At 38.4% G+C, this 55,955-nt stretch overlaps 2 protein-coding genes across 6 annotated transcripts; both read right to left on the bottom strand.

Annotated features, from left to right (window-relative positions):
• Positions 1 to 17,553: 17,553 nt before the first annotated feature.
• On the bottom strand, positions 17,554 to 47,730 carry fkbp15b (FKBP prolyl isomerase family member 15b). Of its 4 annotated transcripts, none has more exons than XM_040155131.1 (29): positions 47,502 to 47,729; positions 44,683 to 44,786; positions 44,517 to 44,595; positions 44,211 to 44,280; positions 44,049 to 44,123; positions 40,950 to 41,048; positions 40,614 to 40,763; positions 40,436 to 40,504; positions 37,177 to 37,320; positions 36,808 to 36,962; positions 36,665 to 36,713; positions 36,442 to 36,558; positions 34,280 to 34,364; positions 34,036 to 34,136; positions 33,846 to 33,933; positions 33,426 to 33,535; positions 33,239 to 33,337; positions 32,974 to 33,068; positions 32,201 to 32,303; positions 29,561 to 29,593; positions 28,652 to 28,823; positions 27,531 to 27,667; positions 25,947 to 26,102; positions 25,559 to 25,711; positions 24,304 to 24,417; positions 22,006 to 22,113; positions 20,938 to 21,605; positions 18,610 to 18,718; positions 17,554 to 18,383 (listed from the first exon to the last, which is right to left on the bottom strand). In XM_040155131.1, the coding sequence occupies exons 1-29, from the start codon at positions 47,549 to 47,551 to the stop codon at positions 18,306 to 18,308; spliced, it is 3,570 nt and encodes a 1,189-aa protein (XP_040011065.1). In that variant the 5' UTR covers positions 47,552 to 47,729; the 3' UTR covers positions 17,554 to 18,305. The 4 variants fall into 4 exon arrangements, with proteins under 4 accessions (XP_040011065.1, XP_040011066.1, XP_040011068.1 ...); XM_040155132.1 differs by having other exon boundaries at positions 33,846 to 33,915; XM_040155134.1 differs by lacking the exon at positions 18,610 to 18,718 and having other exon boundaries at positions 47,502 to 47,730.
• Positions 47,731 to 50,759: 3,029 nt separating this feature from the next.
• fgf17 (fibroblast growth factor 17) lies at positions 50,760 to 55,614 on the bottom strand. 2 transcript variants are annotated; one of them, XM_040155620.1, is made up of 5 exons: positions 55,348 to 55,614; positions 55,202 to 55,238; positions 54,731 to 54,908; positions 52,798 to 52,904; positions 50,760 to 51,303 (listed from the first exon to the last, which is right to left on the bottom strand). In XM_040155620.1, exons 1-5 carry the CDS (start codon positions 55,389 to 55,391, stop codon positions 51,013 to 51,015), a joined length of 657 nt encoding a protein of 218 aa, XP_040011554.1. In that variant the 5' UTR covers positions 55,392 to 55,614; the 3' UTR covers positions 50,760 to 51,012. The 2 variants fall into 2 exon arrangements, with proteins under 2 accessions (XP_040011554.1, XP_040011555.1); XM_040155621.1 differs by having other exon boundaries at positions 54,731 to 54,875.
• Positions 55,615 to 55,955: the final 341 nt, after the last annotated feature.

Below are 55,955 nucleotides of genomic sequence, written 5' to 3'. Positions count from 1 at the left end.
TGGTGTGTTGGTAGCAGGAAAAATGGGCAAGCGTAAGGATCAGAGCAACTTTGACGAGGGTCAAATTGTGATGGCTAGATGACTGGGTCAGAGCATCTCCAAAACGGCAGGTTTTGTGGGGTGTTCTCAGTATGCAGTGGTCAGTACCTACCAAAAGAGGTCCAAGGAAGGACAACTGGTGAACTGGTGACAGGGTCATGGTGGCCCAGGCACACTGATGTGCATGGGGAGCTCCTTTAGCACAAATTGAGGAGAAAATGAATGCCGGCTATGATTAAAAAAAAAAGCTTTCAGAACACACAGTGCATCACAGCTTGCTGCGTATGGGGCTGCATAGCCAAAGACCAGTCAGAGTGCCCATGCTGACCCCTATCCACTGCTGAAAGCGCCTACAATGTGCATGTGAGTGTCAGAACTGGACCATGGAGCAGTGGAAAAAGGTGGTCTGGTATGATTAATCATGTTATTCTTTTACATCATGTGGATGGTTGGGTGCATGTGTGTCATTTATCTGGGGAAGAGATGACACCAAGATTCACTTTTGGAAGAAGGCAAGCCTTTGGAGACAGTGTAATTCTCTGGTCAATGTTCTGCTGGGAAACCTTGGGTCCTGGCATTCATGTGGATCTTACTTTGACACCTACCTAAACATTGTTGCAGTGCATCCCTTCACGCCAACGGTTTTTCCTGATGGCAGTGGCCTCTTTCAGCAGGATAATGCACCCTGCCACACTGCAAAAATTTGTTCAGGAATGGTTTGTGGAACAAGACAATGAGTTCAAGATGTTGACTTGGCTCCAAATTCCCCAGATCTCAATCTGATCGAGGACCTGTGGGAGGTGTTGGAAAAGCAAGTCAGATCCATGAAGGCCCCACCTTGAAACTTACAGAACTTAAAGGATCTGATGCTAACATCTTGGTACCTGATACTGCAGAACACCTTCAGAAGTCTTGTTGAGACCTGGGTATATATTCCTTGTTGGAAGGACTGGGTATATTGCTACATGTGTGTTCTTGTATGCATCCATACCAAAAAAATAGAGACCAACTTTTTAAAACATTGCTCCATAGTTCTACTCATGGTCAAAAAGTCCACAAGGTGACCGCAGTCCCCCACAGCCCACCCTGCAAACTTCATCAAAGTTGATATGTTGCTGAAACCAAACAAATGAAAGTCCGTCCCACTACACACAGCTCATCTCCTGAGAGCATGTGTTGTTGCTCCAGACTGACGCAGTGATGTTACTGTATGCAGAGAGAGGACAACATCAAACCACACACAGTGCAGAGACTTACGCAAGCAGCCACCCAGACACCAAGCCAGCCAGGGTGTAAAACCACTGGGAAGCTGGAGTGGGGGGGTCACTGAGGTGAGATGGGGCATTGGAGGGGGGGGGGGGGGGGGGACCTCGTTGGGCAGCAGGGGGGAGGAGGGCAGCAGTCTGGATTCTTAACATTCCTGGCCCACAAAGGCAGGATGTGTGTACTGGCCACGCTGCGTCAGACACTGATGGAGGAGTGGGAGGAGCGGGGAAGAGTGTGTGTGTGTGTTTGTGTGTGTGTGTGTGTGTGTGTGTGTGGGGTCGTGTCATTTGCCAACCATTGTTTGTCATCCAGGCAAACATTTCAATTTCAATACATGGAGGTCAAGAGTCATTCCCGCGATTCATCACACCGTTGCCCACATTTATTTTCTCTTCTCAGTGTCTTAGTCCTACCTAAAGTGTTTACAAAAAGTCATTTTTCTTACAAACTGCTAACTAGGTAACTTGTTTCTATGAGAACGCTTGTTTCAAATTCAAAACAACTAGAATCTAGAATTTTCTTCAATCTGCTGTCATTTTTTAACCAGAGATACTCCTTTCAGTGTGAGGTTTCATTGACATGTGGTATCAAAAAGGGCAAATCCTGCTAAACAACTCAGAATCACACTTTCATAGCAATCCAAAGGATAAACAGGATATGTGTGCAGCATGCAGGAAGAGTTGCTATAACGCCTGAGTCACCAACAGAGAACTAAGAAGACACAACAGGAACCCAGACAGGATCCACAGCAGTGAATGGATTAGGCAGAGTTTATATTGAACACAAATAAGAGCTCATGAATAGCAAAAGACAAGTCATTACATAAGCAAAGGAGCTAATAGAGGGAAAAACGATTAAAAAACGATATGGTAGGGCCTATATGGTATGTCCTTACCTTTTTTACATTAACAAATAACCATAGACATTTTAGACTGACTATGGCTCTACACATTTGGCCACCTCAAATTAATTCAAAAATATTTCTTGTTGTTGTTGGCTCGGAATGGATCATTTCATCGAAACTGTGCACAGGAAAAGAAAAACATATGACTTGTTGCCACTGGTATTTTCTGAAGCTAATTATTTTGATGATGCTCATTTTCAAATTTTCCCCTTGACCAAGACTTCAGTCCATGACTGACTGATTTCTAATGTTACTGATAAGCCCCTAACCTTACCAGTAAAGTGACAGTTTCCATTTGAAAAAAAGAAATATGAAAATGTAACTTATCAATTTATTGCTGCAATTTTTCTTCTGCCGCTAGTTCAAATTAAAAGTGTTCAACCCCGAAGTGGCTTTTGTTTATAAAGCAGCCATAAGAAATGCAATGCATGTTCGTTAAAAATGTGTCTACGAGACGAGTTAACAGTCATTTTGGCTAGTAGATCAGTTTTATTTTTTGCAAGGGAGTAATGGAACAGTCAGGAGCAGTCATAGTTAGCTGCCATATGAAGAACTGCAGGTGAAAGCAAGGTAATCAGCTCCCTTTGTCCTGCTGTTGTGTGGAAAAGTAATTTGTCAAGGTGCAGCCTGAAATCAGATCACAGTGGATCATGGCAAAATTGAAAAAGGCCACTTGTTGACTTATTTCTTTATTAAAATAACATGAGTTTGTTTGGCTGTACTGTGAACGGACACACCACTTCCTTTTCTGTTGTATTTTTGACTCAACAAGTGTTTGCCACGGCCCATAATTCTGGGACCTGTATTACTAAACTGTACTTGCTCTTACCATAGTAAACACGGATGTCCCCAAATTAACCAGGACTGAAATTTATTGGAATATAACTTTGTAAGATGAATATATGTAGCCTGATTTTTAGAGGCTCACAGCAGGTCCAATCCAGTGTGTTAGCCGCCAGTTAAAGACTTAAGACGGCCATTTGAACTTTTTCTTGCTTAAACTTTTAAACAATGAGTTTGAGTTTTAAGGTTTTTAAAAGAATGACCAAAAATCTAAATTTAAAAAAAATCAAATTTTCAGCTCATTGTATAACAGCTACACTGTTTGTATCTGGTGTCACTTAGTAACAAGCTTCCTAAAAATACATTAAACAACAAAAGAAACTAATTTAGCCTGTTTATTTGATGTGACTACAGGGTTAGCACTAGGGCTAACAACCTTCGAATAATGCATAAACCCTTCAAAGTCGTAATAAGCGGTGTTTTTCCTGGTCTTGCCATTCTGCCAACATCGCATGAATGCAGCATGACCCTGTGAAGGTCTAGGGCTCATGGGAAATGAGGTTTAATAAATGCCACTAAAGAACAGAAATGTTGAATAAAACGCATTATTAGATTGTTTTCAAAAAACTATCATCCTTAGTTAGACCTATGAGGTGAGCTACAGGGTACAGGTGTTGGGTTCCAGACTTCAGGCAGTCATTGACTGCAAAGGATTTTCATCCAAGTATTAAAGAAATCCTTATATTTATAATTATGTTGGTTCATACAATTACTTTGAGCCTCTAAAACCAAGGGATTATCTATAAAAATGGCTGTAATTCCTAAACGAACAAACAATATTTTTGTTAAACCCTTTGAATTAAAGGTGAAAGTCTACACTTCAATCCCATCTTGATGGCTTTGTTTCAAATCCATTGTGGTAATGTACAGATGCAAAATTATGAAAATGTGTCATTGTCCAAATACTTATGTACCTGCATGTTCTGTATGAAATTAGCTTTGTGAGTGTTGTTTGTGCGTGTGTGTATACAATATGTGTGTGAAGGCTGAAACCGAGCTTGAGTCATGACACCGCTTCCACAGGTTACATCTCTGATGCATTCCTCATAAGTAGTGTCCTTAAAAAGCTCCTGGTACACTACAGTCATCAGTCATCCCATGGGCATGGGCATTTGGATGCCCATGACTGGCAGCAGGCGTCTGCACATCAGCCCTCTGGTGCCTGCAGATATAATTGATATGATGACCAACATGATTTTCTTCATGTTGGTTATTTTTAACATCTATCACTTTCCTACGCATTGGTACTCATTTCTGTACTTTTTCCACCAGACAGTTTCATATTAAATTTAAAAAATTTGTTTTGATATCAGAGTATGATTTAAACCATCGTTATTACAAACATTTCTTTGACTAATACAAAATCTAAAACCTGCATAACTACAGTACCAATACAAACAACAATTTAGTTGAATTTTAACATGTTTATTTTTTGGGTATGAAGGTTTACCATGTTTAAAAACACTGAGGAAATACATGGACGTGACATCAAGACAATTCTCAAATTTGGGCATTTGATTAGCTTAATAGAGTTGGAAAGTGGGAGGGGCTGCTGGTTCCAGAAGTATTTTTCCCTATTCTGTATTACCATTAAATTTCAATATCGCTGACTTTATATTTTGGGAGAGACTTTGGGCATTTTCTCATTAACTTTAATTCAGTATGAGTGTCCTTGCTGCCATCAACTAGTGGCCAGTGGAGGAGCAGCAGCTTAAAGAACTTCCACACTGAGGTCATTCTATTGAGAAATTTATAGCAGGACTGTAGCTGTTCATTCAGCCTCCATGCACTGACAGAGCTTGATATGAGGGTATATTTGCAGTAATATTTTTCCATAGCTTGAACACTTCAAACAAAAAGAAAAAATTAGCTAATGCAGCTGATCAGTCTCAAATAAGACTGGGAGGATAGTTCTATTTTAGACAAATAGTGTGAATAAAAAGACTCATTTAGAGGAATTTGTACCAAATTACTATTCTCACTTCCTTTAACAATGGTTTGGTTGGACAGGTTTTCATTTGCAAGATGAAGCAGTTCCACAAACTATTTAAGTCCTGGGACAAGTAAAAGTTAATGAAAAAGTGGGCTAGTCCTGCATGTGGTGGTTGCAGGTGCAAAAGGGATTTGAGCTGGCAACTGCCCAGGCAGCAGGGTAGAGGGGAGCTGTGGCCTGCACATTCCTCCACTGCATTTAATAGGAGTGATGACAGCAGGGAGCAAAGCAGCAATAACTGGCCACAGTGCTAGCAATAACCTGGCCATTGTGTGTCTGGCATGAGCAGGTGTGCTGTAGGTGCTGACGGACAACCCTTCACAAAGAGGTTAAAGGGTATGTAACAAGTGGATCAACTAATAACTTATACTGCTGCTACAATTGAACAGCTTCTCTATGTGCAGAGCTTGTAATATATGTTATATATATATATGTTATATGTCAATTATAAGTCAGTAACTTTGCATTTGCTTTAAGGTACATTAGAGAAACAAAAGTCAGGACTTTTTGTATTAGAAATGGATCAAATGATGTAAACGTTATCACTAGTGGTGACAATCCCACAGAGAATTATTACCAGCTCTGCAATTCTCCTAATTTCTATTGAGCCGAATAGCCGCTCTCAGCTCATTATTTTGGTTTTCTGTGCAAAAACTTCCACTGTCAGCAAACTTGTATCATTTATATATATATATATATATATATATATATATATATATATATATATATATATATATATATATATTTTTTTTTTTTTTTTTTTTGGGGGGCTTTTTTTTGTTTTTTTTGTTTTCAGAAAAAGAAAATGTTGAGAAACCCACTATGTGCTACAGTACCAGCACAGCACCAAGTGACACACAGTTAGAGACTAGCTGGTGAACATAGTGGAGCATTTAGCCGCAAAAGAGCCACATATTTTTGGCTGGACCACAACAGTGGGGCCAGCCCTATAAATGCAAATGTCTGTGCCTGACTGACTGACTGAGTGCTGAAGTTAGACCATTGGTTGTTGCTTTTTCAAAAGCTGAAAAATCTATTGCGTCATCGGGGGGTGTTTAAAGGAAGTGTTGCCAATTTAGCGCCTTCGTCGCTAGATTTACCAACTTTTCAGACCATTTTAGTGAATTTTCTTCACATAAGCACCTAGCAACAAATCTAGCGACTTTTTTGGACAAACTTTAGCTACTTTCCATAGAAGAAAGACACCAATATTGTCCAGCGAGTGCAAGGTCAGCCTATTCTTCCACAGGCACACTTCTATATGCATCTCATTCAGTTGACCGCACTGGAGCTGCATAGACGTGAATGAGCTTATAACTTTCTCTCTGAGTGATCATTTTAGAAGCAAATATAGCTGAAATCAGAGCACAGCCGTTGTCTTTAACTTATGTATTTGGTGATTCTATCAGATGACGTTGTGGTTCTAAAATCATTATTTTAGCAGTGCAGAGCAGCAGCTTGGAAATAGCTTGGAAGTGACTGCTGGTTAACGTGTAGTCATAATGGGTTGTGTTTCAGTCACTATTTCATACTTGTTCCATTGTCTGACAACAGAAACAGAAAAAAAATTATATGAGAACAGCTTCATTGGGAATCAGCTGTATTAAATTACTGTATATACGAGCACAGAGAGTAGGAGAGAAGCAAACAGATAAAGGGTAGTCCAGCCATGTACTAGGTTTTATCCTAGTCATTTCAACAGCACCAAAAACTACATCCTCCAAAATGATCATACAGTTGAATTAAGACCTCTCTGAATCAGTTTCAATAAAGACTGAACATTAGAATCCTCATGAAGGAGGATTTATTGACTGTTGTATTAGACTGCATTAATTTTAGCTAGATGTACCTAATAAACTGCCAACTGAGTGCATAATCAGATTATATATTTTATATTGTGAATACGTTTGAAAAGACTAACTTTTCTTCATATCCAGTTGGCACAAAGCAACATTAACATTCATCTGGAGTCATATTTGTGTCCACTTGATAACTGTAAGTATCAAAGAAATTAATAGCATGATATTAAAATGGACAAATACATACAAATAATCTGGCCTGTTCTTTTATCAAGATACAAGCTTTATTAAGAAAGAGAGAAGGAGGCTCGGTATCTCAACTGTCTCTCATGAGTGAAGGGAGGATGTAGTATTTATAGGATGAGGATAACAACAAGTACAAAAGTAGCAAAAGATAGTACATTACGAGAGTTGAAACTTTGTCTCACATTAAGTCCAATATTCATTTTCCTTTTAGCTCTGTTTTGGTTTCCACCAACTCCTGAGAAAAATGTCTGGCTCTTTAGCTGCTAGATGGTGGAAACCATGATGAGACTGAACCCATCAGTAAAGGTGTGGGCTGAAAAATCTAAACAATGAGCAGAAAGACACTAAAACACTCTGTAGAGTTGAGGGGAACGGCAGTGTTCGTGATAATTCCCCATGGGTTTGTCACTATGAGCAACTATTTACACATTGTTTAAATTGTGGGAAATAAAGTGAATTCTGTAAGCATTCATATATTCACAGTCATAATTTTTGTACAGTTATAAATTTGAAAATTATAACTTTGTACAATAAATATCATTGTTTCATCACTATATTATATGGACAATTGTGGACTGCATAATCCATCAAGCTCATGTACACAGTAATGACACAGACAGCAATTGGAATGTAGACGATTTAGACTCTGACAGCTGGGCAGAAATGGAAATAGCCCTTGTAGTTGAGTATAATAGTTTGTTGATTGTTTGTGGATTTTAGAGTTTGAAATTTTGGCATTAACATTTTACTCTGTGTTGCAGAGAGTGGAGAACAATGTGTACCCAAATTCCTAAAAAGGAGGTAAACTTAGTTTTGCAAATAAAAAGTTGGGCAATGGGTGGAGTGACCCACCATAACATCCCAGACTTTAAATAAAGATATAAAAGCCAAAAAAAAAAGAGAAAGTAAAACACAGCGCTAGAAGATAATGTACCAACACTGTAAGTATGTATTAAAACACACTGAGTACAATTGAAATAACAATTAGCATTTATAGGATTTAGCTAAAAAATGACAGAGGACAGAGCCATCAACACAGATGCTGCCTTTACCTCCAGTGAATCTGAGGTGTCTTATACTGCACATTGCACATTTAGTGCACTAGAATACACAAACTGGTATTTCAAAGGGCCTTTAGTGTGGGAACTGGCGGTATAGCCAATTGACAGAGGGCGTCCTGTTAGTGGGCAGGGGAAAGGAGGCACCACTAGACAGAGCTGCCTGTGATTCAGAGGAGAAAATGTTATCACAGTAAAGCCGTGAACAGAAAATGTTCCAGGGCTCCCTTGCAGGAACTGGGACACAAACACATAAAGCTCACTGTGTCTAAGGCTGCCGGAAAACCAATATACAGTAAATGGAAATTAAGTCACTTTCGATCAAGAAATGACAGCACAGAAGGTATTGTATCTGTGAGTAAGAAACGGGCCTGGTAACACTCAACCTTTTCCCTTCATTTGCTGATTCCTTCGACACACTAGCGAGATCATTTTTTTTGCTCAGTAGCTAGCAGCATGCCCTAATACCTGATGACAAACATTCAGTGTTATTGGCATCTAAAATTAGGCAGCAGTGTTTGTGCTGATATTCAGCTGGATTGAGGTAATTTATTCAAAGGTCTCTTTGAAACCTCTTCAAGGTTACGCGTGTGAAAATTCTTCTTGCTACCTTAAGCTGCCTGGCAGAAGCTACATGTGGTAGCAGTAGGTTCCTGGAACACACTGTGTTTGTTGACAAGTCCAACAGCCAAGCCTAACTAATTTGCATATTGAAATCTGATCACAATGTGGGCAAAATCGAGGTAACACCATCACTCATTAATACCAGGAGTAAATCCAAAGGCCTGTGGATCAGATTTTATAATCCAGATAATGTATCCAGATACAGATCACATGTATATACCAGGTGGAAGTGGAGCCTTAAAGTACTGAATCAAAGGCAGCTTAGCTTGCTGTTTTAGTCTTAAAAAGTCTTTCATCCACCTGGCTTCATCAGGTCTTCATCAGAGTAATGGGATGTGGGTCTTTCAAATCTTGACGTCACATGAGCTGTTATGATTACATAAGTCATTAAAGCAACCTTATTGCCAGACAGGAAATTGATATTTTAAGATAAATTACTCAAACCCAACCCAGATTAGGTTCATTGACAACTGCAATATCTGCACATGGCAACTATGGTATGGTTATGGTTAGGGAACGACCGTGGTTAGGGCAAATAAACTATGATTAAAGATATGGTTAGTGTTAGGCTACTAAAACACTTGGTTTCGGTTAGGGAAAGATTGGGTCTTAGATTAATGAAAGCAAACATCAACTTTCTGTTGGTACTGCCATGTGAACAACAGTCTCCCACATGCAATTAGGATGTGCTCAACACTCATCCACCATACCCCGACTTCAAGACCATAGCTTTCTGCATATATATTCATCACTACATAAAGGAGACACAACTGAACCTGCAGGACACATTTTATGTTTGGTGCTACAGCAGGATCATCCAAAAATACAACTGCAGTTTCACAGGACAGCAAAGCTCAACATATTACCAACATTTCTTAGGTTTAACTGCCTTTCAAGGCAAAATGAGCTACCAAACCCTCAGTGATGGGGAAAATACAGGATACATCACAGCATTCAATCAACAAGATATGGCATTCCACAGAGCCCGACCGATATATCAGTCAGCAGGTTTTATCGTCCAACGTTGGCCTATCAATGATATATCGATATCCATATATATGTTATCCGATGTGCGCCGATATAAAAACTTCTTTAAACAGAACATAATGCAGAATAAGATGCTCGGGGTAATTTAGAAATACTGCTATCACATAGTTTGTCCAGTCCGCTTAGACTCCACTGTTTACAATACTCTCAGCACTGTCTGCAGCACATGTAGCAGAGTACGAATCACAGCTGAGCAGATGGTAGTGCAGAGTCAAGTGTTGCTAACTAGTTTGTGAAATACATTGCCAGAAATTTAATAAACAATGACCCCATCATTTTCTCTTTTCAATATAACTCTAATATATATGTATGAGAAGAATATTGTCTGATATATCAATATCATAATTTTTTACTTTCTCAAAATCGGTATCACGCTTCAGCACCAAAAATTCAATATCCGTCGTGCTCTGGTATTCAGTTTCAGTAAGGTCTTCAGGAAGGTTGGGAAAGCACAGAGTTTTTCACATAACAATGTTAACAACATAACAAAGTGTACTAAAAAAAGTTAAAACTAGTTAAACCTGGAGTACTGGACTGCACATCACACATAACGACATCATCATCTGGCAAAGGTCTGAAGAGCCAAGCAAAGCTGAAACAACCAAGGAAGATGGTGATTCGACAGTGACATCATGCAATGTACCACAGCAACAGACACATCAACAACAACCCACACTTATTCATTATGCTGCCAGACAGCCAGACTCCATATGAAAACCTTCTCCTTCCAGTCATTACACTGTTCATAAGAGCAGCATAAAATCCCATCCTGGGCATTTACAAGTCAAAATGTTAAAAAATGTCATCCTTATCCAGTTGTTCATTCTACCCATTTTTAGGGGCTTTATTTTTTTTATTGACCCACTTGAAGTGCATTTAAACATTTTATTGTTATATTAATGGTTCATTTTACTATATCTTAGCTTCATCTTTATAGTTGAAATAAACATGTTGATTAATATGAAGGCAATAATATATAATGTTCAGTCCTTTCAGTCCAAATTCTATTCTGAGAGAATATGACGTGTAGTAATTGCTAAAAGGTTTGCCAATTTTCATTTTCCTCTGAGTTCACTGACCTGCTCTAATGTAATATCAAGCAATTCCTCCAATGTTCAATATATCTAAAATAAATAACTGCATACACCGATCAGCCATAAAGTATATATATATATACATTTATATATTAAATATATATATATAAATTAATAAGAAAGTATAAAATCAATAATCATGTGAATAGATAGACGTTTTTTTAAATAACATTTTTAAATCTCAGCTCTTTATTACGAAACGTTATTTTATTTTGCTTCTCTTCAGAATAAGAGTTTATTGCAAGTCATTTTTATCCAGTTCCAACAGCCTTTATTTCAAAATGTCTGTTTTTATTTTTCAAAATAATTTTAACCAAAGAGTTTTCTATTTCACCCAGTTTTGAAATAAAAACCGCTGGAATGGAATTAAATGATTTGCAATAATCTCTGTTATTGTAAAAAGAACCAGGAAAAGAAGCACATTTCATAATAATGAGCTGAGTTCTGAAATGTATTGTAATGTTTTACAATGTAATGGCTATTTTATAAATTGTATTTGCATTTATCTGGATGCTCATTTCATAATGCCTTGTTTATTCATTTAACATGGAAAACTTTGGGCCTTCATACAGAAAAAATAACTTCACTCCAAAATGTCTCATATCATGGTTGCAAAAAATATGTTACTGGGTCAACCATTATACTATGATATTTTACATAAATAATATTTCTCTCTGCTACAGTAAATTGTCTTTTGTCAAGAATGTTTCAGCTTTTGCGTTCACGAATCTCAATGACTCTATGGCGACACCTACTGCTCTGCAGAAACAAAAACCAAACCATGTTATATATAACAGGAACCAAAGTCTAATCAATAGATGATGATGGTCAGTTTGAGTTTGTTTATCAGATACCACTCATTCAAAGCTATTACACATTATTTCATGACATACCTAAGATCACTGTAATATTGAATTAGGCATGTTTATGGACTTGCTCACAGTCTCCTCTTCATTATCTGCTTTCTACACTAATATGAGACTGGAAGGTTGAGCGGTGGATTCAAAGTTGACAGGAAGTTGTTTGCTGGAGCTCAGGCTCTGTATCTTCCTAACATCTCAGATATTTCTACAGATAAAGAGATAAACCACAGAAATGTGTAGTAGTTTAAAAGAAAAAATAATTGATATCTTTTCAGAGGATGCTCTTGGCACACAAAATTATGTTCACTGCAAAACTCATTCCATCACTTGAAGTGATTTAATCCTGCATTTAGGCTTAAAATTGTCTGTATAAGTGGGAAAAGTAATTTCCTACAAAAAATAACACTTTAAAGCTACGACAATATTGTATAGATGGAGATTTGCAACTGACCTGGTTAGTTACACAGTACTTGATGACAGGGGGCTTTGCCTGGAGTTTGGGGGAGGAAGGGTTACTTTACCATGCAGATTTATATAATTTTTTGTTATCTGTGTTTATGGCCTAAGAAATAAATGAAATTGTTACTTCTGATTGCTTGCTTCTGTTGACTAGGGCTAGGAAGACTTTTTTTGAACACACTAACTCAACAGCAAGAGGAGCCATAAATATTATAAATACTGATAATAATGTATGACTTTGCACTGAGGTAGGCTGAAAACCAAAACCTGAAGTCATCATTCCTAAGAAGGCCATCCTTGGACCTAGATGTCAGGAACTGACTGTAGCTCTGCCATATCCCATTTACATAGTACATATTCTTTCATATTCTTTTTTCCTTAATACCTTTGCTCAAGATAAATCTAATGAAAACTCTTTTTTTCTGAAAACTTACACAGCATAATTAAACTTTCTAGATAAAGGAAAACATCTGAAAATTCAACAAAGCATGTCACACAATTCTTAAACGCAACACACCAGAACACAAACATCAGATAAAAAATTTTTGGAAGGACCTGCAAGTGTGACTATAGAGTCACCACCAGGTCATCCTCGCAACACCAAGTCTATCACAACAACTCACACACAGCACAACTCAAACAACAAATAATTAACACGCTTACTTGCTTACTTGTGTGTTACATCTTCACACATCAGTAATTTCTTGCCCCTCAGAACCAACCCTGACTGTCTTGTTTTCTGTGTGTTTCCAGATGCCTAGAATTGGGAATGCTGACCTTTTCCCTGCAGTGTAAAAGATAAGTTGCTTCATTAATTTAAATCTGTACTTCACACATAATTACCTTCAAATAAAGTAGAATAAAAAAGCAACATACTGCCATCTTGCTCCCCTTGGTAAAGCCACCTGGCTGATAAGAGTGTTGGTAGGCTTCTGAGAAGTTAGCTTCACCTTTAAGAGAAAGGACCTCAATGGGTGATCCAGTATCATCCCACCCTGATGCATTAACTACAGTGATGGATGGAAACCGATCATTTGATAACAAATAAATAAGACTAGATGACTACTATTACAATTAGAATATAAGATTACATATACTGACAGTATAAAAATGTCTACCTTCAGATGTTGTTGCTGAGGCCCTGCCAGGGGTTAGGGCCTTCACCTCTCGAGGTTGGCGTGTACAGATTCGCTGCTCAGCCACCCATGCCTCAGCTGACAGTGGGAGGCCACAGCTACACTTGTCATTCAGTCAAAAAGGAATCAAGAAGGGAGTAATATAAAACCTGTAAGCAATGTTATCAGTGAATTAGTGATTAGTTGTTGTAATTACAAGATGAGCACACATGAACAACAGCACTATATAGGACTTCTATATCTGCCAAGTTTGACATCGTTGAGGCTGAGTATTCATAAATAAACTGAATCTGATTAACCAACCAACTTGTACTGTACATCATTGTCTTTAGCAAAACTAATTTGTCTTCCTACACAGTGAGCAGTGATTTAACATGTGAAAACAGGTGCCCTCATAGGATGTGCTTCCAGTGGAATGTCAGTGCTTTAAATTGAGATTCTGTATTTAATATGTACAGAACTAGTAAACCAAATGTGGTCAATAAAGGTAGGTCATTCTGTCAGGTAGGAAATACCCACCAAAATGGACTACCAGTAATTTACGTGCTTCATTTTTTATATGTAGGGATAGACATTTTTCCCATGTCATGGCATGAAAATTACAAAATGAAAGCTGCATTTAATCTAGGTGTTGCAGTTCCAAGGTTTGGAACTTGGGCAAGTGAGTGGGTGAGTGGGTGAGAGGGTGACCAAAGCATCACTAGAATGGAAATGTTTGCAGATTGATGCGGGATGGAGGAAAGAGAACACGGACTAATCAATGAGGGGACGAGATTTTATTCAGTCACGGTTCTAACCGGTCTGGAGTTGTTATAATAATGATGGGCAGAACAAAAAATATATAGATATATAGATATAACATTTGTTATAGAAGATATAACAAATGTGATTTTTTAAGATCTTAAAGTGTTGTACCCTCCTGATTTTGTCTTAGTAGGAGCTGAGTGGAACGTAACACCAGATGAGTGGGAAGATAGATGGCTTCCCTGATTAGGAAAGTTGCACTGTAATGACATTGTTCACAGTTTTATGACAGATAATAATTAAACTGATGTATGGAGAAGCTTGAATTTGGGGGCAAAAGGTTACTCATGGTTTAAGCCTAACAGAGGGAGCAAGTCTAGAATTGACTATTATTGGTTGGTGAGTAATAACATTCTGAGATAAGCTTTGCAAACTAAAATCTCAAAAGAAGAATACTGCAATAAGATCAGAGAAATAATAAGGGCTATTGTAAATAATGAATCAACTGAAAGTAATATTAGTAAATTGGAATTCATTAAATTGAAAATTAGAGAATTTACCATAAACTTCTGTAAGGAACTTAACAGTAAAAAAAAAGGATAAGTATTAAAGTAATTTGCTCCAGGAAATTAGGCAGTGCTGTAGTAAATCTGAACTAAACAATCAAGAAAAAAAATAGGTTGATGGATTTACAAGTCAAGACAGATGATCCTTATCTTGACAGAGCTTATGGTGCCTTATAAGATCACATGTGAATCGGATACAGGCAGGTGAAAAGCATTCCTTGTATTTTAGTAATTTAGAAAAAAGTAGACAGCAGAGAAACTCTATTATAAGTGTAATGATAAATGGGGTAATGAAAAGAATTTAGGAGTATAGAAAAAGACATTTTCAGATTGTACTAAGATTACGCTTCAGTAGATGCTGATATCTTCTTCAATAAAAAAAAAAGAATGTTATCTCATGTATTGAGGACTCCTTTAAGGATTGATGTGAGTCAGACCTTAAAATTCAAGAACTGGATTTAGTTATTTTGAAGATGGCTTCAAAGAAAATCTCCAGGGTCTGATGGGCTAACGGCCAATTTCTATCAGTTCTTTTGGAAGAATGTAAGGAATTTATTATTCAATACTTTAAAAGAGTGTAGGGAGAAGAAAGAACTGATGTTAAGCATGAAACAAGGTTTAATCACCCTGATCCCTAAATCTGGTAAAGATTAAATAATATTAGATCTTTTGATACCAATGCCATTGCTTAAAGGTGCTATCTGTAAGTTTTCTCTACTGCCCCATTTGATTTCTTGCCGGGAGCGGGTGTGGTGATGGTCGCTTTCTAAGAGCTTCAGCCATTATTGTGTTTAGAGACAAGCGGTTATAATACGCCCTCTGAACAAAGCGACTTCAGTGTAGAAAAGAAATGCTAGAAATAGAAGCAAAACAAGTTAACATTGGCGTTGCTTTCCACCATTGGAGACAGCTCTTGGCGAGTAAAAGAGTGAAGTTTGATGCTGCAACATTTCTTCTAGAATAGTAAGTAAACAGCTGTCGGTGCTAACGTTGGCTATGCTTCAATAGCAAAGACTTACAAATAGCTCCTTTAATACTGATTATAAAGTAATTTCTGGGGCAATTGCTAGGCTGCAGAAAGGTGTTTGACCATAATCAGTGAGACTCAATCAGTTTTGAAAGCCAGGTCAATTCATAATCACATAAGACTAGACTTATTTGATTATAGCTATAAGATTCAAGGAAGTGGGTTTGTTTTATTTTTAGATTTTTGAAAGCATGTGATTCTGTGTGAAAAACCCTTCATAATGGAAACTCTGCATTACTTTGGATTTGGAGAGAGATTTAAAATGCAATGGGAATGCTACAAATATCTATTTTGATCAAAAACAATCGCATTGAAGGGTTAAATGTGATGGTAAGACAAATAATAATAAGTCAGTTGGCAGATGACACAACTTTATTTTTAAAATTGAAAATCAATTCCCTTAGTATTTCAGTCTATAAACCAACATTCAGAAGATTCAGGCCTACAACTGAATTTAGATAAATGTTAACTATCAACTTTACATTAATACCCCCCCCCCGCAGCCATTATATAATATAGGATGGAGGTTAGTTAGGGGATTGTTATTTCTAAGGATAAAAGTACAGCTGACAATATGAATATTTGGAATAACATAGAAAAGTAAAATTCAATTCTAAACAGGTGGTTGCAGAGAGATATCACAATCTTTGGGACAGTTTTATTATCCAATGTGGATAGTTTTTACGAACTCATTTACACGGACTTCTTCTATCCCATATCAACGAGAATGATTAAGTCAATGAGTAATGTCAATTTTGAATTCATTTGAAAAAACAATAGTCAAGTACATAAAGAAGAATGACATGGTTAAAAACTAAATGGCTAAAATCATTTATTAAGAGTATACACTTTTTTTGGTTTATGTGATTTTTCAAAAAATGGGTGGAATAGACTTTTTACTATGTTGGGATTTGGATTGTAGTTTATTACCAGTTGAACTTTCTGCTTTCCATCAGCAATTCATTCTCTCTTGGTGATCACATAACACACCCATGTGGAACAACAGATACATATTGCTCAGGAGAAAATCTGTGTACATAGAGATACAAAGGGATTTAGGCTTTTTGTACTTGTCATGGTCTAAATAAAAAATTTGAAGGAAAAAAAATATTTAAAAAATCGTGACGCTATTGATTAAAAAGAGTCGAGAGAAAAGACTAGTGCGCGAGTTCAATGGCCCGCACAACGCGTAAGCAAACCCGGAAGCTAGAAAACTAAGTTGTGTGGAAATCATTCGCCACTCACTAGTATACTCACTACTCACTATCAAAGGAGGGACATACTGCATAATGGACTAAATAGTCTGAGTAGAGAACAATTTTGGACAAACGCAACGTCTCAGTTATGTACGTGTTGATAATTAATTAAATAATGGACAAAGCGGTATTCAAAAGGACGGCTACACGTTCACAGCTCAGTTTTCACCAACTGTCTAACTACGAGCAACCACCGGTCACAATGTTGTCACTAGTAGATCCGAAACATCGGTGCATCAGTTGAGAGCCAACCTATTATGAAATAATTTCTATTCGGCGACAGCGTTGCCTAACCCTATAACAAAGTTCCACACACAATTTCTACTCTCAAGAAAAAAAGAAACGTTTTTGAGTGCAGTTTGGTTTATCTGCATTTTGAACTTAGTTTTGCTCTAAATCCAGTAACTACTCAGTTACACTCAGAGCTTACCTTTCACGTGACTAATGTTTAGGCTGAGTTTTATGCAATCTGATAGAGTTCATGGTTGGTGCTCCTGTTGCTTAGCAACAGTTAAACTTTTCCTTAGGTCTCGAGTACCCCCTGCTGGTCTCTGGCAGACATCCCCCCAACATTAAAAAATACACTGTATATTTTATAAACTATTTAATTAATAACAATTGACCAACGTACACACTTTGTTTTGTAGTCAAAAGACTGAGATCAAATTCAATATACAATATTTAAGGACAATTTAATGCACAAGCACCAAGCTCATTTATTCCAAAAATCCCTGAAATACTGTATGGAGACTAAATGCTAAATTTAACAGAAATGATGAACCACTGCAAAACTGATTCAATACGCACAACAAAACAGCAAGACAAGAGATAAAGGCCATATTTTCCATTTCATTTATTTTTTGAATGAATTTCAGGTTAGCAAAATTGTGTAAAAGTTCATTCTTAAAGCAGAAAGCTAATAATTAAAAACCACGGTACAGTCTAAAACCACTGAAATTGGGTTACTGCTGATTCAACATACTAATCTGCTACTGTGACATGTAAAATTTGGTATTAAATTGCATCACCAACAGATAGCACATAATTAATGAAAAGTAAGTTTCAAAGTTTCGATTCCTCTGTAAATTACAGGCTTGTTATTTCAACCAGACTCAGAGCCTCAGATTGTAGCTTTGTTCTCCAGAATTCTGTGGAAGCACGTGTGAGTCAGCAAAACAACATGGAGGTGAAGAGCCAGGCTGCTCTGTCCACCCAAATTCATCAGCAGAGGCTTCTCGTTGTCCTCACTGCTCCACCAGGCAGAAACAGCAGGTAAAGCACCTTGCGTCTGTTTTTGGAGTTGAAAATTAGGACGCAGAATTATATCACTCTGGTTCCATCTCAGTTCAGCCAGTCTAGATCATCGTCTTCCTCATCATCACCAAACAGAGGGGCAGGTGGTGGATGCCCCTTCAAGCTCTGGACACAAGCAAGAGAGATGAAAACATGAATGCCATCCAAGATTGTGTTTAGTGATGGATTTAGCTAATACAGTATGGAATGTAATCTTTTTATGAACCAATAAAACAGCACTGACTGACTTAACATTGAGACAAAACACAAGGGGAGAGCTAGGGTCAGGGGGTGAGGCAGCTGCTGAATCAAATCTGAGAGCTTAGACTGAACTCTACAGATCCTTCCTCACCATCTCATCCTCCTCCTCCTCCTCACTGGGTACTGTGGGGGGGTTTGTAGGAGTTGTGATCTGGAAAAATGGCTCCTTTCCATTTTCCTCACCAATTCCCCCAGTCAGACTGACAGAATAGCAGAGAAAGAGTGTAGGGTGGGTGGTGATGTACACAAACACAGTGAAGAAGAAAGAGAAAAGGAAAATGAGGATGAAGCAAGTAAGAAACAATAGTTCACACAGACAGTTAGTTTGCAGGAATACATGTATACATCAGTAGAGATGGGGGGGCACACGTATGTTACAATTGTAGTCAGATTAAATGAAATATAGTTAATAAAAAATAAAGTTATATTGGCCTTAAAGACTGCATCTGACTATGTGACCAAGTCCGCAGGTCAAAATGACCTCTTACTGATGCCAAGAGATATATCATATCATCAAATGAAACAAATAGGTACAAACAGCATATACAGTGTATTCAGAAAGTCTTCAGACCCTTCACTTTTTTCACATTCTGTTATGTTGCATCCTTATGCTAAAATCGTTTAAATTCATTTTTTCCCCTCATCAGTCTACACTCAATACCCCATTATGACAAAGCAACAAGAGCATTTTAGATTTTATTTTGCAAAGTTATTATAAAGGAGAAACTGAAATATCACATTGACATAAGTATTCAGACCCTTTACTATGATGCCTCCCATTTCTCTTTATGATCTTTGAGATGTTTCTACACCTTGACTGGAGTCAACCTGTGGTAAATTCAATTGACTGAACATGATTTTGAAAGTCACACACCTGTTTGTGTAAGGTCTCACAGCTGACAATGCATAACAGGGGAAAAACTAATCCATAAGGTCCAAGGAACTAGCTGCAGAGCTCAGAGACAGGATTGTGTCGAGGCACGTATCTGGGGAAGGCTACCAAAAAAGTTCCGCATTAAAAGGTTCCCAAGAGCATAGTGGCCTCAATAATTCTTGAATGAAACCACCAGCTGTTGGTTTGGACTTATATCAACAATAACAGCTTTCAAAGTGGTCTCTGCTTGACAGTGCTTCACAATAACAGTTATACAAATAAATAAAGGTGACTGAATTGGTGCTGAGATGCCTTTCTATTCTTAAGCAAGTTTCAAGTCTCTGCGAGTTATGTTTCACACTGTACTTTGCACTGGTATGTGTAATTTTATTTTGAAGCATATTGGAATAAATCTCATTTTCTGGAAAATCAGTTGAAAAACTTTATGGATAAAAACAAATGTATTCAAATGAACAACATTTCAGTCCTAGTCGGGTCTTCGTCAGGTAAATTTTTTTTCTATTTCCATTTTCCATTTAAATAAATTTGTGGTTTGGAGTCAGTGTGCAGACATTACTCATTTAATCAATGCTGATTTTCAAGAGCCTCTCACCTATATATGATGTGCATTTTAAACTACAATTCTTGTAAACTCTTTATGGATAAAATAAGCATACAGGAATGTTTGTTTCTGGCTAATCCAGCAAATTTAATATCTGACAAATCAGGAAACTTCATCACATTGATGCCAAAATTTATATATTTATATAAAAATCCAACATTGCCATTAGGTAATCCTGCTGAGTGATTTGCAACTTTTCCTACATTTGCCTAACACAACCAGAGATATTAAAGTAGCCAGGGGTTCATGTCATGTTCTGAAATTTTTCTGGCAATTCTGGCTTGGGGGCATCATGCTAAATGGTGAGTTGGAGTGATTTTAATTGCCTGAACCATAATATCATTAAGCTTAATGGGTTTGTTATTGAACAGCAGACAGAAACGAAATTATTTTCTCATATGAATATCTGGGGGTTTTATTGATATAAAATGAAACTGGATAACAGAAAATGTTAATGTCATGTTCAAAAAGTCACAATCCAGGTTATTTTTCCTCAGGAATCTTTACTTTGAGTTCAGTAGGACTTCTTTAAAACGTTTTAGATCAGATTTTTATGGTCAATGCCCTTTTTATACTGTTGTATGTTGGGGAGACAGCAATACTGCCAATGATAGAAACAAGATTGAATAGAAATTAAAGTTGGCTAGGTGGGCCCCTGGGCCACAGCAATGTCCTCCTAGAATATGTGTTTGTGTATTACTCTTACTATTGTTGTGCAAGTGTGTCTTTTATAACGTATATTCTCTGCTGTAAGCAGCATCGCCTGAAATTTGGAACAATTAAAGTGATGCTGCATTACCTCCATCTCACCAGTTATTTTATCGGAATCACTGGAGGGCAGACTTTGTTCAGACTGAATATTTATCACCATGGTTTGCCTACAATAATCTCTTATATTATTAACCCTTCATGCCACAACTCACCGTGTGTCTTCTCCTGAGCTGTTCTGAAGTACATTCGGTGGTGGAGGTGGGTTTGCTGGGGGTCCAAAAGCTTTCTGAGAGGCGGCATTCAATCCTCCTACATGCTCTCCATTGTCCAAGGTCTCTTCGTCCACCTCACTGCTCACTGCAGCATTTCTTTCTGACACAGTTTCCTGTCCATCCTCAGGTGGTGAACTCTCATCAGGTCCATCATCTGGATCTGCAGACTTGTTGGTGTCTTTTGTCTCTTTAGTGGTTTCGGGAACAGAGTGTTCTCCCTGCTCCTGCTGTACTTCAGACTCTGCTGCTTTCTCGTGTGTTTTCCGTTCAGTGGATGAAACTGGATGGAGATCAGTGGCCTGTAATGCCTCTGCCTGGCTTTGTGTCTTTGACTCAGTTACTGTCTCAATCTCCTTCACTGCTGCTACTTCCTGATTCATCTGGTTCTCACTGATTTGGTGAGAATCCAGTTCAGCCATATGTTCTTCCTCCTCCTTTTCTTCCTCTTTGATTTGTCTCTCTCCATTCACATGTACATTCTGATGGGGTTTCTCCTCTCTTTCTTTCACATCATCACTTTCTTCTTCCTCCTGATCCTTTGCTTTCTCTTCCTTCTTAGGAAGGAAGGAAGATCTGTCTGTGCCACTGAGCAGTTGCAGAGTTACATTCTTGGGAAAAAAATATCCATATGATTGAAGAATTCACCAAAACATACACTAGTGCCTAGTGTTCTGTTGTACAAAGTCAAATGTCTGCCAGCAAGTGTCACCCAACTCCATTACAGCGAATACAATATGGATCCTAAAAGCAGCTGGGACATTTTGTATGACTGCTGTTTTGGCAAGAGCATTTATAGCTGACCAACATTGTGTTTAGAACTACTTACTGTAATATATACTATTAGTTATATATGAATTAGATACTGGAAACTTTTTTCCATCCATAGATCTCCATTATTTTGATCATTTGTAAAATATGTCATTAATCAAATGTATTTTCTTTCCTAACATTCCAGACTGCCACATAAAGGCTGCTTAGGCATTTCTGTGTATAAAGCACTTAGCCTACCTTAATGGTAGTAACAATCACCCCCAGCACAGCCTGGCCAGTGTAAGATTCATTGAGGTCAAACTCCCCTCGCAGAGAATGAAACACTCCGTTCATCACACGCTTCACCTGCAAGTACACAAAGCTGGCCTCACTTTTATTGCTCAGAAATGATGATTCATGTCACATGCATGCATTGGGCCCAAAATTTTGCCAACAAAAAAAATTTCTACATAAATCAGCAATAAAACTTCAGCACAGGTTATACCTCAACTGTGAGCTATAATAGGCAGCATTAGTCATGTAATAAAATTAATAATCTATTGTTATGCATCCGTCCCCATAAAAAAACAAACAAATTAATTAATACCCTGCCTATAGGAAGTAGTGCTCATAACATAAATAATCTTATGACTCTCTAACTGAAAAAAACATCAGTATTTTATTTTTGAATTGTTTGAATAAAAAATAAGAGCACCCACACAATCCTAATGCAGTGCTATACAACAGAATTTAAATCAATCCTACATTTATGAAGATTCTTCATATTTATTACATCATAATATTCATGTTGTGTTGAGCCTGTGGCAGAAAGGTTTTGATTCAACTCTGCTTATTTTTGAGGCTGTGAGTTGTGGTAGTGTTGTACTAGTTTACATTATAGTGAAAAGCACTAAAAAGGCAGTTGTATGATCTGTCTGAAGACATTTGGCTATATGACTTTAATGACAGATTTTACTGCAGTGTACTGAATTGAATTTGAATGTGCAAGCATTCGTTACTTTTTCTATCCCCCGTGGCTTGGGATTTCCTGTTTCTAGTGGGGAAAAGCAAGCTTGGGACAAAAGAGTGGAAGGGACTAAGGGCTCAGATGGGGTTCACTGACATATGGATGTGATAATGAGCTACTGCTCTATTTTCGTGCCGGTACACAGCTCGAAATACTGTGGCACAATGGTGAACTGGTATTTTCCTGTGGCGTACTGAAGTCATTTCCGTGACTACACTGGTTTGGTATCTTGGTGACTCACCAGTGTGAGGAGAGGCGCAGAAGAGAATTTGGTTACAAGAATCATGTGGCACTTTTCAACTTTGGTAAAAAGAATGAGTGTGTTTTGCACAGTCTTCAACTGCTCAGTGCACTTTTGTTCCATCCAAATCACATATATACAAACCTCCCTAATTTTCACATTATGACGCTATAATTAATTTAATTTAAAATTATAAAATAATTTGCTCGTCTTTCCACTTTTATTTTATGTTTTTCAACCAGCTGACAGCGATCATGTAGACATACAAGTTATGTTCTGATTACAGCATTAATGCCAGACAGACAGAATACATATGGATGAGTGATTCGTACCAGCTCTGTAATCTCCAACAATTAGTAGGTAGTGTGTACTGACAGCCTTTCCTTTAATCTGGTGACTCTGTTAACAGTCATCTGAAGGGAGCAGATATGTGTACCATGTAGAGACTGTTCAAGTAACATTTTATAACGGTATTACCACAAACAAAAGACTGTTATTTTAAAAATCCTAATTTATTCATGGATCATACCAGAATCATGTTCAATCGCAATATGAAGATTAAGCAGGCAGCTATTTCTTTACCAGACTGTCAGCAATATTTTTTTCCATGTGAAACAGACAAATCTAAAGTGAATTAAACATTAAAAATAATTTGAGAAATAAAATAATAAAAAAATACAACATAAAAAAAACTAAGCTGCAGTTTTAATTCTACTTTCACTGTACATATAGCAGTAAAGTGGTCTTTAACAGGAGATGGCTATTGATCATTGTATGACAAATAAATCGGCACACTGTTACACATGAAAAACAAGATGATTGTAAAATCATCAACATGTCCAAAGAGAATTCAAAAGTGAATTCAACTTAAGAGAGACACCATCTGCTTCTGGAAGTGTATTTGAGCTGCTCTATTTATGTTTTGAAATTATATACGTCCCAGACAAATATAGGTTTCCTCTGAGGAAAAACTCTCCACACGGCCATCTGTGATGTATGATAATGCATTCTTTAAGATCCCACCAGTTTCCAATTGCACCACAGATGCATCAGGAAACGGCTGCTCACAAAGATACCAGTGACCAGTCACTGGCGATCTGTGCCATGCTGCCAGGTTCAAGAAAAAAAGCCCACCATGCTTATTCTGTGACTTTAATAATGACAAAGTTACAGTCCACAGGTGGATGATGGAAAAGTGCAGGGGATAATTCTGCTGCACATTGTGCCTCATTTCATTGTTTCTTTTGTGCATCAGTATGTGTCTGTGTGTTCATGTATGACTCCTCACCTCTGCTGCAGTGTCTCCTGGACTCTCCTGCTGTACCAGTTTCTTCTCCAGTTCAGCCGCTCTTCTCTCAAGCTTCTCCCTTCCAGCTGCTCCTTGCTGCTCCAAGGCCGTGTACTTAAAAGAGAAAACAACAGTGACTGTGTATGATAGAGCGTTTGTGTGTGTGTTTCTGCGTATATGTATGGAGGGGTGATAGGGATGTTTTCCTGAGGAATGAATAGGAGTTGTGTATGTAACACGATGTCTTAAAAAATTCCTGTAAAGTGATGTCCCTGATAAATTCATTCCTTGGCAATGATGATCATTTAATCTAATTAGAAGAATAGGCTGACTGATGTCTATTCATTCATCTTACTTTTTCCTGATATATATATCTATATATATATCTATATATATATCTATCTATATATATATCTATCTATATCTATCTATATCTATCTATATATATATATATATATATATATATATATATATATATATATATAAATATAGAGATATATAGAAATATATCTATCTATCTATATCTATAGAAATATATCTATCTATATATATCTATATATAAATCAATCTATCTATATCTATATCTATATCAATCTATCTATATCTATATCTATATCTATATCAATCTATCTATATCTATATCTCTCTCTCTCTCTCTCTCTCTATATATATATCTATATATACACACACACACATACACACACACACACACACACACACAGACACATGCACGCACGCAAACACAATTAAATGTTACGTATCAAAACTAATGTACTAAGCATTAAACTTGGTTGCCATATTGCACTGCCTGCTTCGTGTAATCTTGTTATCTTTTATCCTTGTCAAATATTAAATATATAAAACAAAAACATAAGACTACTCTTATTAAAGAATACACCATTATTAAATAATACTCTTATTAAAGAATACACCATTAAAAAAGGGACACTCCAACTTCATAAGATTGCTGGACTCAGAAGAGATATAGTTCAAAAAGACCGATCAAAATCAATGCAATAGAAGCCAGGACATCATGACTTTTAGTCCCTAGTATGGTTATGTTCTAAAAACAATATATCCTACATTTCCCATAATGTAACCCCAATGATGTCCCCAGGATTACATTATTACGGTGACCAGAATGTGTGAAATTAGACTTCCTCTTCAAGTCAACACCCAGTGAGACAAACTTTAAAATTAAATTGCTTGGACTTGTGTGTGTGCTTTTGTGTTTTATCTTGACTAGGTTGTCTACCTTTTCCTGTAGCTGTGTTAGCTTGTCCTGCAGAGCGTCTCTCTGCTCTGTTAGTTCAACTAGCTCTCTCCTGTGCTGCTCTTTAGCAGAGGCCAACATCTGTTCGCACTTCCCCTTCCAGTCCTCCTCAAGCTCTGCCTGCAGTTGAGACAACTGCAACATATACAGAGTACGTGCCATTAGTGGTCTTACAGTATATAATGCAATGTTAACAATGTACCCATTTGAGATGAACACTTCCATAAAACTTATTAATTGATGCAGAAGATATTTAAGGGAGCTGACAGAGTTTAAAAAGAAGACTGATTACAAGTTATTAAACCATCACATTATCATTCATGTTCCTTGTGTATATTATCTGCTGAACAGCCCTTTCTTTGAATGCAACCTGTTCAGATGCAGCGTTGTCAGTGCTGGTCCTGGCCTTGCGAAGCTGAGCTCGGAGGTTGTCCAACTCCTGCTGGCTGGTCTCGCGGAGCTCTTCCACTTCCTCGTCCCGACACTGGCGATCAGCCTGCCACTTTTTCTTCCTTTCCAAAAGTGTCTTAAAGGGAAGGGAAATATTTTTTCTTCAGAATTTACAGGACAACTATTTTACATGTTTTTAGAATTTTTTGCAAATTTATTAAAAATCACAAACAGAAATCTCTCGTTTACAAAAGTATTCAGATCCTTAATTCAGCACTTTGTAGAAGCCCCTTAGGCAGCAGTTATAGCTTTAAGTCTTCTCGGACCAGCCTGTACAAGCTTCGCAAACCTGGATTTGGGCAGTTTATCCAATTCTTCCTGGCAGATCCTCTCATGCTCAACCAGATTGGATGGGAAGCATCTGTACACTACCATCTTCAGGTCTCTCCACAGATGTTCTACGAGGTTTGGGTCTTTGGCTGGGCCACTCAACGACAGTCAGGGACAGCATTGTCTTGGCTGTATGCTTCAGGTTACTGTCACACTGAAACATGAACCGCTGCCCTAGTCTCAGGCCTCATGCACTCTGGGGAAGGTTTTCTTTAGAACCTCTCTGTATGTGGCTACATCATCCTTTCCTCAAATCTGAATTGTCTCCCTACCCCTGCCCCCACCTCCTGTAAACGTTTCAAACTAAAAGCTCTGTAGCTTTTCAGTCGAAAGAAACCCTTCAGTTCATAACAGGGCTTTTATTGTCAAATATTGTATCCTGTGCGTTACTACAAACTGCAGTTGGCTGAGACGTTAACACATATACACCCACAGTGACTGAAATAGGACAATAATACTTCAGATGAGTAATCCAGAATGACAAAGTGTAGAAAATAGCATGATTTTACTGTTGAATTTATTAAATTAAAGCGGTAGAAAGGTGCATTATGCTTAACTGGCGTGCACATTATAAGACAAGCACCAGTTTATCCACCCTTGTTTTTTCCAAGGTCTGTATTTTGGGGCCAACCTTGATTTGTTCGTGTCAACCACACCCCAAGCCATTATTGTGTACCCAGCTTTTAACTGACTACCGGGTTCTATTTGAAGAAAAATGCAATAGGTGTGTCCCTTTCTAAACTATGTCCAATCAGTTAAGTTTTCCAAATGTGGAAAAGTTCTACACACATCTCAAAGATAATTAAAGGATAATTAAAGCAAAGAGAATGCAACTATCCACAATTTGGTGTCGCAGCAAAGGGTCTCAATAGTTTTTTTTAATAATTTTCAGTTTTTGATTTTTTCTCAATTTGCAAAATTTCTATAAACATGTTTCACTGTGTCATTATGGATTAAGAAAAAATTAAATTTCATCCATTTAAAATTACATCTGCAAGACAGTAAAGTGTGCAAAAAGTGGATGGGTCTGAATACCACTGAAACCACTGGACATATTATCCTTGTTTCCATGGTGACTTCTGTGTGCTGTGATGGTACGTGCATACCCTCAGTAGAGAACCAAAGTCCTGTCCCCCATCACTGACAGAGGGACAAAAACATGCAGTATACTTACTCGTTCTAGGCCCTCTTTATCGGTCTTCAGGTCCTGCAATTCCTCCTCCATGTTGTTGACTCTCTGTTCCATCTCTTTGCGTCTTTGCTTCTCTGAGCGATACTGGGCCTGAGCGCTCTCTGCTGTCTCCTTCAGTTCTGAAACAAAAACACAGCTTTGTTGGATCAGTGTTCTTTGATGCTGACTTGGGCGAAAAACAACTTGAGTTCAGTAGCATGTAAAATCCTTTATTTTCAGCCACTCTTTTGCATTTTATGCTCCATGATCCTGTTTTTTTGTACATGGAGTTACCTTGATTTGATTGTTGATGATTTTACAAAAAAGAGAATTTTTCAGTTTTTCTAATTTATCTTGAGCCACGTACACCATCCTTCTGCCCCAAATAATCAGTAGAGCACCATCTGTGTAATAATCTGCCTCTGAAAATAGTCCTCGACAAATGCACTATTTCCTCTCTTAAAGATTTACATTTTCAGTAATTTTAATTTTTTTTAAGTTTGTTTGTTTTAAAAGAAAAATACTCAGTTATCTTTCCAATCCGTGTTTAACATTGTTAACAAGATGAGAATTAACAAGATTGTTTTAGCTGGCTAACATATTGTAAATCAGGATTCATTAAACCAAATATGAAGAACAGGGCAAAGGGCTGCCCAAATGAGTGTAACTACATACACTCCAGATCCCAGTTTAGTATATTAGTTTGCTTACTAGAGCCTTTTTAGAGGCTTTATGGCCATTTTGGAGGTTTTATTTGTCTTACTGTTGATTTGTATGGCATTTTAATGAGAAATGTTAAAAATACACCATTTATGTCAGTGAGGGTAGACTTAATATTAGAAAGCATCACAGTCTAAAGCCTGCAATATGATTGTAAACACCTCTCTACAACAGTTTCAATAAAAACTGAATATCAGAACCTTCATGAAGGGAGGAGGATTTATCCCAGGGCTGGAGTATTAGCATGCATTCATTTTAGCTAGGTATATCTAAAAATCTGGCAATAGAGTGCAGACACGAGCTACTGGAAACAAGAACTAAAATACTGTCTGAAATTTTCAATTTTAAGATCAAATTCAATTTTTGCAATTTTCTAAATAAATAAAAACTATATCAACACAAACCTTCCAGCTGTGTTTCCAGGGAAGCGATATGTTGGCAGTGGATCTCATTGTCCTGCATCACTGAGCTCAGTTTACTCTGCAGCTCCACAGCCTTCTGCTGGTGAGCTGAAGCTTCCAGCTGCAGCTGAGACAGCCGGGCTGTGGATGAAGCCAGATCCTCCGTCAGACGAACCTGAGGATGACAGAGGAATGGGTGAGAGGAGGAGCTGTACCGGAGGCTGTCTACATTAAAGTAAAGCCCAGGCCACAAACAGACGGTGTAACAGAAGAGTGACAGCCTGGATGAGTGGCTACTGGTGCTAGTGCTGTGAGCAGCGTGACCCTGTGGAAAAAAATGGAGAGTGATGACAGATGATGGTGATGGAAAAATGACAGACAGGAAAAAGAAGAGAAATTTTAGTTAAAATGTCGATGAAGTCTGACATAAAAAGGATTATTCCAGTGACAGCAGTTTGATCTGGGTCAAATAGTAGCTCCACATTTTTGTCATTTTGTGCAGCATGTTTTGAAGTGGTTGGTAATCAGGACAAATCAAATTATCAGATCAGCTGTTTAGTCCCAGAATTTCATCCAAAGTGAATTTGAAATCATTTGCAGAGTCTCTAAATTTACTGGCACTCGCAGGAAGTATCCAGTGACTTGTGAACTGACCATTTGCTGTCTCAGTGACTTATATGTAGTGCCCTCTCTAAATGGACATCACTGCAAAATTATTTTAGGCAGAAAGAGCAGGTTTCTGTTCCTGAGTTTTAAATGTAAGTGACAAATTTCACTGAGGAGCTGTGAAGCTGCTGATTTGAAAATTAACTTTTGGAGCACTTACAGTTTAACTTTGTAATTTTTTTTTCTTATTTTGCAGATACTATTTGACCCCAGTCTGGTAGCAGTACACAGAGAAAACAGGCTCACCTGGCCAGAACCCAGGTCCTGAGGCATTGCATGCTGAGAAGAGAGAGCAGTAAATGCTAGATTTTCCTCAGAGCCACACAGCAGCACAGATAACCAGGCAGAGAGCAATTGGAAAAGAGTGGAGCACTTAGTATTAGCATCAGATTTGTAACAGGAAACAGACAGTACATGATTAAGAAAATGCCAACCCAATCTCCACTGATAATGGTAAATATAAAATGTATCACAGTGTATTTTTGAAGTGACAATTTTAATTATGTAGACTAGAAGGTAAGAGTGGAGGTACTCTAAATCAATAAAAGAACCCTTACTCCTACAGTTTATTTTTAAAAAATTCATAATCACCGAATTGGGAGATTCATGGGTTTCACCAGGACAAAATGTGAAAAAGAAGTTTAAAACATTTTATGGAAACATATGAAATAAAAATTGTAGGACCTTTCTTGTCTGCTTCACTATTCTAAACTACACCTCAGCCTTTTTTATTCTTTTCATTCTGTCTGTCCCCTCTTTGCTTTGTCCCTCTTGCTCTCTTCCCCTTATCCCTAACCACTAACCATCAAGCCCAATAAACTGTAAATTAGGATCACGTTGGCCCAATCGGCCTTCTGAGACTTGAGGGAGAGGGACTTAGAGTCCCAGGGGGCAAGGATGAACACAAATGGCAAATGGACAAAATCAGAAAACAGCCTAACTACATCCAATACACCCATAAAGGCACTAAAACCTATCAGGCACCCTACTACAACTTATACCCCCTCAATACAGCATATCTACTACTTTGCTTTCCTGTTCTTGTCTCTCTATACCCCTCTCCTTTCATGTCTACACAGCTTCCTGACAGGCACACACGCACAAATGCACAAACACACGCCCCTGCTATTCATTCTCATTGTATTATACCCTGACAGAGTAAAGCACTTTATTATTAGGAACCCTTGCATACCTGCTTATTTGTGCAATTATCTAATCAGCCAATCATGTGGCAGCAGTGCAATGCATAAAATCCTGCAGATACAGGTCAGGAGCTTCAGTTGATGTTCACACTATCTCACTATGACATGATTGTTGTTGCCAGATGGGCTGGTTTGAGTATTTCTGAAACTGCTGATCTCCTGGGATTTTCACACATAACAGTCTCTAGAGTTTACTCAGAATGGTGTGAAAATCACACACACACCAAAAAAAAAAAAAAACATTCAATGAGCAGCAGTTCTGTGGACGGAAACACCTTGTTGATGAGAGAGGTCAGAAGACAATGGCCAGACCGGTTGAAGCTGACAGAAAGGCTACAGTAACTCAGATAAACCACTCTTTACAACCATGGTGAGCAGAGAAGCATCTCTGAATGAACAAAGCGTCCAACCCTGAGACAGATAGGCTACAACAGCAGAAGACCACATCGAGTACCACTCCTGTCAGCCAAGAACAGAAACCCAAGGCTGCAATGGGCCTGGTCTCACCAAAACTGCACAGCTGAAGACTTGAAAAACGCATCCTGGGCTGATGAATCTGGATTTGTGCTGAGGCGTGCAGAATTTTGCAGCAGCAGTATGAATCCATGGGCCCAACCTGCTTTGTGTCAACAGTCCAGGCTGCTGCTGGTGGTGTAATGGTGTGGAGAATATTTTCTTGACACACTTTGGGCCCCTTAATACCAACAATCATGATTTGATGGCCACAGCCTATCTGAATATTGTTGCTGACCATGTGCATCACTTTATGGCCACAATTTACCATCTTCTAATGGCTACTTCCAGCCTGATAATGCTCCATGTCACATAGCAAAAGTCGTCTCAAAGTGGTCTCGTGAACATGACATTGAATTCAGTGTACTTCAGTGGCCTCCCCAGTCACCAGATCTGAATCCAATAAAATCCCTTCAGGATTTGGTAGAATGGGAAATTGGCAGCATGAATGTGCATCTGACAAATCTGCAGAACAGATGTGATGCACGATAATGTCAACATGGACCAGAACCTCAAAGGAATATTTCCAAAATTTTGTGAAATCCATGCCATGAAGAACTGAGGTTGTTTTGAAAGCAAAGGGAGGCCCAACCCAGTATTAAATGTGGTGTTCCTAATGAAGTGCTCAGTGAGTGTATGTGTCACTGTACATGTTTTGAATTGTAATATTTATCAGTGCTCACCTGTTGTACTGTGTTTCACCAATAAAAAAAATAAGGATGAAGATCATTTCACAGTTGTAAAATAAACATGTCAATGCTCTCTTTTGGACAAACTATCCAATGGAGACACTTTTTCTAAACTACATCAAACATATCTTTGCCATCTACTGTATACTTTGTCTCTTATCTAACATTCATTCTAATATGGATATCTTTGTGATAAACTACAAATTAGCCCTTACTCCTGGTCCCATGAATATATCTGGTAGGCTCTACTTAAATGTTGGATGACAGTGATAAGATGCATATTCCTCCATGATTTGTGAAAAAAACACTCCTATTGTCTTAAGGTAAATTCACAATACTCTGGTGTATGTGATGATTTGGGTCCATCACAAACTACTATCTTCTAACAGTGCCGTCTGTCAGCACTGCTTGTTATACTGGGAACACACAATTAATCTAGAGAATTAGTTGTTCCCTTTTCAGTACTACAGCCAAACACTCACCTTATCCTGCTCAGCCTGTAGTAGTCTGGTCTGGCTCTGTTCACTGGATGACTTAAGGGAGTCGTTTCTCTTTTCCAACAGTAGGTTACTCTGCTCCATGTGCCTGGACAACCACAGCACTACCAAATTACATCTACCTCAAACAAATATAGACTGAAAACTTTCCTTATACTTGCTTTCAGCTAGATGATCAGTTTGGTCTATTGTCAGTGTTAGGATCAAATCAAAGTATGACACTGTGAAAGATATTGACAAATAATTTCTTTTCAGTCTTGTCAATATACTGTATCCCCCACACTTGCCCATCATTTTTTAAATGATAATGTGTAAAATCACATAGTGGCCTGTACAAGTCACTTTAAGTACATAAAGTACACAAAAATGACATTTAAATTTTTTTTTATTTATTTAAACAATGGTTTTAATCCACTAATTTCAGTTCACACCGCAGCAAGGTAGGACCACAAAAGAGTTTTTCAAAAGGACATTGTACGAGAAAATGCCTGTTTAAAAGAAAAAACACATCTCACATATAAAATACAAAGGCATTTTGGAATGTGATCCTTATTTTATCTTTATAACCATTTTAAACAAAACAAAATAATAACATTAATCACCGCATGGTGGTGGTAAACGTGAAAGCTCCACATTATCATGACAGACAGGTCATACACATTTCTATCCCAAGTGACACGCATGGAAACACTGGCAAGAGATTATGTTCTGGTCTTCTGTCAGCCACGATTGTGACTTTTTGACATTTTTTGACTCACCTCTGGTTCTGGTTGATGAGATCCCCGATCTTACGGTTTTGCTCCTCAATGCGAGAGCTTTTTTCAAAGACTTCCTTTTTTAAACATTCATTTTCCTAAAAACAAAATAGGAGTTTTCAGAACACTGTTTGATTCCTGACCCAGTACACTGAAAGATGTAATTAGACAATCAATAAAGACAACTGTGTTATAAAAAGAGTTGAGGAAAAAGCACAAGTATAAGAGTCTCCAAAAACACAAGATGCACTACTATTCAGGTGTGTACCTGCACAATTCTTTGGATGTTGTGCATGATCATGGAGGTTTCCATCGACATACTAGACACATCCGTGGAATGACTTCCCTGCCTTTGAAGGTCATCTATCTGTTAAAGTTAAATAAGACAAGACTACGTGTATGTCCTTTCTGTTAAAGATGTTCAATGAACATATTCTTGTACATACAAATGATACCTTTGTGGCCAGTTGATCCACTTTATCTGCTACTTTTCCAACAGCTAACCGGATTTCTGTGTTGTGTTGACGTGCCTCAGTCATCAAGAAGGAAGTTACATCACTAGAGCCTGGAGAAAACAACAGAATCATAACTATAACAGGCTTTGTGAGTTGCAACAGTTACACCACTTAAATCGAACATAATAATATTAAACAGCTGCAAGAGAGTTTTAACTATTGAGGCTTCTGTTGCAGAAGAACCTCTATCATGAAATGGTAAAATGGCCCTAAACTTTAAGGTACATAAGCTGTGTCAAGACCTTAGGCTCCAATTCACAAACTGTTTTACCAAGAGCTCTATACAACCTTCTACATAAACCTAACACTCTTCTGGTTTGATCATAATGGCTTCACTGTAAATAAACTGAACGCTCTTACCCATATAAGGGACAGTTTGTGCAGGGTAGACCTGGCCAACAGGCTGCAGCAGAGACGGAGCCAAAGAGGTCTGTGTGTAGGAGTAAGGCTATGAAGCAACATAATGCACTGATATTACCAGATTTGTTTTTCTTGGGTTATGTACTTACTGATGATAGATTAGTAAAAAAAAAATGTGGTGAAATCTCACCTGAAAGGCATGGCTGCTCCCTGGTAGCCCAGGCTGTGGGGCTACAGTTGTCATAACAGGAAGTAAGGTAGAGGGTGGAGCAGTGTGTGGATGAGGATGTACTGCAGAAAGACCAACAGAATTTAACAGATCAAATTTAGGGAATTTACCAAGAAACATAATGTAAATCATCATGAGAAATTGTGTCCTTTCTAATCCTGAGATGCGGGAAGAATGCATATATGAGGAGGGAGAAGACGCTAACCGTATGCTGAAGCTGGAGCAGCAGTGGAGATCTGCACAGGAGATGAAGCTACAGGCCGATCCTTCACTCTACTACCACTGGTGTCCTGGAGATTAACACATAGTGGCAGAAACTCAGTAACACCAGATGTGGCAGATAGTCATTTTATGGAGGCCTTCCAGAAGTTTTGTATGATGTTTCCAAGCTGGGGCATTTGTGAGAGAAACGTTTTTTTAAATGGTCAAAAATTAGTGTGATAGAGGCCGAGAGAGTCTGACTTTAAGCCAATTAAGTATCAGTCAAGCTTCAAAAATACTGAATCCTACATTTCCCATAATGTAAATCAAAAACATCTTCCATTAGACTCTGCCTATCTAATACATGACCACCTCTTTCAAACTCCAAATGCCCAGTTTGGGAAGCATGCTATTAATGAATTAATTTACAACTTCCAAGCCCAAGCATAGACTGCTTAAGTGAGGTCGCTTGAGTAATTTTCTCAGACTTGACAAAGCTCCTTCAGAGTCACAAAAATACAACACTTTTCCCCATGACTTGTAAACTGACTTTGACATGTAAAACCTTTAAGAAAATTCAGTAGATACATTTCTACAAACTTTAAATAAATACTTAAATTTTTTGGATACTGTTATCAGCAAAAATAAGGAAACTCAAAAAAAGTTCTAAAAATTGGCATAAAAGTTGTATCTTGCAACTTTTAAAAGTTTTCTTCACAGAAGAAATTTTTACATGTTACGGTAAGAAAAGTAAATACCTATAAAAAAATATAATGAACGATGGCTGAATTCCATTTAGATTCTTTAGTTTCTGGGTCCTGCTATTGTACATGCTGGCTCACTATTATGGCTTACTGGGACACAATAGAACAGAGCTAACACCTATGTTTTTCTTACAATGACAAGTCAAAATGTCTGCTGGGAAAAAGGTCTATTAATGCTTAGTGGCTGTGCTGAAACTATTAGTCCATTAATAAAATAGCACTTTAACAAAATGTGCATCACTGACAATTATGATCATCAATTCATAATTCATAATAATCCAGTAAAAATATCAAACATTTACTAGTTAAAGCTTCTACATGTCAGCATTTATCTCTGTCATATCATTGTAAGTTGAATAACTTTTTTTTTTTTTTTAAATGACATGAAATCTCATTAGGCTTTTAACTTGTTGAGGGCAGTCATCATATTTTTGACATTTTATATACAACTTAGTGAACTGAATAACTGAAAAATAATTAACAGATTAATCATCCATTTAACACTTGCTTAGTTGGAGCCCTGTTTGAAGCATGTATTGCTCTTGTAAAGGAGTACAGTAAATATCTTTAAGTGCCATACCAAAAAGACGTTTTAATTTAGTAATTTTTTGCAGGTTTTCATGTCAGCAGATTTAAAACTCAAATTCATTTCAAATTGAAAGTGGTCCTTTTATGCAATATTCAGACATTCTGTCGCCAAACGTTATCAGGTGATTCTCGGATACTTATTTTCCCTTTACTGAGCAATTCCTCAAGTGATGCAGGTGATGGGCTCAGCTGATCTTTGCCATGCTGAATGATTAAATACTACAACCTTCTTTTATCTTTGAGCTTTTGTCCAAATGTAAGCTAAGGTTTTGATGTTTCTCATCATGTTTTTTTTAAGACATGTATGAGACAGACAGATATGGGTTTCTATGTCAGGCTTACAAAAAACCTAAAGCAAATTCAAGATTTTGAGTGCTATTTTTCTTGATAACAAATCCCATATAAACACCCAAACCAAAAATATGTTAGTCTTTCAACATTTTCTGACTTCCCTACCCTGTCTGTGTCCCAAAATTTATTGATTCTTACTGAAGCAATAAATCTTAAAAGTGGCTCACAAATGTATGGTTTCATTTTTAAAAAAGGTTTAATAATTCCCTAAAATTAAAATGTTACACAAAAAGGATTAAATAGTGCATTTGTTGAAACTATTTTCAGCATTGGATTAACATGATATATACTGACAGGTAAAGAATTAAAGGAAAAACCTGAAAAATGAGTGGAGAAAAAGGATGACAATGCCCCAATCCATAGGCCACGAGGGATTTGATGAGTACGAAAATGATGTGAATCATTTGCTATGGCCTTCACAGTCACCAGATCACATACAAAACCTCCTTCACATGATTCCCACCTCAAGCTCAGAGTCACTGGATTCAGGCTGGCTGGCCACTCCTGTCAGAAAGGGCAACATGGGCTGGCCCATCTTTGCCATGCGGGAGATCAGCTTGGCTTTAGTGGCATCTGGATTCTGAATTTTGAAAAGAAAAGAACAGGCAACACAGCTGCAAAATTACTGAATACATATATTAACAAAATGCTTCATTAAGAAGAAAAAAAGCAGTGAGGGTACTTACTGCCAGCTGTTCACTGAGAGAGTTTGATTTTGCACGAAGTGGTGGTTCCCTGAAAAAAAGGAAAGATCAGAGACAAATCAGGTTAAGTGACAAAAGAGTTAAGGATAATGCAGTTAACTATTTCCTAAGGCTTAAATTTTTACACTGGTCTGCCTGGCCCTGGGACAGTCATCTGTACTGCAGGCTCTGGGGTCAGATTCTCCACACTTGGTCCTGGGGAAGGAGCAGGGGAGGGAGCAGCAGAGTCTCTGGAGCTGGCACTGGCCCGATCAGAGATACTGTCCTTGGAAAACTTCACCTAAAGCACAAAACAAGTAGAATAAGCTTCAACTGACACCTCACCAACATTATAAGAAAGTAGGAGTAACAAGGTCAGTCAGAATTTACAGCTCCTTATACAAAGACATAACTTAAGTATTCAGGTGACATTAGAATGATTAGGTATGTTAGAGAAGATAAACTACAACAGCAGATGAGGGAGTGAAGTAAAAAAATTGTTCAGTGGGTGTTACCCGCCGAAGTTCTGCTTCAAAAATAAGAGTGCTGTTAGCCGGGATGCGGTCGGGGACTCCCTTGGATCCGTAAGCTAGGTTGGGCGGGATGACAATGAGACGACGTCCTGCCTTCATCATCCCCAGCATCCCTTCCTCCCAGCCCTGCTCACACAGAGAAGGACAGGCAGAGGGATAATGAGGTAAAAACATGATAATAATATGATGATGATTAACATGATGAAGTAACAGTTTAGGTTGGTCATTTGAGGCTATGTTAGTTCATTTAAAAACCCAGTGGTACCCTGTTATTAATTTTTAGAAGAGTAAATATGCTAAGAAAGCAAACAAATGAAGCCAACCATGAAATATTGACTTTATATGCATTTTTAACCTTTATTTCAATTTACTCATTTAGACAAGCCACACAGTTTGCCTCTGTACAACCCAGACTTACTTACCTTTCAATTTCAAAGGATGTAATTATTGTGAGAGGTAGTAACATCTGATATAACTTCAGTATAACTTGATAAACACTGAAACCATCCATCCAGCCTTCCATCAATCCATTTTCTGCCACTTATCCAAAGTTGGGTTGCGATGGCAGCAGGCTCAGCAAGGCATCCAAGACGTTACTCTCCACAGCAATGTTTTCTAGCTCCTCCTTGGGGATCTAGAGGTGTTCCCAGACCAAATAAGATATATAATCTCTCCAGTGAGTTCTGGGTTTACCCCAGAGTCTCCTACCAGCTGGATGTGCAGGAACACTTCCAATGGAAGGCACCTAGAAAGCATCCTAATCAGATGTCCGAACTACCTCAAATGGTTCCCTTTGATGTGAAGGAGCAGCCGCTCTACTCCAAGCTCCCCAAGGATGTCAGACTTTCTTACCCTATATGTAAGGCTGAGCCCAAACACCCATAAAGGAAATTCACTTAAGCTGCTTGCATCCACGGTCTCATGAAAATAGGGGAAGGTCAGAACGTAGATCGACTGGTAAATCAAAAGCTTAGTCTCTCGGCTCAGCTCCCTCTTCACAACGGTCCAGTAAAACACCCAGTTAACTGCTGACATCCGCCTGTCAATCTCCCACTCCATCCTACCCTCATACATGAACTCCGTCCAAAACCTGAAGGGAGCAATCCACTGTTTTCCAGCAATGAACCATGGCCTCACACTTGGAGGTGCTGACTGAGATCCCCAAGGGACCCGGTCGTAGGCCGTCTCCAAGTCAGCAAAGCACATGTAGACTGGATGGGCAAAATCCCATGACCCCTAAACTAGCCTTGCAAGGGTACAGAGTTGGTGACAGTGTTCCACGGCCTGGACAAAATCCGCATTGCTCTGACAGACACTCCCAGTTCACCCTCACTACACATTTGGGTTTGCCGGGTCTGTCCAGCTGCCTCCCCCCACCATCAGATCCAACTCACGGCCACGTGGTGATCAGTAAACACCTCTGCTTCTCACTTTACCCGAGTGTCCAGGACCTACAGCCACAGATCGGGTACAACCACAAAGTCGATCATTGATTTTAGGTCTACGGTGTTCTGTTACCAAGTACACTTAAGAATCACTTTATGCTCGAACATGGTGTTTCTTATGGCCAATCCCTGGCTAGCACAGAAGTCCAACAAAAAAAAACACCCCTCTGGTTCAGATCAGGCAAGCTGTTCCTCCCAGTCACCCTCCTCCAGGTTTCTCCATTGTCGCCCACATGAGAATTGAAGTCCTCCAGAAGTAAAGAGCCCCTAGGTGGTGCTCTTTTCAAGACCGCACCCACAAACTACAAGAAGGTCGGATACTCCGAACTGCTGTTAGGTGCATAAGCACAAACAACAGTCGGAGCCTCACTCTTAGCGATTTGCAGTTGCATTGACGCCCGACCCAGCCTGCTGCCTGGCTCACATTGCACCCTAACCCAATGCCTACCCCTGCAGGTGATGAACCCACAGGATGATGGCTCAGTGTAATTCCTTCGGGCTGTGCCCGACCAGGCCCCATGGGCCAAAGCCCAATCACCAGATGCTCGCCGGTGGGCTCCCCTCCCAGGTTTGGCTGCAGAAACGTGCTCCGGTTTCCCTAATCCGGGCAAGGTGACACAGCTCAGATGTTTGCCCTTCATCTGGTCCTCGTGAATTGCTCTTAGTCTGGCCTCTCCCCTGGGACTAATTTGCCTTGGGAGACCCTACCAGGGGCTAATGCCCCCAGCAACACAGCTCCCAGGATCACTAAGACACACAAACCCCTCCGCCACGTTAAGGTGGCGATTCTCTGAAATATGATGCCAAAAAGTTCAAAAGAACATGTCAGCAGAACTAGAGTTTCGAATGGGACTTCCGCTTCATAAAACTTACCGAGGACACTTCTGTCACCTCATGTTTGAGAAAAAATTAATTTTTCTACATTTTTTTCTTTTATTTTTTAATTTAATTTCTTTTTTATAAAAATGAAAATATATACACAATGAAGACACAACTAGAATACAGTACAAAGCTGCAGAAAAATTAGGAATAATATCCAAACAACTTAAGTAAGGCATTTCCTTCTGCCCTCGCTACACAAATAACAGATAGTTAAAAGAGGCCTGAAGAAAAGAAATAAATGTGTGATAATAAGCCCTGTTGAGTGGTCGCATAGGTGGCCAAAAAAATTACTCTCTTTGTCAAAAATAATTTATGTTAGGCAAAATGAGTCCACTGATCTAAAAATGACTCATTCTTCCCAGTGATCCCAGTCATTTACTGTAGCTAAAATGTTTTTAAATTATTTTTTAGGCTGAACCCCAGTTAATTTATACAATTTTCTTAACAACTTAAGATGTTGCAGAGCAAAATTAACAAACATAAACATTATTAATGATTTCTCAAATTTCAATTGCTTGTCCTCATTATTACTACCACTGTGTTTAGAAATGACAAATATTGCAATATTTGATTTCAGCACCACTCAGTCCTAATGGAATATGTGTACCACCTGAGAGATCATGTTTTCATGGGGAAAAGTGAACGTTTTGGTGGTAAAGTACAATTTTTGGAAAATATTTTGATATACAAACATGCATAAGTCATAAAATTCAATAATCCAAGAAAAAAAATGGGGTACCCCTAGATAAAAAAGATGCAAATAGATTGAAATGAAATGTAGTACTAAAAAGTAGCAGAGGAAAAACAGAAGAAAATAAGTCAGTGAATAAAAAATGATAGTGATTGTTTTAAAAAGGTGTTTTTGTTGGGATCTAACTCAGGCTGCTTTTCTTATTCTGTGCATATTGACTCACTTTGATCACTTTTCCAGTTCCAAGTTTCAATCGTAGCAACTTGTCTTTGTTCTGGTTGGAGTCAAACATCTGAAATGATATTTGAGATGCAATGAGTTGTGTGCCATGTCTAGAAAAAGTCACAGGAACTGGAGAAAAAAATGATGAAATTGATTGAATAATGGTGGAAGTGTGTGACCTGGCCAATGGTATGGTTCTGCAGGAGCCAGCCTATGTACACCACCTCCAGAGAGTCTCCATTCTCCACCCCCTGGCCCTCCCCAAGACTCAGATCCTGAACCACCACAGCATCTAAGGAAGCTGCGCTGTTCGCTTTTGCCAAACATACCTGATGCACATAAAAGGAAATAAGTTATCATCTGATAAGCAACATAACTCATCAAATTCGGTCAAACCTTGACACCGATCTAGGTAGGACTGATAAAGAGGTTTTGACAAGCTTGTTCGCTTACTCACTCTGTTGGTCAAACAATAATCAAAATCTTAGTTGTAGGTCTCCTCATGTGTCACTCACCTCTTTGCAGAAGTGGGATGAAACTTTCTCTGATTCAAACATCAGGGACCAGTTCTGCCTCTGGTCATCATAAAAAGTGCAGTAATTGTTTGGTTGTACCTGCAGGAAAGACAGAACATGTGGTCAGGAACACAATAGACAAGACGAGGAACACTTACGCTCATGGTAAATCATTTTTCACCAGCGATCTGCTAATTTACACAGCAACTTGCTCTTAAGTCTACAAGTTATAATTTCTATGGGGGAATCTGTAGTGTCATGACCTTTGATATCCTGTTCCTGTTTACAACACAAGGAACACAGGAAAAGGAACACAGTGACAGATTGATATTATGTCTAGAGTGTGGCCCAGACTTTGTAAATGTTTAATTGTAATCAACTGATATATTTCAAAAAGTATTTAGAAATTTGACAAAGAAAAAATTTGTATTTAATTAAGGTTTTATTTCATATTTTGATAATACCTTGCAGAGCTGGGACTGACATAATACTGAGAGACTTGAAGCAATGGGAAGAAAACCTCCACAATGTTAATGATGAAGATATTTGGGAAGAAGGTATTCAGGCGGCTTGTTCCTTTTATATTTACAATATACAGTTTTTTTACAACATACAAAATAGGATATTACATACACAGCACAAAAAACTTTATAGTATAAACACAACTGATCCCAGTAGATCCCCCTTGTGTACACAAACAGTTGGAACTTACATTTACAGTGGCAAGAAATAGCATATGAACCCTTCTGACCTTCCCTTCACTTCCCTGTTGTTTCCCTACTGTCTGTGGATTGCTAGTATGGGAGGAAAATTGACTTAGGATCAAATGTTCTACTTACAACCACGAAAAGCAAACAAGCTAAGCAACTAAACTAAGTGACATGTTCTGTCAGTCTCCTCCACTTAGTTTCAGTAGGCTACTATAGACAGTGCCGCAGCCACACACACACACACACACACACACACACACACACACACACAGACACACACACACAGACACACACACACAGACACACACACACAGACACACAAATTTAGCTCATCAGCACAAATGTCCACTTGCTTAGCTGTGGGGCTTAGAGTAATCATATGCAAAAATTTGTAGACACCAAAAGCATTACTCCACTTGCCAGCATACAGCGCATCTACCGGTATATGTGACAAAGTAGGTGCAGACAGTTTATGAGCGATCCACATGTTTGCATCGGGGTGTTGTGAGTTAAATATCCCAGTGCAATTGGGGTGGTGGGCGCAAACATCAACCTGATTATTCTGGGGATTCGTGACTGGAAAAGATTGAAAACCACTGCTGAAAGATACCGTGATAAACTTGGGAATTCATTTTCCTCTCGATGATGGTGAGCTGTCCAGGCCCAGAGGCAGCAAAGCAGGAACAAATCATGATGCTCCCTCCACTGTACTTCAATGTTTGGATGCTGTTTTCATGTTGGTATGCAGAGCCCCTTTTACTCCATACGTAGTGCTGCATGTTCTACACTTCAACCATAGTTTCATTAGTCTACAAAACATTTTCCCAGTAGTGTTGTGAAGTATCCAGCTGCTCTCTGGCAAACTTCAAGAGCACACTAATATTTTTTTGGAGAGCAGTAGCTTCCTCTCTGGTGTCCTGCCATGGACACCCTGCACCATGACATGCGGATGGTAGGACTCATGAACAGAGATGTTCCTTTTTTAGCTCACTGATCATTCTATGTTGTGCCTTTGGAGCCATCTTACATGGCTATACCTACGGCATAGCCATGTACCTTCATTCACCTCTGTCTGAGGTACACACACAGTGGCATAGAGTATGAATGTTCACAACGGCATAGGCCACTTGTGTAGGCTACGTCGAGTCTCTGCGTCGATCCTACTCAGAAGTGTAAAATACGCTTAAGCCACTCCTGCGTTGTTTTGCCTGTACATTTAGGGTAATTGTCCTGTTGGAGGGCAAACCGTCGCCCCAGGCTGAGGTCCTGAATGCTCCGGACCAGGTTTTAATTAAGGATATCTCTGTACTGTGCTCCATTCAACTTTCCTTCAACCCTGACCAGTCTCACTGTCCCTGCAGTTGAAAAACACCCCCACAGCATGATGCTGCCACCACCATGCTAAACTGCTGGGATGGGTTGGGCAGGTGATGAGTGGTGCCTGGTTTCCTACAGACATAACGCTTAGAATTGAGGCCAAACAGTTCAACCTTGGTTTCCTCAGACCAGAGAATCTTGTTTCTCACAGTCTGAGAGTCGTTTTGAGGCTTTTTTGCAAACTTCAAGTGGCTTTCATGTGACTTTCACTGAGGAGAAGCTTTTTTTGGTAGCCTTCCCCAGATCTGTGCTTTGAAACAATAATCCTGTCTCTTAAGCTCTGCAGGCAATTCCTTCGACCTCATGTCTTGATATGTCTGTGATATGCATTGTCAGCTGTGAGACCTTATACACACACACACACACACACACACACACACACACACACACACACACACACAGGTGTGTGACCTCCCAAATCATGTCCAATCAATGGAATTTACCACAGGTGGACTCCAGTCAAGGTGTGGAAACAATTCAAAGATGATCGAGAGAAACAGACGGCACCTGAGCTAAATTTCAAGTGTCAAAGCACAGGGTCTGAATACTTATATCAATGTGATATTTCAGTTTTTCCTATTTAATAAATAAATTTCAAAATCCAGTTTTGACTTTGTCATTATGAGGTATTGAGTGTACATCGATGGGGGAAAAATGAATTTAAACCAGGCTGCAACATAACAAAAGGTTAAAAAAGTGAAGGCGTCTCGCTACTTTCTGAATGCACTGTATTTCTTAAATATCAGTGGCTCTCCTAATGTACTGTATATTAACAGCATTACTCTAAATTATTTATTTATACCAATTTAAAAAACAGAGCATGTGACAAAACTTTGAACTTTCCACAGCTAGGAACCATTTTCAGACCTGTAAATGATCCAAATGCATTTCCATACATTGTTAAAATTCCCAAACATATGCAAGACCACTCAGTGAAGCCTGATGATTCATTTGATGCAGCAGATTATATGTTTGTCCATACTTATTCAATATTCTTTATGTCTCTACTCACTGTGAAAACAAAGCCCATATGAATTTTGGCAGTGGTCACTTGTTTCTGTTGGCTCAAGTACAGAAGCAGCTTGTACTGCAGAAAAGAAGAGGTGCGTTATTCATAAAAATCAAAAGTTAAACCAGTAATCCCAAACAAGTGACCAGTTAGCAAAGCTCCAACCTCTTTTGTTGTATGGTTGCCCAGTGCAGCTGCTCCGAGCTTTCCCTGCTTCACATACTGTCCGTTAATACTGCAAAAGACAAAAGTGGCAAAAAGCTTTTTGCTTGACTCGGCCATAAGATGATTTGGCGGATTGTGATTTGATTTATAGAAATTACAATCATGTTTTTAAGCTTTGTAAAGAAAGTTTCTTAATGGGGTGTGAATGCCTGCAACCCACAGATTTCTTACATTTAGAAAGCATGAAAAAAAAGCAGAAAAAAATTTGAGGACTACTTCAATTAATATTAAAAAAAGGGTACTCACTATCTGAAGGCTTGGACTGCTGTGGCGAATAAGACTGCTGGAGCTCCAGGTGATGGAGCTAGTTTCTGGGTGGCTGGTGCTGTGAACAGACAAAATAGGTATTCAGTTCACATCCACGTCGTAGCAAAATCTTAGTTCACTTTTGTCTCTGTTGTGATGGTCTTACCTGGATGGGAGCTCTTTCTGGGCTGTTTGGGTGCAGTGTACTGAAATGACTCGTTCCCCTGACTGGCTTCCTGGTCTAGTCCAAACAGAGAGGCCAACTTGGCCCTGTGAGGAGAACAACTGTAAAGATCATCTAGATATGATTATGTTTTCCATTAAATCTATGATGTAATGTATGATCAGCTGAAGTTTGTTCCACTTCACAGTTACAGTCAGAGTAAAAATGTCCTGGCCTCAGATTTAAGATATGGCCTCTGACTCCATGGTCAGGCTCGCTTCTACACAAAGGTAAAGCTGCTCATACAGGCCTTTAATCTTCATTTGGGGAATTTCAGCAGTTACTGGCTGCCTGCCACGCCTCAACAACTTCTAACACCATTTTATGTGCATTCCGTCTGCACAAATTTGCTAAAAGAAATGTCAGAACAGATAACTCTAGGGCTTCATCTAATTATTTTGATGATCAATTAACTGGTCAATTATTCATTTATTCATTTAGATTAACCAATCGATCATTTAGTCTATAAGATTTCAGAAAATGTTTCAAAAAGTGGCAAAAAAAAAAATGCCAAAAATGATGCGTTCAAATTGCTTTTTTTGTCTGACCAAAATTCCAAAACTTTCAAAAGAATCTCATGGCCTTTCTCAGTGGAACTTGCTCAGCATCATTGAGCTACATGAAACGCTCCGTGACAATTGCAAACTCCATCCATTGAAGAAAACATGCAGTGTGTGAAGTTCCCAAAAAAAATAGTATATAGTATTATGGATTTTTTTTGGGATAAATTACTGATTCCAAGGACAAGAATGAACTTTCATACTTATTATTTATGGCATTTAAACGATATAACACAGAGAGAAGCAGCAAATCCTTGTATTTGCCGAATTGAACAAGTCAACATTTTGACATTTTTGCTTGAAAAATACGTCAACATTTAATCAAATATTAAATGGTTGGTAATTCATTTTTTTGATCATTGATTAATAAACAACTATTGATGTGCTCAAACAACTAAACCATTACATGCTGTAACATCATCTCATAGGAACCAATCTCATTATTTTCAACAGCCAGGATCAAACATGCAAGGCTAGACGAATATTTCTGAAAAGTTTCTGTGTTTTCAAAACAAGGCAAGCTTGGAAAACTGTACAGCTACCTCGTACTGACCCCTGGAACTCCTTCCACCGGTAAACATTGGTATCTCCCAGAATGGATATGTTGAAAGTCTTGAGGCCCTCATCTCCGATGGTAAGGAACTGGGATGAGGAGGAGCTATCTGTTTGCATGTGTGACTCAAAATCCTTCTAGTGTATGTTCCAACGCTTCTGCCCTGGGCCACCCTTGATCTCTCACTCCCCAGTGCAGTCACACCACCGTGGTAGATTCAACAGCATAGCAGAAGAAACTGAGGAGCTCTGACTTACTGTTGGGTGTCCACTGAGCAGAGATGGGCTGAGGCAGAAGCGTTCACCTTACTCCTCTAACCAGCAGCATGTGAGAGGAATTAGCTTTCAGAACACCCCTCCCTCTAGCTCAGTCCCTACACTGGCTGCTTACTCCACCAGCTCATACACACAGTGCTGCTGTAACACAATGGTCATGCAGTGCCAGAAAGCACAACTCAGTTGTCAGTCTGAGAATGTGGCAAAGCTGTGACTGAATGCCGCATAACTGAGAGGTTAGGTATATTAATAGTAAGTATGTGTCGTAACAAAAAGGGTCACTGTTCAAATTTCTGCAACATATAATTTGTCAACTTCAAGACAACCACCATTTGAAGTGGCTTTCCATAACACAATGCACAAACACCTAGAAAAAACCTTAACCTACACATGTAAAAACTTCATTTCAAATTACAGAATAGTTTAATTCTTTATTCTACTTTCAGACAAGCTTTTAAGCATTTTGAGCTCTGCATTTTGATAACAGGGATTTGGTTTATTAGACCGCAATTTACCAAGGTGGGTCAATTATGACATAAAGTCAATGTCTGCATAACATGTAGTATTTAGCTAAGGGGCTAAAATATGAATGTGAAATCCAATTTTACCGCAGACGTGAACATATCAGACAGTATGAGAAGCTTCATTGATGAAAAGTACAGACAACAGAGTCAGTGGAAATATGAAAGCATGTGATAATTCATCAGATCAGCAATGGGACCGGAGCGGAGATGCAGTGGATATGGTATCAGTGGAATTATATCTGATATAACTGCTATAATGCTCCATGAACACTTTTTAGTTTGTTACAGATGTAACCTTTGTCATTCTCCGTAAAACGAAATTACTTTGTGGCCGCTAACTTTGACATGGTAATAATCATCATGGAATTCGACTACTCTTAGCTTCCCTGGACTGTTCCGCTCTCTCTTCAAATATCTAGCAGGAGAGTAAGGGATAACTTCATACCAAGCAGGACTTTTGTGAATAATACGCGTCACTTTCTACTGCGACACAGATATGTTCTTCTGAAAGGACACAAGTTATATAAAAGCTCGTCATTCAGAAATGGTTCACAGTTCTTCCTTTGGTATTTTGGTGGAAGAGGAATTATAGACACAGCAAAACAATATTTTAAAACTGAAATATGTGCTTCATGCTGAATAAAAGAAAGTTAAATAAGAGAACAGCTTAAATCGCCTAGGTTTTAAGTTATCTTTTGAAATGTATTACCTACTAACAGGGTCACAATAATTTGACAGATTTGATGTGAAATGTGGCCCATACACGAGCACAGCTAACCCTGGCTAAATGGTTCAATCTAGTTAGCTCACCGGCTAAGAGAATTAGCTTGGTGGACAAAAACAAACTCACCCTCTTGATGGAGACAGGAAGTCTCCATCTTCATCGTCTCCACCGAACATCTTTTGAGTCTGAAGCCTTTTCTTCTTAAATAAAAAACCTGAATGAACAAATGAGTTTGCTATTTTTACATGACTAGTTTGTTGAACTGTAACTTCCCCTTCCTGATTGTGGTGGAATCAGCTGACTTTCCACCTGATCCTAAATGAATTACCTCTAGCTACCACTGGGGGGCGCCAAATACTATAACAGGATAGAATTCAGACCCCAAGTACAATTGCTTTGAAAAGGATACGATTTAAGGGAGAAGGCAGCACAAGGTCATCATGAGTTGAAAGTGCTGCTCAGTCATCAAGTATGCACCGTGACTGTCAGGGGATGCTGCCCTTTAGCCAACTCTGACCTCAGACCTCACAGAAGGGTGTAGAGGAGGAGGGAATTTCTTAATAGCCCATGGAATCAATCATTAAATATTGAAAAAAAAGGAAAAAGATCAATTAAAAAAGAAATCTTAATTCTTCCTGGAAGTAAACTCTATTGGAACTCCCATTCGGAAGAAGGAATCTTGAGACGTTTAGGGATTTTGCCCAGTAAGTTCTGTATTACTGATAAGACCGAGAAAGCTCAATTCACAATTTTACATAAAATCTATATGTAGATGTAAATGATTCCTCGTGAATTGATGAAACATAATTTCACTTATACTGTCAGTGTAAAATAATCATTATGATTTAGTTTCATGTTTTAGATTCTGTTTACTTTTTGATTTATTTTTAAAATTTATTAGTTTTATTTGCTCAATCTTTTTGCTATTCTATTTTATACATACTTTATATTATAATGTTTAATATGTCACAAGCATTCTTGTTGACTTGTTTCATGTCAACATGTTTAAGGTTTGATGTTTCTTGTGGTGTGTACTTAAACACAAGTACTTCAATAGAAATAATAAAATAGAAAGAAGACAAAGAAATAATAGTATAGAAAGTTCCTGTGTATATAAGGAAACTATTAAAGACAGATCCTCAGTGTAAGATATTATGACAAACAGAAGTTGAGACAGAGTTGTCTCAACCTTAGTTCCAGTCTGATGAAATTTGTTAGGTCAAATTCTTGTCACAAACTTACATTAGAACCCATTAAAACTGATAATCAGATCATAACGTTCACAAAATAGAAATATTTAATTCTTTGTTTGAGAAATGGAACAGAATCAGTTGATGTGCTCCCACCAGACTGTTGTCAAATATTTTCCTCTCATAATGGTAAAAATAGATATCATTACATTCACAGCCACATTTCCTGCAATCAATGGTACTTCAGTCTGAGGCTCATGTCCTCCGTCTTTGCCAAGTTTATTAGAAGAGCTATATTAATTGGCTGGACTCCAAAAAGCATTTTGATCTGTCATAACATTGTGTCAGCTCTGGCAACACATAGATCTAATACAATCTAATCTCATGTGTGACATAAGCATTGGTGTTTGAAATAACTCCACAATTGCTGCACAGGTTGCTGATGGACTCCTCCTCATCCTTTTCAATCACTCATTCCACCCTCAAGTTAGTCCTGGGCAAAAGGCCATCATCTATTTTATTTCAATATTTGGGTCTTGGGCCTAAGAATCTGTTGGCATGCAGCACATTCAGTATCCTTACAGCTGTTGGTCTTGGCCATGCCACTACTATTGACTTTGATTGTAATTTGTTGGCGGTTATAATTATATTTTGTACAACTAGCAACACAAACAACAGTTCATTCTTTGCTGAAAGCCTCGTAGTTTATATGTACCACTCCATAATTTTTAGCCATGCTAGCAACATAGCATTAAGGATGGCAATGTAGGTCTGTCATTTTGTCCACCACTTTGATCCAGGCTGAAATATCTCAACAAATGGATTTCCATGAAATGCGGTACAGATGTGTATGGTACCCAGAGAATTAATCCTAATGGTTTTGGTGATCCCGTGAATGTTCCTCTAGCACCACCATGGGGTTCACTAGAGCCCCAAAATCCAAAAATGTTCCTCTAGCTCTTGCTCACATTTGATATTTTGAAACTCACCTGTGAACTCTTTTTAACACCAAGCTAAGAGCTGAACTGGGGACTTGGGTATGCTATTGGCCCCAGTGAAAACATTAGGCAGTGTATCCTGTAGGTGAATTAGAAATATCTAGCTAAAAGTAGCACTATAAGTGAATTTCAGATCAGATATATAAACATATTTTTTATATTTTTAAAGTTGATAATTGTAATCACTTCATGTGATCATGGAACAAAGGTTTGCTAATGATAAGTCTTTGCCAATTCAATTTGTATGTGTTTGATATGGTTTTTATGGAGTTTTTTGACCAATGCTCCTGCAGTTTGAGCTCAGACGATTTGGTTTATAAGGAGGCCTTTTCAATCATTCAAAATCTCTTTGACAATTCATATATCAAAGGCCTGATTGACAGATTTTAGTTATAGCTGACAACTTGCCACAGTTTTATCAGCTACTACATGCAAACTACTACATGCAAACATTGCAACTGTTATTACGTAACTTCAGAGATTTTCCATGAGGTTTTAGTTTTATTTTTCCCACCCCCAGCATTAAACAGTGTGAAATAATAGGGGCTGTATGCTTAAATTGAAACCTGTACAGTATAGCATATGACATGATATGACATAAAGCTGATACCTAAATTCCTTCTGAATTGTGTTATCATTGTAATTTGGTTTACTGTTCATGCAGAATTTTAAATCCTTGGAGCATTTTTTTTTAACCTTGTAAATACAGACAGGTGACAAAATAAAAGAAAAACCAACTCAAAGCATCTTAGTGAGGTGTTGGGCGACCACGAGCTGCCAGAGCAGCTTCAAGGCTCCTTGGCATAGATTCTAAAGGTCTCTGGAACTCTACTGGAGGGATGGAAAACCATTCTTCCAAAAGATATTCCCTCATTTGGTGTTTTGATGATGGTGCTGGAAAGCGCTGTCCAACACGTCGCTCCAAAATCTTAGTTAAGATCTGGTGACTGCAAAAGTTATAGGATATGATTCACATAATTTTCATACTCATCAAACCATTCAGTGACCCCTCGGGCCCTATGGATTGGGTCATAGTCATCTTGTCTTTCTACTCATTTGTAAGGTTTCTCCTTTAATTCTTCGCCCATCTGTATATTTGCCCCGTATCAAAGAAACAATCATCCGATTTAAAGGTAAAATAATGTTTTTGTCATACTGCAGTTTGTTATGAACCACCCTATTCATAATGTCCCTTCATCCTTCACAGCTCCCCACCAGTCAACACATACACACAGGACGATTAAATATAATCCATCTGCTTTACTCTCTTTCAGTATTTACACATGATCATTTTACAGCAATATTACTTTAGATTTATGGCATTTTAACAATTTTCTACCTATCAAAAATATACAAAAATAAAATTGCATCTGTTGCAAATTGCATCTGTTGCAAATTGCATCTTCTTCCTATATCACAGCTGGCATCCGTACATTTCTTTTCTGCATGTTAGGAAGAGGTACGTGATTTCCTGTTCCGCTTTGCTCTACTTGTGGACGGAAATCGAATGAACTCAAAGTGTTTGCTTTGGTCTGTGTTGGGGAAGGGAGGCGGGCCCGTGTGTAGCCTCTTGATGAAATGGACCTCTCTCTGGTTCTCCCTCGTCCTGGTGGCTTTAATGGGCCTCCCTTTCCTGGTGAAAGCCACATACCAGCCCCCATATTTGGCATTCTGGAACGCCGTGTAATTGTTCTCCAGTACTATCTCTGTGAAGATACAATCCCTGCTCCGGCCATTGGGCTGCGTGAGGAGACAAAATAGGTTTCTTATGTTAAAGTTAGACAGACACAGACTGCATGACATACAGATACATTATATTTAATTTGTTTAACAGAAATAGTTTGGCTCATATTTCTCCTGTAAAACCACAACATTTGGTGTTTAAATTAAACAATGAGGTTAGTGAATTTTGTTACCTTTGGACAGAGCCAGGCTAACTTTTTCCCCATGTTTCCAGTCTTTATGTAAAGTTAAGCTAATGGGCTGCTGGCTTTAGCCTCATATTTACCATACAGACCCGAGTGTGGCATCGATCTTCTCATGTAACTCTTGGCAAGAAAGACAATAAATGTATTTCCAAAAAAATGTTAATTTCTAAAGTTAACTTCTGTAAAGTAATGAAAATATGAATCCAAATGTGACTAACAGATTACAAAGATGTAAAGAAATTTTGCAGCCTAATTTCTTTTCCTGAAAAAAGCTTTATATACTGTAATTGTTTTATGGTATGTGATTAACCGACAACATATATCTAAATAACAATAATTGTCGCAGATGGAGTGTGACAGCTACACATTTCAGTAGTTTGAAGTTGTGAACTTAACAGTAAACTCTCATCAGTACTCATTGCACAGAAGTTCTGAAAAAGAAATGAATGATTTCATCCTGACTTAGGTACCGTCTCATGTGAATTTGGCAGCATGAGTCTTTCCCTGAGTCTTTTTGCCTATAACAGGCATTAGAGCAGCCACACCTTCAACACTTGCAAACCATGATGAGAATAGATTTGGGACTTGTCATGTCAGCCAGATATGTGGACCCATCTTTTCCATTTCCATGAAGGAAGTGGAGAGTTGACTTATGACCAAACACTCAGGCAGTGCATGATGGTGTGGTACTTTCCCCTCATCGCTGTCAGCTGTGGCCAGTAAGACTGAGCGACTATCACTCAGTCCTCTGAGGATTCCTTTTTTCCAGCACATCATGTCCTGGGGTTACTGACAAGTTATGAAACTACAGTGTCAATGGACTGAAGCTTTAGCATAGGAGCTGCAGTGTGTATTTTAGTGGACATGAGATCTGATAAGGTGAGGCTGGGCAGATATTGTATGTCTCCTGATGAAGACCTAGCTCTTGAATGGATTAAAATAGGTGTTTCATGTCTACTTCGGTTGGAACTGAAAGAAACACTGGTCACACTGATTTTTACACCTTCCAATTACACTTTATCTTTATGCTTGACAAAGGGTGAAAGTTTTAAAATAAATGCCACCTTGTGAAGTGGAATTTTCCCTTACAAAGATTATTTGATACAATTCCTGCTTGCGATCATAACATTTGGCTGCTTAATATTACCATAATTTAACAATAAAATTAATTTTTTTTAACCTAATTTTGTCATGGTACTGATTCAAAACTTTTCCATGCTAACAAAAATCACTGTACACTTTTAAAATCTGCAGCCAGTAGTCTCCTTGCTCTCAGATAAAAGAAATCCAGGAATGTATATTGTACCTTTCCAATGAGTTTACCCTTCCTGTTCATGCAGAGGTAGCGCCCACTTTCTGCACCTCTTATCCTCACTCGACTGCCAAAGGTATCTGTCTCAACAAACAGGCGAGCTGCCAGAAAAAAGGGGAGAAAGTGAAGTGACACCAGAAATCATGGACTCGTTTTTTGTCTTCATTTTTAAAATATTTGTTTGCATTTTCAAGAGTTCCATGTAACATCTAATACAAAACATGCACAGCCAAACATGCAGGTCCCTTGATGAATAGCAAATATTATTTAGACTTTGCTCAAATCTTTTTCTATTGATGTTGATGCTCAAATATGAAGAACTACAATTTCTACTTACTGCACAGTGTCAGACATAAACCGTATTTAATGTCTGTTGTTTGTACATTCAACCAAATTTTTTTGCATTTGACTTATATATATTCTTACCTGTTAGTGTAAGAACTTGCTTTTCCCTTCTTTTTCTACTAGTTATATTTTTGTATGTGAAAGTTACTTTTTTATTAGACAATATCTCTGTTAAATGGAAACCCCAGACTGACAGTATGAACTGTTGAGTCAATAAGAGCGTTGAGACACTTGTTGATCAAGGTAAACCTGTTGAAATGACCTCTAACACCAAATGATTAAACAAATTTCACTGAATCACTGAACATTAAAGACCAGTATTGGAAGCAGCAGAATACACATTCTCAACAGAATTTGTCCTGCAGTTAGTTATGGCCTTCGGGCATTACAACAGCCTTGTGTATTGGGGCTATAAAGACAAAGGAGTTGCCCTAATCAGCTGCTAATTCGCCAGACGATGGATTCATGGATACAGCAGGGAGGCTGAATTAACATATAGGCCTGAAAAAACCTCACAGAGGGACAAGCAGGCTGGAGGTGAAGATGCGGGTTGAGCCTGAAGACATCAGCCCCCAGCGGGGGCTTAAGTGCCTAATGGTGTCAGGGACACAAAAAAAGTAATTTGTTCGTTCCTCTGAAGAGTCTCTCATTTTTTTGCCATTTATTGTGTGTAAAAATCACAATCCGTACATCCAGTCAAAAAAAAATCAGGCTTTACTGCAGATATTACATCTTGAGATTTTGAGCTCTTTCATACTAGAGGTGCAACCTGGCCAGTATCCACTCTTTTTAAATATACTGTAAACATCAGTCCAAACTAGCAAGTTTGTGCCCCTCATGTATTATCAGTACATATAAGTAACAGTGCGAAACATCTGACTGTCTGAAAAATAATTACAAGGCAAGCTTTCAAATTTTCTGAAGGTCCATAAATAGTCAGACTCTTCTAACTGTCAAGCTGCAACTGTCAAGCTTCCCAAGTTGTGACTATATTTCCAAATCCAGACCACGATGACATCTTCATGCTCAATTTATACCACATGTACCAGAATTAATACGTGAATTTTGTTTGCCTTGTACAGAAAGAGGAAGGATGTGCCATTGCCAGCTACCTGGACTAAAAAAAAGCATGGTTGCAACTGGAAAGACAGGTTAAAAATCTTTGTTATTGTGTAATAATTTTTCATCCAGAAGGTTAGAAGAGTTTTTGAGGATTCTAGAAATGGCCTTGAGAATAGCAGTAAGTTTTTTTAAACATCTTCTGGGTTTTTTTAAAATCAAAGATATTTATATTTCAGAAAATTGAAGGCTGAGCTCTGTGCCTGCAATGTCATAGTAATGAGGTTAGTCCAAACCTGTTTTGGTCCCAAATTTAAAAAAAAAAAATAAATTATATATATATATGACTGTATTTTTTTTCTCCTACATATACTTTGGTTAGTGCAAAAGTGCAAACCTCTAATAAAAATAGCTGAAGGATCCTAGTGGAGCTTCTCTGTTAGAAGTACAGCTCCATAGCAAAAACTAGAACCATAGCCAAATATCCTACAAGGTCATCAGCAGGCCTCGGGTCAGCTCTTACCGTACACATTTCCATCCTCAGCTGTAGCGGTGACCCTTTTGCCCTGAATCTGGACGTGTTTCCCGCTGGTGCGGCTGTAGAGCTGGTACACCCTGATCTGTCTGCGGCTGAGCTGGTCGGTCACTGCGCCCTGCGTCCTCACATACTGGTTAAAATTAGGAGACGGGTGATTCTCCCCCTTTTTTTATGTAAAGGGAAAAATAAAATACATAATTTTTTCTTTCTAATCTGGGATAAAGAAATGTATAGCCAATTTTATAACCACCAAAACAGGTTGTACGAATCGAAATTTCCCTTATATGCTATCTACCTGACAAATAATGTTAATAATATCCGCTATTCTCATATTCAAATGCGATATTCAGAGGTTAGTTATTGCAACTTTAAAACATTTTCTTTAACTGTTCCTACTTGAAAAAATCTTATATTGGAGAATAACTTTCATAATTTCGTCCAGGTCTTTGCGCTTACCTGAGCGTGGCACCAAAGCACGAAAATATGAAATGATCTGCAGAGGTGACAATAAATGAAGAGTTGTTATTATAAAGAGGTCAGTCTGTGGCAATCATACAATCAGAGTCTTGTAATCACGTCTACAGCCCTATCCGTCGTCTTACATGTAAATACAGCGCTTGTTTATTCCATACATTCTCCTTTTCATTTCATCCGATCAAGAAACGGATTCTTGAGGCAGATAATCCCAGATGGATGCGGTAAATAAATCCAACAGTGCTCCTACAGTGTTGCATATGCACTTCTGACCTGTCCATCCACACCAGCGAAGTCTCTGATATAAGCACCGCGGAGTTATTTCCCCTCACATTTAGGCTGTCAAAAACCTGATCCAGCTGACTGGATGGTGAGGAGCTCTTCAAAGGATCCGTGCGTCGTATCAAGACCAGATACATCCATTATACATATATATATATTTTAAAAAGCTTGTTAGATTTTTTTCTTTACATCGCTGGGGTTAAAATGTGAGGGATCCCCGGCTCTATGTAGGTCAGCTTGGGTTAGTTCCAGGTTTTGAAAAGCCCTCTGTCTCACCGGGATCAGGCTGCTCACTGGTTAAATGTTGAAAGGCAAAGTCCCTCCCTTAAATCTTTCTATTGTGGGTGGGCACAGCAACAGGACCCCTAACGATGATTGAATGGGGAAACGCACATGTGCAGAAAATCAGGAATTATTCACATTCTTTAAGATGTAGCTTACAAAAAAGACTTCA

The sequence above is a fragment of the Xiphias gladius genome, chromosome 19 (assembly GCF_016859285.1).
Source record: "Xiphias gladius isolate SHS-SW01 ecotype Sanya breed wild chromosome 19, ASM1685928v1, whole genome shotgun sequence".
Lineage (NCBI taxonomy): Eukaryota > Metazoa > Chordata > Actinopteri > Istiophoriformes > Xiphiidae > Xiphias > Xiphias gladius.
This window is presented reverse-complemented; position numbering and strand designations above follow the sequence as displayed.

Excerpts from the sequence above, each read along its gene's own strand:
- fgf17 (XM_040155620.1), bottom strand. The coding sequence starts at position 55,391 with ATGAAAAGGAGAATGTATGGAATAAACAAGCGCTGTATTTACAT. Across the intron at positions 55,239-55,347 it reads AACAAGCGCTGTATTTACAT|ATCATTTCATATTTTCGTGC; the intron begins GTAAGACGACGG and ends TCACCTCTGCAG. Across the intron at positions 51,304-52,797 it reads AGGGTAAACTCATTGGAAAG|CCCAATGGCCGGAGCAGGGA; the intron begins GTACAATATACA and ends CTCCTCACGCAG.
- fkbp15b (XM_040155131.1), bottom strand. The coding sequence starts at position 47,551 with ATGTTCGGTGGAGACGATGAAGATGGAGACTTCCTGTCTCCATCAAGA. Across the intron at positions 44,787-47,501 it reads TTCCTGTCTCCATCAAGAGG|GGCCAAGTTGGCCTCTCTGT; the intron begins GTGAGTTTGTTT and ends TTCTCCTCACAG. Across the intron at positions 28,824-29,560 it reads AGGACCTGGGTTCTGGCCAG|GTTCGTCTGACGGAGGATCT; the intron begins GTGAGCCTGTTT and ends TGTCATCCTCAG.